The following is a 72,089-nucleotide window of genomic DNA, read 5'->3' on the forward strand; positions in this document are numbered from 1 at the left end:
CATCACACTATATGGACCTAAAGTTACGAGTTCTAGACTTTTTGTTCTAGAATTCTAGAATTTTGTACCTTCTACTTTTATTTGATGATTTTTATTTTGAAAACGTTCCGCCCAAAGCGCTGGTTGCAAAAATGTAATTGAATTTGATCTTTAAAATAAGGTATGTGAGTTCCATTTTACTCTGTGTTTTGATTCTGTGAAACGATCCTACGAATGCGAACGTAAAAACCTTATTTTAAGGGTAGGACGCTTGGTATGAGCAGGTATACTCGTTACTTCTCCCTTAGGGTCGACGTCAAGTGTCTATTTCATTTCATGAAGAGACGGCTAGCGTTAGCGGTAATTGCTTTTACGCTCCAGCTTGTGTTGTTTTAACAAGATTTAATTGAGATTTTTTATGCTTGACTATAGAGATAATTTTATCTTTTTTAAAGCTGAGTACAAAACACATAAACTTACCTTCTTTCATACAAACGATGAGCATACCAAAGAGCTTAGAAAGTAACAAAATAAAGTCATTAATTTAATATGTTACTATCGAATAAATCAATGATTCAAATAATCACAAAACAATCCGACTTATTATCATTAACCAATGGACGTCCACTGCTGGACCTTGGTCTTTTGTAGGGAATTCCAAAGACGGCTCCAAACAAAGTCTTGTGTCGCTTGCTGGAAGCAATTCGAAATTAAGCTTCTTTGGATCTTAGAGTCTGGTTCGTTATATTACGGCCCTACGGGTTCAGCGCTGAAGCGTTTATTTTAGGTATTATTCGAAAAACGCGAGGGTGTCGATAAATCAAACAAAATGTCCATTTTTTTTCTTTTTAAAAATCAGAGTTGTCCGTTAAATAAAAAAGTTAAATTAAGATTATTTTATGGCCTTTATTCCTAATAGTAAATATGAATTTGAAATGAAGGCTATAAAATAAGTATGAAAAAGAATACAGTATTAGTTAGACTTCCTATTATTACTTGAAATATATACTATTGAAATAGGTTCAGTAATACCGTGTTTATCAATTACAGATAAACAAACATATATTTTCCTCTTTATAATACCTAGATAATAAACATTATATTCCACCGCCTACCTTATAGCTTATGCTCTAACTTTTTGCGCCTTGGGTGTTCTGGAAGACATTGCAATGCGATTTAGTTGCCAAGTTTTACCTTCCATCTGACTAGCTCGCTTGCTACTTTGTGATATTCTTTGTTTATCGGTACAGTAAAGGCGTAGTCTGTTGTTAATGTTTTAGTGGAAAAATGGCATATTTGAATCAATAATTGTTGACTTTGAATGTGTTCATAGCCTAATGAAAATGTAACAGGGATTTTATTTTTTATTTTTATCCATTTACAAGTTAGTCCTTGACTGCTTTTTCAGCTGGTGGTGAATGATGACGAAGTCTAATATGGTAGTGCGCTAATCTGTTAGGGACATGGCACTGATATTGAACCCATAATACCTCAATATGTTTTAACGCGACGTCGTACTACTGGAACGTTAAATCGCTAGCACCGACCGAGGCTCCTCCTTCTGCCTGCCTCCGAAGATAAGCAAATAAGTTTTTCTAGGTGCTCGGTTACAATGTATGCACACAGTGAACTAACCATGGCCCAAGTTAATATAGTTATTAATACTATGGTAACGCTTATGCGTTAAGAACCAGCTTATGAACTTTCCTCAAAAATGCCTTCACCCTCTCGTGTACTACTTCATTACTCAAAAGAAAATAAACATCAAAAGCTCTTTATGTGCCTCAGCTACGAAAAACTTTTACTTTGTATCTGTATATGCAGTTGTTTAGCAAATACTTCAGTATACGAGTTATAACATAACATATTTTAAATTTATATTCCTAACTGGTCATAAAAAAATCTTAATACCTGTCGAGTAGTGCAGGTATACCATACAGGTACGGTAGAAAGTACTTCAAAAAGTTGTATCAATGGTCAGATTGATTGTTAGACTATTCTGACCGAAGAGAGTTTTTGATCGAAAGATTCCGCTTTTGCTTCTCCAAAAATAGGTCTAACCGTTTTCCAGTGTATTTAACCAGATTTTTTTTTTTATAATCATAATGTTTTGCGACGCTCTTTTATTTTTTGTTGTTAAAATATTTGTTTGTTTTATTATGCAACTCGTGTACCAGATTAAAATATGATCAATGAAAGTTTTTATATTACCTACATATATATATATTTCAATACTCTATCGTTTATATATGAACAATAAAAGTTGAATCAAAGTTGAAAAGTTGCTAGCTACGATACTGATCTTCCATCCGATCACGTAAGTATTTACCTGCTAAGTCAGCTTTCTTTTCGAAAATCCTTCGTTACCCTTCGGTTTCTGCCGAACGTAACGTACGTACGTTTTGCCTATCACTTAGCGGCTACAACATTTAATCAAATATGATTGTAATTGAAATGTGTCCAATAGTCATTATCATTAAACTCAGGCCATTATTTTCCCACTGCTGGGCATAGGTCTCCTCTCTCATGAAATAAGAGCCTTCCAAGCAATGAGTTGGCTGGCTTCAACGATTTCTATCACATTTAATAACAGGGTCCAACGCAACGGCTGTATGTGCTCTTTGAGCCACAGGGGAGCAAAATTCTAATTTAATAACTTCAGGCCGCAGTTCAATATATTCAAATTCAATTCAAATTGAAATTCATTTATTTCAAGTAAGCCTAATGTAAGCGCTTTTGAAACGTCAAGTTTGTCTGTTGCTGCAAAGCTGACTCTTCGAAGAAGAAGCCGGCAAGAAATAGTGTTGTATTCTTTCAACCTCCATTTGAAGGGTAGGTTTTTTATTTAGTAGCCCAAGTAAACCCCACTGTAACCATTTACCAACCTGAAGTCCCGTTAAAATGAGATCAATCGTTTTGGAGATTAGCCAGAACAAACAGTAAGATAGAGAGATATACAATTTACGGGTTTGAATTAGATTTTAAGCACCGTACTAACATTCTTGTATATACAGAGTAAAGAGCCATCATAAACAAATCTGCCACCAGAAGACTCTCGATTAAATTGATTTTTAATTTCGGGCGCAAGGCAGTGGAATACAAACCAAAAACATTGAGCATTTTTTGTCTTTCATCTATTAGTATCTCAAATGTCCCTATGCTACCGTACAACTCCGCTCCCTCGCAGTCGCTTGCCTCCCTTTAAGGAATAGGAAATTCGGTTTTCCTTTTTCCCTCGAGTCATTAAGAAATCAATACTTCAGCGTTGGGGTGTTTTCTACACGATAAAACGAATGTTAGTGCCACTTTTTCAGCCTAAGATACGATTTAATTTACCTATATACTAAATAGCTTAATTGTATATAATGCGCGATAAAATTTAGGTTACAATCGAGAAACGAATCTAAATTTTATTTTCAGTAATTCTTGACTAAAAGTATTTTTTTTTTAATTAGTACATACCTTAAGGGAAAGGAAAACAAGAAAATATGTGGAAAAGGGAATGAATATTAACCTAACAAAACAAAATTAAAATCAAATCAAATGTATGTAAATAAAGTGTCAAATATCGGTATATGTCTCCATATTAACAGAATGGGGTCAAATATTTACGGTCACAGCTTGTTAAGATAGTCCATATACATACTTTCATAAGAAAGAATATTTGAACTCTCAGCTTTCTTGTCGATTGTGCCTCTTTTGTTCGTATTATTGTGAATTGCGTGACTTGAATGAGAACAGCTCGTAGCACTTGTTTGTGCCGCAGTTTATGTTTTCTTACTATACTATTAATTCTTTAATTTTCTATACTATTTATATTTACAATAATTTAATTTATAAAAGATACTTAAATGTGTTTAGTATTGTTTATCTTTTTTTTTTTTTAGCTTCTTTGTCATTTTCTTTTTTTTTAAATACGCTAGCTAAATAAATACGTGACGTAAGAATCAATATATTTAATAGCTATCAGTGATACTGGTGGTGATCTAAATTTTAATACAAAAAGTCTTAGGTATTGTTTTCTTTCGTGCAAATTTAAGCATAGGCTAACAAATGCAGAATAGGCAGTGGGAAAAATCGTATCAGAAAAATCAAATGTACATACCTAGATCTCTGAAAATAACATCCAGATCAAAATTGACAGTTAAGAAAATTTCAGAGCCAATTTGTTCTTTTAAGCTTATTCACTTTATTTGCATCCCAATTTTTCTATATTACCGGGTTTCAAATGAGTGAACGATATTATTATGATTGAATAAATAATGTCTATTTTAATTGTTCAAAACTTCTCTGTAAACTATATTAGACGTAATGTTATTGTTTGGTACCAACACATTATACAGATTTTCCGTAAATAGATTGATGAACATATAAAAAACAGTCTAACAGAATTAATATCACTCACATTGTCGCGGTTTCATACCTATCTCATATTACCTCTTTAACCATTAATCCAAATTATTTACAGTAGGTATAAGGGAAAAATCTATTGTTTTAAATACTTAAGACTATAATATTACTTATTTTAATAAGAATTCATAATTTTTGATAATATGACTATCACCACCAGGCTACTTTGAAAAAATATGCGAACAGGCAGCTCCATGATAAACGTAAAATATATCTATTTATCATCATCATCATCAACCCATCGCCGGCCCACTACAGTGCACGGGTCTCCTCCCACAATGAGAAGGGTTTAAGAGTTATCACGGTGGTCAAATAATTAAGTTTAAAATTGGGAAAAAAACATTTGCTTAACTTAAATAACTTTTGTGCCTGTGACATCGGACCGACTAGAGAAAATGACAATAAGCCTTGTTAAGGACCTTCCATTTTAATCGTCAACAGTTGACCCTTACGAAATATACATTACTTTCTTTAGTAAATTTATAACATTTGGTATTTAAGTCTGTCATGATTGCTGATACACTTGTTTGCAGTGCGGCTACGACTGAATTGCATTAAAGTAGACAAAGGTTATATACGATCTGCACGCGAAACGAGAATATGATACCAGAGTTAAGTTGAAAAAAATTGTGCTATCATTTTCCAAGAATTTTAAACTAAATCTTATCTTAATAGCCAAACTGAATCGATATTCATACAGAATAAAACAAAAAGTAGCAGTATACCTTATCTGTTCCTCATTTACATGAATGACCTTCCTTACCTTATGGACATTCACGGGATAGTATTGTTTGCTGATGATACATCACTCGTGTTTAACATTAAAAGATTAGAAACAAATCTTGACAATGTAAACAATTGTCTCGCTGAAGTAGTATAATGGATTGAGGCTAATAATTTAACGGAAAAAAATAAGATGATTTAATTCACGTTACCCATTGTAAAACAAGTAAAAACTATTGTACAACTTAATAATGAGGAATCTGGTGGATACAACAATCTTTTAAGGAATAACTTTAGACGCTAAACTTCAATGGGGGCACACGTAAATAATTAAGCGAAAAAACTTAGTTCTGCATCATACGCGCTTAAAAAGTTTCGTCATATGACAGATAATATAAATAAAAACTACTAGGCTTGTGTTTTTTAGTCATTTGCACAGTGTTATGTCCTACGGCATTTTATAATGGGTTACTGCTGCTGAAATCGGTTCTATTTTCGTCCTGCAGAAGAGGGCTGTTCGTGCAATATATAAAATGGGCACAAGAAAGCCATTAAAGGCTAAATTTAAATAAATTAAAAAAACGATTGTCTGTAAATTCGGTTTACTGACGATAGTTAATCGTGACAACGTCATAAGAGAATACTGATGGAATGGTTGCATTTTTCAAAAGAAAATTTAAATTTAATTTGTTTGATAGATATTTTGTATGGATATAGAAAGTAGATAGATTGAAATCACAATTGAATTGATCAAGTTACATTTATTTGTACGCATGAATACAATTATGTCAATTTTTTTTACAATGTACATAGTTTCTATCATCATCGTTGCTATAAACAATTGACACCACATTCACTTTTCACTGCACTTCATACTTGACGAAAACATGTAAATGTATTATTGTATAGCAGCTGTCCACGCGGACGCATCGCTCACTCAAGTAAGAGAGAGACAGATGTCAAACGCTGCCGAGCGCGGAGGCCGATTGTGCCTCTTTGTCACTCGTTCCGCGCTCTCGCTTGCACTTCCAGTCTTAAATGGAACGCCTCAGAGCGAGGTAACGCCGCATTTTGTCATGTTTTTTCGTGCATGCAGCCGGCTCCATCGAATTATAACACGTTGTCACGTCAATAATGACGGTGCTTAGTCAATTCATATTTGAAAATTTAGTAAAAGTAAGTGCACACGCACCTAACTCCGAAAAGATAGAGTTCCGTACCGGGGATCGAACTCGGTCCCCCGAAACTGAAGCCGAATTCCTTACCCACACATGATCTATAAACAGAGTGAAAATATTATTTTATATCATCATTGTCACTTTTTATCTGCAGGTCTGCTTGTTCTTTGATTGATTTCTCCATATACTTTAAGTATACCTACTATAATTGTTTCTTGTATTTTTTTCTTCGTGTATTTTTGCGATAAGGTTTTTTCAGTGTATAGCTCTGTGCTATGTTGACTAGGGCTTTACTAGTTTTAAGGGCTTTGCGTCTTGGATAACTTATTATAAAGCACAACTTCGGCATGCTTATTGGCGTTCATCCATGCGTTGAACATTTCCAGCCCGCTGAGTTCATAAGATCTTTACATCCAGCACAATTTTAGGCTTGCCTAAGATATTTTAAGTTTAATGAAGATTGGATACGTAATAAGTCATCCAAGTTCACAGAACCAAATTCATATAATTTGTTTGTATTATAAGTAAACGAATGTTATATAAAGTATGGTTTTTAATAAAAGTACTTTAAATTTACTACATATGAATTATAAACAGGAAATATTGATTATAAATAATAACTATTGTCATTGCAGTGTTTATGTATAATAAATACATCATGCAGATTTCAGAGCAAACGTATCATTTACGCCATCTAGCTACGGAATAGAACTCTACGCATGGCTACGAATGTCTACAAACTCCGCTACGAAACACTAGCGCCTTAGCGCCATCTGTTAGAAAATCGCAGAGCCTTCGTCGCAGAGGTTCGTTGAGAGTAGTAATAAAAGCACTCTCTGAGCTGAAAGCTTTTTAAAAGCGACATCTCTCTGAATAGGGGCTCTTTACATAGCCGTGAAATTAGGAATGTTAGAGGCCGCATCTTCAGCTATATCGACGATTTTATGGCCATAATAGTTTAAAATGAATGAAATTAATTTCAGATGGCTTTAAGCATTCTGAACTCTTTTGGTTAAACATGAATCGAAATACGGTTTCCATATTTGTTTTTTTTTCAAATTCTAAATAGTATAATTTGTAGGTTAGTAAAATATTTTCATTTTCGAAACCCCAGTCATACTTATATTGAGAAAAATTGTATCATTACTTGAAGTAATCCACAGGCTAAAAATTTCCTGATAGTAATCATATCAAGTAAGTCTATAAAACATATGTTATATGGAGCAAGGGTAGAGAAACTCGATCGATTAAGCCTTCACCAAACAATTTACGATATTTCATTGCGTTATAATATAATAACAACAGTAGGTTATAAAGGTTTCATGAAAAGGTTCATTCTTGATTGTATTATATAAAGAAAAAATGGTAATTTTCAACGGCTGGCTTGCATGAGAAGCCGGCGCGACGGGTGAGAGGGCGCGTGCCTTCACCACGCGATCATTTTGCAACGACAACCGCGAGGGGTGCACGTCTAAGCTCTCCGCATAGACATTCTTTATACCATAACCTCGTTAACTTAAGTGACGTAAAACATTCTTATATCTAATCGTGTATAGTGGTCGTGTATCGAGGACTTAGTACCGCTGCATTGGAGCCTGTGATAGCGAACTTATGGTTTAACCTTGCTTGCTGCATTTATTATTCAGTGGCTGCGCTGAACTATGGCCAGGATGGCGCCCTTTACAGGTACTGTTACTAAAATAGAATGTTTTCACTAACTTTCTAAATTGAGAGCTAATGGTCGCAAAGATCGGAAATCTAAAAGATCGGAAATTAAATAATCGGTCGCGCGTTGCACAATGCATGCTTTTGTGACGTTTCATTTTTAGAACGCAGGTCTTAGAAAATGGATATAAAATTATTATAATTCAGCTGCATTCTGTTTATAATAAATATTATTAGATTTTTAAGGCTACACATGTGTTATGTTTTATAGCTCTGTTGTAATTAAGTTATTGTTTTTATATAACATTAATAATTTCGTTAAATAAATTATGACCGGTATTTAATTAAAGTTCGATGTACACTTTCTTGTACGTATTTTTGAAAATAAAATATATAGTTATATACAATAATTATATAAGTATCTAATCAAATTACCTTGCCGTATTAACGAAACCACATAAATTGAGACTAGTAGATACTAATTTTCAATTACTATGTAATCGTTGGTTTATTGATCGGTAGTTAATCCTCCGAATTGAATACAAAATGTGTTCTTTAACAGTTATCAGTTCAGTTTTGGAGTTCCTATTAAAATTTAGAAGTGAGCACCAAATTATTGATACTGAAATTTTAATAGTACATTCAAGAGAGTTGTTGAATTGAATGACTTTATTATCTACGATCTGAACCATATTATAGCGTATACCTGTATTAAAATCAGTGCCAGAATAAAACTGATAATAACGTGCCACATGGTGTTTCCATTTACTAAGTAGTACTACAAGACTTTTCCGCACCGGAGATTTTAAGCAACTCGTGGAGTTAAACTTATAAAAAAAACAACAGTTAGAGGAAAATACAATGTACCTACATTGTATGTTTGAAATTATCATATCTTTTTTCTTTTTCTTAAATACTTTGTTACATTCAGATACTCAAATAAATTTAAAAATATCTCGCCAAATTGGACGGAGTGTGCTGACGATTAGATTGAATGAAATTTTGGGGTTGAAAATACTCTAATCTAGTCACCACCACATAATAATTATAATTACGATTTATATTTTATTATATCACGATCACGATACACGATCTCAGAGTTATATTTCAAATGATAATTAACATCCCTCCACATCACCCAGGCAGAAGGAATTAGGTCGGCATCAAAGAGATTCAACTTGATTTATTTCCGTTGACACCAATCACGTTGAAAAACCTAGAACTTGTAGCCCAGCTCAAAGAGGTGAAAGAGGTCATCTGCAATATCCATATTAAATGAGATTCAATGTTACTATGGTAAAATCTAACTAATGAATGAATGAGTTTAAATGTCCCTCCAAAGCCTATCGATTTTATTCACTTCACCATTGAATACTATGTTCCATGCCCGGCAAAGTGAAGCCACACTATTGTATCGGGTAGAACAGGCCCTTGTAAAATAGGCTATACACTGTAAATTGTAATCCATCACATTTAGGTCAGGTGAGTATGGTCACAGTAACAATAGGTACCTACACGGTAATAATAGCTGCCTTTTATTTGTTTATTCTATCTATGCCATAAAATTCCACATTTAAATACAAATATCGGTTAACCCTCTTTTTCAGTATTCGATTGAAATTAAGGTATTACATCATGACGGATATCAGCTTAAGCAACGACGCGACATCGTTAACTTATTTATCTTTGTCGTTAAAAAATAATTTTCTCAATATATTAGGTATACCCTACCAGCTTAGATATTGCATATACTTATTAATCTGAGGGGTAACATGTAAAGGCAAAAATTTATTTATTTGGATAAAATAAATATTATTTTGAAATAACATAAACCACAAAATTAATATGACCTGCTAAAAAAATACATTTTCATTTCGTGTACATATTTAGGTCGGGCATTACAATTTTCTTTTTCTTCTAAAATAGAATATTTACAGGGGCACAAAAAATAACACTCGCGCGTGAAGCCTCTGTTCTACAATTTTAGTCATTCATTACTTATGCTGAGTACTCCACTCAGTGAATGGACTGGCGAGATTCGGTTCAATGGTTTATTCAAAGACTAGATTTTATATTTTATTTTTATTTTTAAATATGGAACGGCACAGCTGTATTAATTAAAACTGACATGATTTTTTCAAAAAGCTTGAATGGTTCTTGTGTGTTCACTGAAACGATTCTTTGGTAACTTGAACACTTTATTTTCGAACAGCTCTTAGGTAATGTTAGTATACAATAAATACTACTGTCATTAATATCTCGGCTAAGCGTAGTGTGGGACGCCCTTCAGCACGATGGACCGATGACCCGTAGAGAGTGAAGAGGAGTGGGTGGATGAGGAGCGCTGAGGACCGGGCGATGTGGCGCTTTATGCAGGCTTATGTTCAGCAGTGGACGTGCGCAGGCTGAAATGAATTTGAATGATGAATGAATGTCTCGACTGGGCACAGGATTCCTCATTCATAGGAGAGAGAGGGCTTTACTGAATATACTCACGCAACTGCTAAAGCTAATATCCCTTATCATTTTCTAAGGGACGGTAAATAGCCTAGGTCCAAGCCTTCCACAAGACAGAAGCTATACAACTGAAACAGCTAACAGCTGAAAAAAACAAACCTTAGTAAAATTTATCTTAACAAATACACATCGATAGAGATCAGCATCTGAATGGGCTTGCTACGTTACGCGCAGTAAGTACCCGTAGTAAAAGGTTTGTACGTAGAATCGCTTTCGCGCATCGAAACCGTCATAGCAAACTATATACCTAATGCCAATCGCGTTGCAGTCGCAAATTCTGTACTAAAGATTCTTTTAGAAACGTTTTGCCAAATATAGTAGCTGTTTAATCCATGGACTAGTTCAATCTTTAACGTAATGAAAAACGATTGTACGATTGTGAGTGCACGAAGGGTACAGTTGTCTTGTGCGATGCAATTGATCCCATTTAAAACTGTTACGCAATGGTGCACTTATATTTATGTAATAACCAGCTGATGCTAGTTAAGTAAGTCCATTTTTAAGAAAGAGGTGCATCGTTCGTGAAACTTCGTGACATATTTTCGTCCGAGAGTTCAGTTTAGTGCCTGAAAACCAAAGTATTTGGACAGTGTACTCTGAAACATGGTCCTTAACCTTGAACCTCATTAGAACGCTCATAGTCACTAAGCGGGCGATGGGTAGAGCTATGCATGGAGTATCTCTACGTGGACACGAATCAGGAATGAGAAAATCCGGTGAAGAAGTGACAACATGTCGTGAAACTGAAGCGCACTGGGCGGGGCACATATTTAGAAGAACCTATGGGAGTTGTGGTGCCTTGGTGCTGGAATGGCGATCTTGCACGGAATACGCAGCGTTTGCATCCCCGAGGTGGACAGCAGACATCAAACGAGTAGCAGGAAGCCGCTGGACCCAATCGGCACAAGACCGTGGTATTTGGAACTCCTAAAGACCTCTAGCAAGGGATGTCGAATGGCTAACATAATTATGTTGCTAATAGCCGATGCTCACGACTTCTTCCGCTTGCACTAAAGTTTTTGGAACTCTTCTACTAATAACTTGTAGTTTAATAACAGCTCACTCATACTTTCACCCAAAAACTTCAACCAATTCCTTAAGTATCTTTCAAAACACATTGAAAAAGTCAGCGTAGAAAGACCTACCCCTGCCTGGGGCTATTTACGACCCGGCCGGTCCATTTACTCTACCTTTTCTTATTGTGAGAATTAAATTAACTTAAGAGTATTCTGGCCGGTAGTTCCTAGTCGTACGTGAGGACTGGGTAATGCTTATTTACATGCTATTTTATTTTGCTTTACGAACGAAAAAAACTTGGAGTGGATGTTTCAACTAAAACCAACAATTATGGTATAGAAGTAATTATTATGACAAGCAATGCCTATCTATACGTATAGCTAAAATGTAACGGGTCGAATCCCCGTATTGGGCATTGAAGTACTAATGAGAAAAATTTTTTTTGGAGGATACTGAAACCAAAACTATTTTTTTGATTTTTGTCCGTCTGTACCATGGCCGCGCGGACAGCAGCAATTCCTTCACTTAAAGCTTAACGATACTGTATTCATAGAGTGTTGCCAAATTTATGAGGACTTCAGTGCTAGGATCACTGCACGGCTAGGGTTAAATAAAAAATGTTAGATATTTTCTTGCTTAACCTTTAACATACGAATCAACTAACAATACGATTTCGTTTATTTTCTTAACGATTACTATAATTTGTTAGAAATACGAGCTGAGACTGATGGATACAAAATTATCTTTCAAATTTCCAAAGACTGGCACCCATACATTTACTCACTTGGAACAACATTGCTTGCCTAGCGCTATCGACTTATATGTAATGCGTATTGATTTTATTAATGCAGTTATTTGTGATAGGAGATTCTAAGTAACTATTATAAATAAGGGAAAACGGGAGTAGGTTTTCGGGACGGACATTTGCGACTGCCAATGTTTACTTGATTGAAGGTAAAACCTTCCTACCTAAATAAAACCTTCCTACCTAGGTAAACCTAATAGTGGATGATGAAAGCTTCAAGAGCAAGAACGGATATTTTATTCGCCTACACCTCAGACGTTTGTTTAAATATGTTGAAATATTAATTGTAAAATTCATTTATTTCAAGTAGGCCTATTTTATAAGCACTTTTGAAAAGTCAAGTATGTCTGTTTGTAGTTTTACCGAGAAGAGCCGGCAAGAAACTCAGTAGTTGCTCTTGTTCAACATCAACATTTACAATCATTTATCTTACCTATCTTGCAGGAGATCAGAGCGAAGCTGGCTGATTCCAATCTACCTTGTCATATAATATTGAGTACTATCTGTACTTAATATCATGGGTTTGTATAATTAGCACCTCCAGTACGATTAAAAAACTTTACGTTTGGTATCTGATTTATTATATAGCAGTAATTTGCGCGGACAAACACGCAGGGCACATCTAGTGTGAAATATTTTACGGCTGCCCATTTGTGTATATTTCAGTATATATGTACGTATTTATACATCTCGACTTCTAAATGCCGTAACAGATTTTAATGTTCAAAGGATCTGTAGAATATTTACATCATCCCGATAAAAAAAAAACACTAACGGCTTTATTGTTCCATTTTGAATGTTAAAATTCGTACTGTCACATACAGACAGGAAATAGTTTTTTTTAATTATTTTTTAATGGACTTGTTTCTAAATAATTCATTTAATTAAGTTGACCACAATTGCACGCCTCATAAGCGAAGCGTTGAGGTGGGTATTACTGCCAGTTTACGCACACCGAGTGATTCTCCAACTTAAAATGTCACTTTTTTATTCTTTATTGCTTTTATAAGTATTCGTAAATAGACAAATGTTGAGAAAAAACACTATTTTTAACACTCATGATATTTTTTAATCTCTTTTTATTATTTAAACTACATTAAAAAATTGTTTTAAAAAGTTCTGTCTTGCACGTCCGTCTGTCTGTATGTGCGGATCCCGTATCTTGTGGCCACGATAACGAGCGAAATACTTCACATATCGAGTTGTTTTTTTTTTATAGGCTTCAGTATTTTGAGTTTCACGGTATAATTAGATGTAGTTTAATTATTATTTATAAATAATCTCAATTTTATTGTAATGAATTAAATTATGAGGCACTTTTGGATTTTCCAACTATTTTATTATTTTTGCAATTTTGTGATTCTTTATAATATCTGTAATAGTATAATTAAGGTTAAGTTTTGAGATCGTTGCTTAAGATCGTCACATGAGTCGACTTCTGTATGCAATATTGCATTTTGTTATTATTTTTTTTGCATCTTTTTTGCAATTAGGAGTCATAGCATTCATGATTAATTAAATTTTATATTTTTATTAAAGGGTTCATACCTAGATTTGCCTGCCTTACAACCAAAATACTCAGTAATGTCTACATAATATAAGGTTTTTTTTCTATTTTATTCCAAAATTGTAATAAACGACGAAGGGAAACGTTCTTCAAATTGGCGTTAGATGTAACTTTGACATTTCTATGGAGAAAATTTTACTGAATCGTACTAAGCGGTCAACCATTTAGTTATAAATAGGGTCAAGAATTACATATCTTTCTCTCGCTGCGAAGAACTACGAAAATTGTTAATAGTGTTACGCGCTAGGGTTCGTTAATTTAGAATAAGGACACCTGATAACTCTCATAAGACTTTTAATCTTCTCTTCACTACATAGTTCCAGAACACACTTCCAATCGCCGGTCAATCGTAGACCAGAATTACAATTACATAACATATTTTCTAAATTTTTTCGTATTACATTTGTATGCCGAAACGGGCGGAATGGGCGACTTAAAGCGATGCATTTTCTTACGCCCGCTGGGAATATGTCCTGTTTTATTTTACTTGTAATTTAAAAGTTAATACAAATGAGAAGATATTTACTTTTAAAATGTTTGTTTTAGACTTATTATTACAATGTACTGAATGGAATGTTGGAGAAAAATTTCTAATTTAAATATGCTGTTGATTATATATTTAATCAATGTAATATAGCAATATTGTGTCGTGCGGTGACGGCAGATCATAATACAGTTGTCCCTCCCGGTAGCGTACCTTAGGCTACCATCTATCATCGATCACCAACCCATCTCACTATTGTTATAGGCAATTGATTGAATATAGCTATTGGCGAGAAATTTATGGCCTATTACTATATTAGTACCTACTAAAAGGAAAGTGGTAGTAGCTTAGAATATGTGATCTTGCTGTCATAGAGCGTGCCGTGAATCCAACTCGGTGATGGCGAAAGTGAGGACTTACCCATGCAGGAATGTTAGAATAAAGTAGTAATATTTTAGTTTTCATAATCTAGTTACCTACAATATTATTGGCAACCCTAACTAAGAAACTGTAATGATTTGGGTTCACATTTACTCGTGTGCGTGTGCGTGTGAACGTGTGTGTAAATTATTGTTTTAATATTATCTATCATAGCCTTTTTTCTGTCGCAATAGTAATCCGTCCTATTTGACCTTCATCATCATCATTCAACCAATTGACGTCCACAGCTGGACATAGGTCTTTTGTAGGGAGTTCCACGATAAACGGTCCTGGGCCGTTTGCCTCCAGCGGCTCCGAACGACTCGCCTGATGTCATCGGTCCACCTCCTTGGGGGCCGACATACGCTGAGTTTACCGGTGCGGGGTCGCCATTCCAGCACCTTAAAACCATCACCCGCTGAGTGACTCTGAGCCTTCTTATGAGGCCGATAGTTAGTGACCATGTCTCAGATGCGTAAGTCATCACTGGCAACACGCACTATTCGAAGACTTTAGTATTCAGGCACTGAGGGATATTGGACGAGAAGGTGTCACGATGTATTTGACCTTATACAGATGATATTATGGCGTGCCATTGCGTATATTTTTATGACATGAAAGTTTTGAGCGCAAACGTATATACGTTTACTTATATTAAAATAATGTATTTTTTCACCATTAAAAACCAAAACATTTATATTTTTTATGAAAACTATAATACCCTATCGGCTTAACTCTAACCTGTATGTACTCTTAAATATAGAAGATATTCTCAGAGTTAAATATAGTTAATAATCTATACCTACTTGTAATAAAACTGTAACTGGAAGATTTCTGAACATTCAATTTATTGTGAAAATTTTGACCGGGGGATACTTTATAATCGATACCGAGTCCAAAACATATTTACATTTAATTTTTGTCTGTCTGTCTGTCCGGGCATCACGTGAAAACTACAGAACGGATTTAAATAAAATTTAGTATAGTGGTAGCTGATATTCCGGGTCAAAATATAGGATACTTTATATCCCGATAAACAATAAGTTTCCTCCGGGAACCGGAATGAAAATTGTTATCAATTTTATATTGCACGTAAGTTGGAAGGGAGCAGTGCAATAATAATGGTAATATCGCTAAAGTATGGCTAAAATATTGAATTTATATAATGATATATATGATTCATGTGTTGTGAAAAACGTATTTTTATCTATATTCGAAGTCTATCTCGAAGCATGTTCAGCATTTTGTGATTTCAAACTATCGGTTTCTACGTTTTTTCTTATCAACACCAAAATCAATAATCTGTAGCTATGGAACAAGGACTAACTAAAGCTCTAATTTGCCTATGACGTCACGAGTACGGCCATGACACCACCGTTTTCACGTGAAATATTATAAAAATAAATAAACTTTGCCAGTGGCGCGCATAGAGGGTATGCAGATTATATAAAATGAAGAAAATCTCCCGTACGAGTTATAAATACTTGAGGGTAGGCTTTTTAGCTCTTAGAATTCTTATCCTTAAGTTTTTTATAACTCGTACTGGAGATTTTCTTCATTTTATATCATCTGCATACTCTCTATGCACGCCACTGTACTTTGCAATTAACATCAACAAAACATTTAGTTTCCGCATAAATAATATTATAAATATTTTACACGTTTTCAAAAACCATAGGGGCCGTTTTTAAAAATTAGTCATCATGCCTATTGACGTATCAAGCAGACGGTCCATGGCAAGTGGACAACCATCGCCTATACCTAAAGTATAAACAGAGCAACACTTAAGCAGAGCATGGAAGGAACTCGTTCTGCAACATGTCGCCCTGGGTTCTCCAACCAGAGGTGTGGGTGTTAAGCCTCATGTTCCTGCAGTTACACCCTTCAGACCGGAACACAGTATCGCAACAATGCTGCTAAGTGGCAGAAATAAGCACGGTGGTAGTGCGTACTTTTCCTCCTGTACGAGCTCTGTCACAAAAAGCTGTACTGCTACTAATGCCATGTACAGATTCGTTTGAATATTCTTAATCAACCCTGTGGAGGCCACCAAAATAAGCAAAAAAAATTGGTTGTCTGTAAAGTCGGCTTTTCGGCGTTGTCGGTGACAACGTCGTAAGAAAATACTGATGGAATGGTTGCATTTTTCAAAAGAAAATTTTAATTTTATTTGTTTGATAGATATTATCGTTGCTATAAACAATTGACACCACATTCACTTTTCACTGCACTTCATCCTTGCCGAAAACATGTAAATGTATTATTGTATAGAAGCTGTGCACGCGGACGCATCGCTCACTCAAGTAGGAGAGAGACAGATGTCGAACGGGGAGGCCGACTGTGCCTCTTTGTCGCTCGTTCCGCGCTCTCGCTTGCACTTGAAGCCTTGGATGGAACGCCTCAGAGCGAGGTAACGCCGCGTACGTCATCTTTTTTCGTGCGTGCAGACGGCTCCATCGAATTATAAGACGTTGTCACGTCAAAAAATAAATTAAATCGGTTCAGCCAATTTGCGAGTTTTTCCGTGGCAATTAATTAATGAGCGCTAAGTAGGTAGTAGTTATATTAAGTAGGTATAATAACTAAGTTCCATGTTTAAGGCATATCGCAGTGGGTAGTCAGTAACGTAGGTAAAGCCAAAAATCTGATTTTAGTCGCACAGTTGAATAGGGTACAATGACCGGAGTTTATTAAGGTTTAAAATAAACTTAATACCTATTTTATGGGTTAAACCTTAATCTTTTATAAGCTAGTATATTCAATGTCATTTTATTGTAGCAAAGGTTTTATTATTCGTAACTCTCGAGGGATGAGAACATTGGTTAAACAATGCCTAAACAAGATAATAATAGACCTAACCGAATGGACTTAACTATGACCCTACGAATTCGTACATTCCTAATCGAAGAGCCGTTTCAGCTATCGATACGAACGTCACAGTAAAATTAAACGAACTTATAGCTCTTGTTCTAAAGATGAAATTCGATTACACTTTCTCATCGACTGCTTTTAGCAAAATGAAAACCGGATAACAGAGCTATCCTTTGACATTTCGGTGAAAATGATTGTGAGTGGTCCAATCTTGGGCCCACTAAGGATAGCATTTACTGGACTTTGCACGGTCCGGCGCAACTTGACCTTCAGTTTGGATTTTAATACGAACATAAGAGTGTACGTTAATTAACCCAACAAACTTTTTGACTACCTCCCGGGCGCAGTAGCGGTCCGGATTCAGTCCCCGGTAGGGGAAATTTGGGAATAATTTTTTTCTTACTTACTCGTTGTATTTCGCACCAATATACGCATAATAGGCGCTTGTTTTCCGGGATTTAGTAAATGGTATATGAAAAAAAATTGTGGATTTGCAACTTCTGGTGTACCGGCGCGGGACAGTCAGAGATATATGATTGAGAAGGTTGTTACATTTATTTTGTTTTGTAATATTTTATGTAAAAAACACAGATCAAGAATATCCCGCCTGTTTCACAGAGATGTCATTTTAAACACTGCCAATCGCTGATTATATGGCTGTCTGTGTGAAAGGCCACTGACATAAAAAGCCAGGTGCCGAGTAAAAGCGCGCTGTATACTTTCAAGGCGCTGCGAGTGCACGCTGTAAGCAGGATTCCAGATAGTACTCGCGTATTCGAGGCTGCTTCTCACTAAGGCATTTTCTTTGATCTGGCCTAACCGGAGGCTGTTAGGCCGTAGTTTATTACCATCGCCAAGCGATTAAGCATTCTGGTGCGATATCGCGTAGAAACTGGTTAGCCCGCTACATTGCAATAGCCATTGACTGCATCATCACTTACTTCATGTGAGATTACAGTCAATGGCTTACTAGAAATTGAATAAAAAAGAACTGACACCGGTTTTCACTTAACCTACACAGCATAATGAAAACATTCTTAATATACACTATACACGCACTTTTTTTATTAATATACAACACCACATATTATGTATATTAATCGAGTTTACAAAGGCTGTTAAAGTAGGTAGCTACGTTAGTACGCTTGTAGCGCCATTTTGGCCACTGAAGAAATTATTGATTAGTTGGAAAAAGTCTAGCTTCCTTCTAACAAAATGGTAATAGATTTACTTTATATGCTTGTTCTTACGAATACATAAATAAACACTTAAATAGTTTATTTACCCTCTATTAAGCACGTTAATAAAAAAAGAATGTGCAATTATATTACGTATTAAGTATAAATATTTATGCGGTGTTTTGTTCCGAATAAAAGGAACCTAACTTGTGTTGAAGCAAGCTTTCGTAGTGTTTTGTACACAAGGGATGTTTTTCTCAAAAAGCGTCTGACGTCTGCATATTTCCTAATTGGCTAGTTTTTTTGCACGTCTTGACTCTCGTTGCATAATATATACATATATTTTCTTAAATTTCATGCAAAATCAATAAATAAAAGACATTTTATACTCCTACTTTAGTATATAACGAATACCGCAGCATAAACAAAAAATAAATTACAGATTCGACAGCGATAGAGTCAGGTACTAGCTAAACAGGTTTAGTTCTGCGTTCTTATGCCAGAAATATTCAAGTCGCACTTTAGGTACGATACCAGTGGAACCCTACGTTGTTGCTAATTTGGTAAAGTGTCGATTACTCAGTGATTCGTTTCTCGAACTTGCTTATTCGTTTGTTTAAGTATCCCTTTCTCCATAGAGTAACCACAATAGGAATATTTGTGTCTATGCGGTCCGACTGAAGAAAAAACGCGCGCGATTCGTTAAATGGTTACAGCAGCATCTCCCTCCAGTTAGCCCCAAACGGACACTTGCGAGATACCTGTAGCCTAGTACAAGATATTTTGCTCGCTCGCATTCGAAGAGTCGTTTTCGAGCATTAAACTCTGTTTCTTCAAAGTAAAATGGGCCTAATGGTTCTCGTTTTAGAGTCGTAGATCCTGTACATCAGGTTTTCTTGTACAGACGTTATGGCAAAAGCCCGAGCTAAAAAAATTGAGCTTTAAAACAATATTAATAAGATCCATTTTACTCGCATTGGAGTCGCAATTTCTATAATCTTGCAAGAACACTTTCTCTAGAAGCATTTGGGCTTTTTCTTTGTAGTGGTTACTAACGGGCCAAGCGGATGACCCACCTGATGGAATGTGGAAAACCTTCGCCTATACACTGAGGCCAGTGGCGTTCCTAGGGTTTTGAATTTGAGCAAGCCCAGTTACCTAAAGGACAAATTTAACTCGTCATGATCTCTAAGTCACCATTCTTGTTGTGCTAAATGACAAACCATATCAACAAATCTTTGAAAAACACTACGGTTAGGGTCAGCACGCGAATTATGATAAAGAAGTTCTATGCAATGTTTGCCAAAATTAAAAAGTAATCATAGTAATCCCAAGTGTTTCTTTGAGTTCGGCTTTCTTTAATTCTTATGATGCCTGGTAATTTATGTCTTAACTAGCCGCGTTCTAACCATTATTTTCATTAGAAAAAAATATGCAAAAATTTACCTTGTTTTCGCCAATTATTTTTTGATTTCGCCACAGAAACAATTTGCAAACAAATTGAGCTCATATTTAACAATATTTACTATAATTTTTAAGAAAACAAACCAGTAAAATGCACTATTCAACTCAAAAAAACAATAATAAACTCCTAACTAAGTAGTTACTAATCATTAATAATGAATCTGTCAAGTGTCAACTAGTTGTAACTCAAACAATAACACGCGTGAAGTTGTTTCAATTCGCTCGCTAGTCATCTTCACTAACTTCAACTCGCAATCTGGCATTTGATCTCCGTACTAAATTATTAAATAATCTAGATTGTCTCTGCTAAATACATTGAAATTTCTATGAGAGAGAGCAGTAAAATAAAAGCCCCATACGATCGGATCGGGTGTCTTCGTACGCGATCGACACGCGAAGAGCGCGATAGTGATAGTTCGGCGCGGCGCCGCGCCTTTCGGCTGGTTGCTACCACAGACACTACCTGCCAGAGTAACGTAGTGCTTGCAGTAAAGTAGACAAAGAATATATACATTATTAAGCAAAAGTTAAAACATTGTATTTATATCCTCATTGCTATAAATTTTTAATTATTTTGTTAATTTCATTTCGGAATAGTCGAGAGAAAAATTTAAAAGCGATATTTATTGTAACGCAAGCCCGGCTTTTCGGCTTGTATGGTAGTACCGCCACGTCTGAGGCGTAGCTTGCTTTGTCTATAACTTATTTTGAACATAGTTGCGATTCTCGCACAAGAGTTGCTTATTATATGTTTACATGTTAGTTCCAGCACTACGGTTTTAAATCGCGCATTTTTTTATCGTAAGATCAGAGCGCACTTATTGCTTCACAGCAATAAAAAAGCGCGATTCTAAAATAGTGCCGCAAAAAGTAGCGCGTTTAAAATAGCAGTGGGTACTAGCACTTCTGGCGACGATCAACGTTAAAGTTTTGTGCGAGATTGAAAAAATACCACATGACCCTGCTTGAACACAATAAAAGAAGCAATATAAAATCCTTTCGAGATTTAGATATCCACGATGCATGTTTATGTAGTTAACAGTGTCGCTAAAAGCACATACTTGAGTTGTCCATCATTGTAGTGGCCATTAAAGTAAAGGGGAAAAGGGCGAGGGCGCGCCAGGTCACGCCATCTTTACTCGCTGTAAATAACCACTAGATTCAGGACACCATGAACTTAGCCATTCCGCGGACGACATACATACGTTGTCTAGTCTAGCGCAGCGTTGACGTCCATTTTTACTTAGACTTAATAAATATTTAAACTTGAAGAGTCAAACCACCAGTTACTCTACGAAAACAGAAAATTTATTAAGTTATAAACGTCCTTTAACTACAGAGAGTGGAGAGGTCTACAGTTCAATAATGCAAAAAACACTTTGTGTCCTATGGAAAATGTGTGTCGAAATCTTTATTATATACGGACATTTGCATTAAGTATCACCTGCCACTTTTCCATCCTTCTCAAAAGTCCTGTCGCGACACTAATCTAGTGGAAGAAAAATGGTTAGTAGAGCAATGTTGCCATTCTATTGTGATATAATATCTAAATTATAGGTAATCAAATAATCAAATAAGCAAAAATCCCGTCGTGCTATGATTGCGGTGCTGTGGACGATACGGCTAAGCCCAACCTCTCTTAGCCTCTGGTAGCGGCCATCGGCGGGGATCTCTCGCTGCCAGCGTAGTGCTTGCCATGCTGAGCAGCGAGAGCTCTTTCGAAGCCGTGGCCAACTTCTGCGAAGACGTCATTTCCCAGAAAGAGGTCGCTGAGCGGGTGCTTGAAGAGGCTCCAGACGCGCATCCGCTCCGGCGTAGACGGATGGCAAGAAGACGGCGGTAATTTGCCGCTCGCCAGGTTCTCTTTCGGAGATTCGATTGTGGTAGTTAGAAGACGAACGGGAAATATACAACGGGTGCCCCGAGTGTCTACCTAAGCCAATAAGAGGGGCATGCCGTGGTTTTTAGTTTGGGTATACTCCCTTTAGTGTCCTTTTAGAGGAGGAGTACATATAATAACCTCCGTCCTGCCCAAGGGTCGGAGGCTAATAAAGCTTTTCCACCACGCCAAATATCGCTAAATCATAAAAATCTTGTTAGGAAAAATGATTCGTCTAAAATTCGTCGTTCGTAAAAAGTAATTTCGTCCCGTTCGGGTACTTTAGGTGTGTGTTATCGAGAAACGTCCTGAATACGCAGCAAGAGCTATGGTGGCCTTTATGATGTCGTCAGACGCTAGGTCACGCCCGCACTACATTTTTAAGGGATATAAATGGCGTATAATGAGATATGTCTATGTATAATTTTTCTCTAGTAATCGTTTTACTTAGCGGGAGATTTTTGTACGTAGTACCTATAAAGCGACGATGATAAACAAGCTGACTCTCGTCATGTGATGAACTTACATAAAGCCAAACTCGACAGTCCTAATCCGGCAATTAATTGTAATGTCTATTATCATTGAATATTTTATTTTTATTTCATGAAGTATATAGGTATATTTCAGAGTATATATATAGAATCTTATCATTGGTCTTGCAATTTGTCTTAGGCACTATAATCATTAATTCGATAGTTCGACACTGCAAAACGTTGGTTGGATTACTACTACTCTAAAAAAAAAATTGTACCCTAAAAAAAGCCATTATGTGCTTTTTGGCGTGTACAGTGGGGCGTGCAAGCGAAATTGGATTCAGGGCTTCGTTTAATAATTATTATTGCACTATATTTTCAGTCCCAAGCTCGCAGCTGCAACCGCTTCGAATTGATTTTGTTCCCGAGTGAACAAAACAAAACTTTGGATGGCTATAATTTGATTTATTCCAGATATTTTATTAAATTGATTAGCATTTTAACAAATGTGCTGATAATTCTTATTCGATAAATATTTTTCAACAAATACTTAAAATTATATTTGATTCAAAGCCTGTATTCATGAACTTGTGCTGATGGGTATTTTGATATAAATATGGGTGCATTTTCGATACACTTCAGACCTGTATGGACACCACCGATCCAAAGATACTTTACGGTGTATTAGGCGTTACCAATTGCTTCTTTAATCGTCCTGGATTTACTCATTTTAATTTCTAGCTATTAATTTTGAGGGTTTAGGTACTCGTAGTAGTCCACCACATTGGCCTAGTGAAGATTAAGAGTTTTTTTTCTAGCAAAACAGTAGGAATAGTACTTTAAAATTAATTTTCTAATATAAGTAAGTATTTTTAGGCTCTTTCACTAAACATTATCACATCGAGTAAATGTTTTTATCTTATGAAGATAATTTAAATGTTTAATTATTTTTATTTAATTATTTTTAAATAGGCTAAGATTTTCTACGCCCCTCTACAACTGCTGCTTGAACTTTTAATAGGACAGACACTTAGCACCACTCCTTTCAAGTTGAGGACGATGTCTTTAAACTACGCGTACTTAGGTTATGCAAAATTTTTATGCCTGGAATAAAATATTTTTAAATTGTTGTAACTAGGTCATGAATATCCCTTTAAAAAGATGCAACATTTCAAAGTTTTGTACGTTTCCACGGTTTTCAGAAAAATACTGAATAGTAGGTAGATATGTAGGTAGACCTATTAAAACAAGTAGGTTAACATAAGCAGAACAATAACAAAGATCTGAAATTTAACAAAAGGGCGTAGGCGGGGATCACATATCCCACTAAATTTAAATCATAATGTTTGTTTTACATGGTAACAATAATTATTATTGGTTGTGTTGGGAAGCCATCGTATAAATATCACCACTACGGAACCTAGCTATTTGCAACTTGTGGCTTTGACCTTCTTTCACGCAGCAAGTTCCGGATTTATAACATTATTAGGGAAGCAGAGGCATTGTACGTGAATAGTGCAACGTGCAAGACGATGGTAACTAGTGTTGCCCAAATGCAAGAACAAGACGAGACTTAGCCAGTCTTGGTCTTGGTCTTGCGCCAATACACCTGGTCTTGGTCTTGGTTTTGGTCTTGCGCTCCCAGTCTTGGTCTTGGTCTTGGTCTTGCAGCAAGAGTCTTGCAAGTCTTGCAATTACCTATTAGTCTATTACTATTTATTAAAGTTTACTTTAAATCTTAGAAAAACGTATTAGAATTGGAACATTGTGAGCTTGAATTAACATAGCCATAGTAAAGATCAAGCAGATTAATAAATAACTGAAGATTTGATAAGAAATTCGAAAAATCAACTGACCTATATGTCGTTTTCCATGGAAGTAACTGTTTCTTAATAAACATTTATGATTTATAAGCTTACATTTGCTAAAACATGTAAAAAAACAAATTAATTACAATAACTTGACTGTATTTTAAAGAACAATACTTATCTGTCTAGAAAGAGATTGAACCCTCAACTTATAAGAAATTTAATAAAAGAGTTTTACGATTTATCATTTATTTGAATAAAAAATAAAATACAACACAAATCAACAGCTTTATCATTAGGTTATGATACTTTATATCAATTCTTTTGACCAAGAATTAATACAAAGTAACCATCTGGCTAACTCATCACTTAACCTATTTCTATGTTTTCTAATTACTAATGATGCTTTAGAAAATAACCTCTCAGCAGGTACTGAAGTTGCAGGTATTGAGAGAAAATCACGGGCCATTTTCGATAAAATCGGATACTCTGTCTCATGCGTCCTCCACCAATCTAAAATGTCTTCCGAGCTGGCAGTTCTTGGTTTTCTCAGGTACTCCTCCAACTCGTCTATCACTAAGCCTTGAAGACAAGATCCAGATGACGTCGAGGGACATTCATAGAGTTTATCAAAGTCTATTACGTCTTCATCTTCATCACATACTTTATTGTCTTTTTCTGGTAATTCCAGAGATTTGTTCAGTGAGTGTAGACTTTTATATTCTTCATAAAGTTCATTGAACTTGCGCAGACTTTCTGTTTTAAGTTGCTTCCCCCACATTGTCAGGTCAAAAGTCTGAGCCTTATGCCTTGGGTCTAAAATTAAAGAAGTACAATAAATCCAGTTGCTCTTCTTGTAATGTTTAAGCATTTTGTCTCGAGCTGCTTGGAAAGCTAGAATGAGCCTTTCATCCACTTCAGATCGATTAGGTTTCTCATCTAACTGTTTTACCATGGATTCAATTTTATCTAGCAAGAGATTAAATGATACAATGACTAGCGGTAACGTAACATATTTGTCTCCACCAAGTTTTGTACTTAAAAGTTTAAAGTTTATTAGAAATTTATGTAATTTTTCGAGTACCTGCCATTCATTAGCTGTGATTTGAAAATCATTCAATTCGGTGACAGAACTGCACAATATGTCAATGCCCGCTCTCACTTTTAAACCAAATCCAATCATATCATGTGTGGAATTCCATCTCGTTGGACAGTCAAGAATGGCATTTAGATTTGATGGCACGCCAGCTGCTTCACAAGCAGACTGAAACTTCTTCTTCACTATCTCACTTCTTTTTATTTTACTGGAAATACTGCGTAACTTTGTTACAGATGTACGCGAGTCAGCAATATTTGGTGCAGATTCTTCATCTTCCTCATCCTCAGTTTCGTCTGCATAGTCTTCGTACTGCTGATCTTGCGCGTTAGTGTCAGACTCACAGTGTAATGCTAAGGTCTTTAATAAATCTTGTACACCAAGGTTTAAAATGTGAGCAAAGCACCGGAAATGTTGATTGTCTGAATCAAAGTGTGGCGGCAGCTGTTTGCCCAGTTCATACATAAATTTGGTATTTGCAGTTGCGTTGTCGACCGTGATACCTTGTATTTTATCAATTATGCCATATTCCAATAAACATTCATGGAAAATCGTTGCAATATCTTCGATGGTATAAAATCAAGAACTACAGATCGATACTTCCATTCGTTGTCTATATAATGAATAGTAACCCCGTAGTAACTCCTACCAGCAATTGACGTCCACCCATCAATGGTAAACGACATTTTAGATGATAATGGTTGAAGTCGTTCCTTGAGATTCAATTGGAGCTCTTCAAATCGCTCTTTGACTTTCCTTCTAAGTGTAGACCTTTTAGGAAACACCATATTAGGGCAAATACGTCGAAAATATACTTGTGTAGCTTCGTCATCGAAAAATGAGAAGGGAAGATATTTTTTCACCACCCAATCAACTGTAGCTGTCGTGATGTTGTCACTGCTGTTTTCCGACTGAAACAAAACAATAAATCTTGTGTTATTATTTAAAACATACTAGGTTTGAGCGTATAAGAGGAGGAGGTTTGTTGTTGTTAAATCGAGAAAATCGTTAAATTGATATTTGTTATATTAAGGTTGCACTGTACTGTAATTTACCAAAATAAAGTACTTAGTTGTTACTGGCCGATTAAATGAAAATATGGGTGTTTATAAAAAATATTTAAGACGATAATTACATACTTAATATGTCGCACCCCTAGATGAAAACACCACTAACTCAAAAATACTTACGTAAGTTAATGGCGTTTTTGAAAGTATCGCATGAATAGCTACGCGGAGTTAAAATTCTTTTAACTGTTAAAAAAATATTCTTACCTGTCCACTTCTTCCAGCGGTTACTAAAAAGCTTGTGATATCTCCACTTAATTTTGGTTTAACAGGAAGAAATATTTCTGATTCCTTTTTGTGGAAAGACATTAGATGTTTCCTTAAGCCTGAAGTGTTTCTGTTTTTCATTTTTATTTCAATCTTTTTATGTTGGCACAATTTACACAAGGCAGTTTGGGATGCATGAATTATTTCGAAAAACTCCTCAAATTTGCTTTTGGGTCTTTTAGATCTGTGACTCAAACTCTCGTTACTCGGACTAGAATAATTTGAATCTTCGTCACTCATATTAAATTGTACACGTGATACGTTTTTAGAAAACAACGAGAATTAGTAAAAACAATTATTAAGTTAGAATCGAAGCACAGCTCAATTGGAAATGACTGGAATTAAAATAATTCCTTCATTTATAGTACGTTTCCTTGCTTTTTACCGCGCCGCCTCGCCACGTGCCGGCTCTATGAAAAGGATGCCGCCGCAAATCGAACGATGCCGCGTGCGGCGTACAAACACACACTAAATATTACCTACTTGTACAGACGCGACCCGTGAATAAAATATATGTAAAGAATTAGTGCCAATCACTATTCTTTACATATAAGTGAATGTTTTGGCGTGCATCTATACTAATATTATAAAGCTGAAGAGTTCGTTTGTATGTTTGATGACAGAAGTTTTAAAATAAATAAATAAATCCTGAACGTCACTATACCTCCAAAGTTACTATTCCTCGTGGACGAAGTCGCGGGCACAGCTAGTAAATACTTACTCTCATCATCTCTCTCAGAGATATTCGAACACTTTTTTGCTATTTTTTCTTGTAAAAACTTAAGAAATATAATGACTAAATGTACAATAATAGTACCTAAGTAATTAGTTTAAAACCATATAAGTAATCAATATTATAATTACTTACTAGAATGAATTATTATGACATCTACTACCTATCCTCACCATTTTATCCTAATCATAATACTACTTGCGTGATCAGTATAATGTATTCATTTTCATTCTAAGCACTCTGAAACTTATTTATTCTTTGGAACACCTGTAGGTACTCTTAAAATTCGAAATTATTTTGCATGAATAGTGTCAAATGTTATGATTTCGGCGCGGCGGCAACGATTGTTTTAGATTTCAAAAGAAGCCGCCAACACAAAACCTTTGATGCCGCATTATCAAAGTGCCGATGGTTAAAACATAACTATGCATGCACTCAGTTTGATTTTAATAGATATTTTTTTATTCGCTATGTTTATGGTATTAGTCGTAATGCGCATAGGTCCAGTTTTTCATATTCTTTGATATAGTTTTTTGCGTCTCATAGAATTCCTAAGCGTACCTACCTATACACCGAACTGTTACACCTAACTACTCCGTGAAATAGCGCTAAGTCCTAGCTGCAAGACGCAAGAGTCTTGCAGGCTATGTCTTGTTCTTGCTCAAGTCTTGCACAGTCAGTCTTGGTCTTGGTCTTGCTAAAAATACGCGGTCTTGTTCTTGGTCTTGGTCTTGCAAAAACGCAAGAACAAGACCAAGACTGCAAGACCAAGACTGAATTTGGGCAACACTAATAGTAACAGATGCCCTTCATTACGCCCAAAGATTAAAATGGCGATGGGCAGGCCACATAGCTAGGATGGTTGACGACCGTTGGACAATAAGGCTGACATCATGGCCAGGTCTTGCAGGCCATAGAAAGGTAGGCAGACCGTATGCAAGATGGTCCGACAATATCGCTAATGTGGCCGGCATAAACTGGATGCAAGTAGCCAAGGATAGAGACCAGTGGTCATCTCTGGAGGAGGCCTTTACCCTCGCATGAGAGGGGTTCTTGCTAGAAGTTATATAACACCAGATAATAATTATTAATTCTCTTAAACGCAATTTAGAACCACTTGTTATTTTTTATTTTTCTGTTTATTTTTATTTTTTATTTATGTTCTTTGTATTTAATGTTTTCACGTAAAATCATAATATGTATTGCAATTTTATCTATATGTTGTAAGCAAGAATTAAACTTTTTTATTTTTATTTTTTATTTTTATTTTAATGCAACGTGCTGTTAAATATGTATATATTATGTGATAGGTGGTACAGGCGTGAAAATGTTTATAGCACTGCATTTGTTCTACTGTGGACAGTCAATATTCGTTCCGAGACGGTTTTAAAGTTCGTAACTGTAATGTAAAATAACTGCGAAGCTATTTATTGCTGTTCCGCCGCATTCTGGTCTCACTGAGGACAATAAGAGATTCTTATTCTTTATTGAATATTTCCCGTGACCCTTTCCAAGGAGTCATAAACATATAATCGTAGATATCCAAATAACGCAGGATAGCTTTTATTTTGCTTTGTCGGAACGCGTTTCCGTTCAATATATGATGTACCTTTTTTTTTTTTTCGTGGTGGAAAAGCTTTATGACTACCTCTGTTCTTTTGGCCAGGACAGAGGTTATGTGGGACTCGTTTACCCGAACTAAAAACCACCACGGCATGCCCCTCTCGTTGGCTTTATTGGACGACCGGGGAACCCGTTGTATACTTCCCAGACGAATATATGATGTACCTAGCTATATTGGTATAGGTAGATAGGTAGTATAACCTCGATGTAATAATGATTAGCATGTTCTACTACGGATTGTAACGTATTAGGTTTGAGGTCCTGGTAAGAAATTGGTTAAAAGTTCTCAGTACTAATTTGAAGTTGAGAAGCCGGTGGCGGCCTTGTCCATGTCTCAGAGACTGCGTTAAGCAGTGGGTCCCTACTATTCCATCCGCCAACCACCTACCCGCATTTGGGAGGAGCTATGGGTCTATGTTGAAATATTGGGACGTCCCACGGTTAAAGGCTGTTGATGATGGTGGTAGGTATATAGTTTAGGTATACCTACCTTGTCAGTCTAGTGGCAAGCCTGTTCGAATAAAGAACATGAGCTAATTCGGTTTGATTTCCGGTTACATCCAATAAAAAGTGCCGGCTATTATTCAACATATTGTTATAGGACGTTGGAGTACCAAGTTGCTGGAACGTGACGCATTGGAAAGCGCAGTTTTGGTATACCGCCCCAATAGGTAGAAATACGCAGCCAAGCGATAGGCACAGTTTCAATGGACACAAGCGGTACAATATCGTGAAGTACGATACCTATACCTAGTAGTGGACGTTCATCGATACTGCGATCACTTGCCCGTTTACTCAGCGTGGTGACCCTTCCGTTGGGAGAGAACCAGTCCAGTCCAGCAGTGAACTGTTATTATTTGCCTATTTATTGTTTATGATGATGAGCGGTTTCCCTACGTCTCAGGTTGACAGCATAGGGCGACAATTTGTAGCAAGTGTTCATCGCATGCCCTGCGAAGTGTTGCTTTGTTTAAAGGCAAGGGGTTTTCACTAACCATCAGGTGAACCATCTGATTGGCAGTGGCGTGCACTGTGTTTCTTACCTAGGTATGCAAACGGCAGCAAAATTGCATAAAATGGCAAAAATCCTCCTCCTAGGCGAGCTATATGTCAATTTTAGGGTAAGCAGTGCTTTTCTGCATGTATGAAGTGCACGCCACTGCTGATTGGTTAATTATTATTGCAAAAAAAAAAAGGACCGCGCAATGCGATAAGATGTACTTATTGTTATTGTGTACTCAACAAAATTGAATATCACGTATAATAAACCATGAAATGTGTAAGAAAAGCACGTTTAATAGTACATTAGGGAATATACTTAATAAACTAAGTAAATTCATTTTGTTTGTTCAAGCTAAGGGTACGGAGTCCTCGCTTTGCGCCTAAATTGACTACACTAAACAAAGGCTATTACGCCGCACAATTAACAATTATATCGGGGAATTACTTCATTTGAAGGCCTTTTGTTAGCTTGTTATATTATAAAAGCAAAGGACAACATAATACATTAAGATTGTATCTTTTTGAATAAAAGTTCTTTCGGAAATACAACTTCGAAAGCCACTATAAAGTAATAAACAATGAGTTTGTACGTGTGTTTTCAACTCTGGCGTATGTGGCATAGTTTCAGCATCTGGTCCTCAAAATGCTTAATCATCATTATCATCACCACCACTAGAAAAGGTTCTGCCTGACTGACAGCAAACAACATTCCAAGCGGCTAAGTATACGAGATTTGGAGATAATATTCTTTAAGCACCATAAAGGTGCGTGTGATTATTTTTTTATTGAACGTCTTAAACAGGGCAAAATTATATGGAAGACAGTTTCAGGTAAATAACTTGAAGATTCTTCAAGTTATTTACCTGAAACTAGATATTTGAAATGTGATGTCAAAATAGTAAAAATTTTTAAACATCACAGTTTTTGAAAATACACCTCCAAACGGATCGAAATAGGGAATGAAAATTAATACAAAAGTAATTAGTAGTAATTTTAGTAATAATTTTAGCATTCGGTTACAAATAAGAAATAAAAATAAAATTACACGTACACGTAGATACACAGTTTATAAAATTCTACTGCGAAAGGGATAAAATCAGATAAAACTTCAGATTTTGAGTGGTATTGTACAGTTTAATTTACTTACGTACATTTGGTTGATTTATATTTTACAAGCTTTTCACACAGCCTTCAATTAGGGTAGTAGTACGGACAAATAAATAAATAAATAAATATAAATATACTACGACAATACACACATCGCCACCTAGCCCCAAAGTAAGCGTAGCTTGTGTTATGGGTACTAAGATGACTGATGAATATCTTTATGAATAATATACATAAATAATTAGAATATACATATAAACACCCAGACACTGGCAAACATTCATGCTCATCACACAAACATTTTCCAGTTGTGGGAATCGAACCCACGGCCTTCGGCTCAGAAAGCAAGGTCGCTACAAACTGCGCCAATCGGCCGTCAAATACGATAGACCTTTTCCGAATACAATACGTATGCAAAACGACATGATGATCGTTTGAGTGATTTAGGTGTGAAAGCGTAACTGACAAACAAAAGATCGAACTCAGAATAATAGTATAGATAATTATTTATTATTATTTGTCAATTGATAGCCTATAACAGTCCACTGCTGGAGTAACTGTCTATTTTTACCCCTTTGCCCATAATTACCACACGAGCTTGGCAGACGGGTTGTTGATAGATCATAGTACAGAGAACGCTGCTACCCGTTTCCTGTTTCCCTAGTCGTTCGGAACCCGCGGGAAGAGAAGGTGTTGTGGTGGTGGTGACAATTGTATACTTATCTGCCATCACCACACGATACGGATTTTTTTAATCGTATCCTTATCTTCCTATATGTAAACTTGATCTCGCTCAACGGAACCTTAATATGGTGTAAAATAAGCAATCATGGTTTCGGATTCATTTCTAACGATACTCGCGGATGAGAGGATCGTGAAATTGATTTGTAATCTAAGGAAAATCTTATTTTGAGCTCCACCCGAGCTCGAATACCCAGATAATGTAATAATTTCAGAATTAAGTACCTACTTAGATATTTTTCGCTCTGAATTTCTAATTTAACCGGGGGGTAGATACCACAGATTTCCACTCTCATAATAGAGGGGTTTCAATGCAGTTTTGCCGGCTTCTTTTTACTACTACAAGTCAGCCCTTATTTGCAATTACATCTGTTGGTAAGTGACGATGCAGTCTAAGATGGTAGCGAACTAACCTGTCATCGGTTTCTACTTTCTAATTGACATCGTATCGTAACGCTAAATCGCTTGTAACTCGCCAAAGCCAGTACTCGCCCAGTAATAATTATTATGAAATGTTATTGATAACAACCGAGACCTAAGCTCAACGTGCGAGGCACGGGGATGGACAACACCCGTTTCCTAACTCCGGGTTGGTATCAGAAGTACTGAGCTGGTAATTAAAAGAAAAACTAAATATCTAACAAATTTTGCCACGACCACGGAATCGAACGCAGGACAGTTTGATCTGCAATCCAAACTGCTAACCAATAGACCAACGATAGGTACTGTTATAAAGAAACAGATACCCCAGCTCAGTAGTGAATTTTTTCCTTCTTTGTTTAACTACACAATGTTTAACACTCTTTCGGAATCGTACATCTAGAACTATAATACTAGTTAGGTTAGGTTAGGTTAGGCTTAATATAGACTCTACAGTGCTCGTAGGCTGCGGTAGCACTTATGATATATCTGTGTAGATAGTGCCTATTAATTATTAGTATCTAGGCCACGCTTTTCCCGTTGCTTATTGCTGAATTGACGTCACGAAAATTATGCGAAATAACTATCGGTTAAGGTGCTGGCTCATGAACGAATGTGTCCCAGACAGGTCGAGATTAAATAGTCGAAACTTTGACGTGGCAATGTTTTATGATAAAAAAATATTTATTACTAGCTGTTGCCCGCGACTTCGTCTGCGTTTGATTTTGTTATTTTATGTGGCATTAAATTTTGTTGTAGATCTAAAAATATTTAAAGTATTTAGTATCGCTAAGCCTTAAATGAGGGGTTTGCTGTTGTCCGCTGAGGAGTTCTGTCCTCTATCTCCAACCACAGTTTGGGCAAAATTAAACATATTTAAATCGGTTATAATTTGTCTGAGTTATTGTGTAAAGTCGTCAAACACTCATCCCCTCTCCAAAAGGAACCGAGCTTAATGTCAGGAAAAAATATCCTATATTACTTCTAACACTTCCAAGAATATGTGTACAAAGTTTCATGAGGATCGGCTTGGCAGTTTTTGCGTGAAAGCGTAGCAAACAAACTTACATTGACATTTATAATATTAGTAGGGATTTATATTCATTAAAAACTATTACTATAAATATACTTACATTTATTTTTGATAAATTCCTCTGCATTTGAATGTAAGTAATACAAGAGAAAACCTTTTTTAAAATTCATTTTCCGCAGTTACAATGTTATGTCAACTGTTTATTATTGTAATGTTTTAACAGGACCAACTAAGAGACACCACGTTCTTTCAGCATTATACTCATTCTAGGTCCATAGTTGGCGGTGCGACTGGCAAGCCGACAGACAAATATAAATCTCAGCATTTATATATATGAAATAACGGTCTAGTCAGAGCGCGGTCGCCAGACACGCGGTTCAGGTTCTATGAGACGATTACGTAGTTTATATGAAACGACGAGTGCGTTCGAAACTCATGATTTGTTAGTTAAATGTTTATGCATCTATGACAGTAACATAATAAATCAATATTTGTTATGTCGTTACTTACAAAAAGTCCTGGTAAAAGTAGTTTTACGGCCTTCACGTGCCATAATATGTACTCAAATTACAAAATAGAAATGTGAGCTTATAATAGTGTAACATAAAGTTTCGATTTAAATATATGAAGGGAAGGATTCATTTAGATTCTTATGTGTTTATAGTATTTAGAGCAGAAGCGGAGGCCTTTATGTGTTCATGATTATAACTTTTCTACCTTGGTAGGTGGTTTGAAGTTTGAACGTGATTCGAGATTTATGCGAAGGTTATTTTAGTTGTTTCTGAGGATTCATAAGAAATAAGTAAATATCTTATAATTTTATAAAAAAACACTGCAAAGATCTTGATAACTCAAATTAGGAATATATGACATCTCTTCATAGCTAGAAATATAAACCGATAGTCGAACCGAGATTTTTTGCATTATTGTAAGGTGATGATTAACTAACTACATTCGAACTAAAGTTACGAGGGTCTAAACGTGCCTTGGTTTTAGAAATGACTAAAACTAAATTCTGAAACTTAGGCAAGCGCTTTTTTTGTTATCACCAGCTCACAATAATTTACGTTAGGCTTTAATTTTTATATTTTACTATATAAGTTAGTTGCAATAAATTTGATGAATAGGTATTTGAAAAAACTATTGCCACTGCGCTAAGCATGCCTTCCCCCGTAAAGTGCAATAGGGACAGTTGTAGCTTGCACCAATTTTGCGTATAAAATGCTTTCACCCGAAACTGAGCTATTCAATTATTTTTGGCACTAAGATTGAGGAAAGATTACCTACGTCTAGGTTTTTCTTTTTACGTTATTGTCTTTTGAAATTTGTCTTGGAGTCCTCTTAACATAACTCAAAAACTGAATTATCTTCCATTTGAGAGAGTCTGATTTTCTTTTCAAGTTTTTCAAGAAAAAGAAATGATACCGACATTTCTAAACTAGACTTTAATTTTATGAAACTAAAAAAGATTGTTGTAGATAAATTATCCAGGGAGGAAATAGGGAAATACATTATCCTACCTATATTTTCCTCTTTACCTATTTCGATAAAATAAAAAGGGATTTCTTACTTAAGATGTAATTTGGTAGTTTAGACTTTAGTGCATCTAATTTACTCGATATTAAATAAATGTATAAATACCAAGTACCGTAATTATGTAATCCATATACTGTAACGCAAGTAAAGATAATGTTGATTTTTCTACTTTTACTTGTTACTAAACGTGGAAAAGGCTGGATTTATTGTGTTTATTCAAAACTGCGGGTGTGATACTTCAATGGGTTGTCCCAAAATGAACAGCACCGAACAAAGGCTTTTCGCCGCATAAACAACAATAATTGCTTATAATGGAAAATTACTTTATTCGAAGGCTTTGCCAGCTGCGTAGGTTCTTGTAATATGAAAATACCTACTAAAAGTTTATTATATTATCATACAAAATAGGAAATCGATAGCAATATTTGTGGTACCTTTGGTAAATTTATTAAACTGTGAAGAAACTCCATAACAATGTAAGTAACTGTCAAAAGAGTACAGGTTATTTTATTTTGATCCTTATTTTTCTTAGAAACAACATTTCTAAATATGTTTAATCCCATTTTTAATAGGGCCTCCTTCGTTCCGTGAAATAAATTCATATGTTTCGTAAACTTGGATAATAGGTAAGGGACTGTTATTACGAAAATTAATCTTATTTTGCTATACTCCGCGAAAAGCAGGAGAATCTGTATGGTGTAATTTATATTTTCTTTAATCTTTTAACAAACAGATCTTCGGCTGGGGATTGTTAAGTTAAGTCTGTTTTTGCAATTTACGCTCAGAAGTGTTTTTAAATGAAGCTTAATGAGATATTCGTCGCATAGTATAAGAGTAGGTACTTATCTATAAATATGTATGTTTTTTTTTGCTTGATACAAATATGTGTATATACATTATTTTCAATTCCAGCATATCTCTGACGTAGGTAATTATATAATACAAGCATACATACTTAAGTTTATTATAATAAAGTCTACTTACGACATGCGTGGGATGGGAAATGGGAAGCCGCTTACACGCCTGTTATTTTATTGCTTTACGTATGTGGAAGGGGGTTTTTATTTTACCAGGAAAAAAGGATGTTCTTAATAAATGGATGAACTCTAGGGCGCCGTCTCTAGGGAAAAAAATCAATTCTCTGGCAGTTAGCCATGTGCAATACGCTGAACTACGCTAGTGCCTAGAGGCCACTACTTTGTTTAGTTCAACTAGCAATTAGGTATATCTTCAATTCAGTAGAAGCACAAAAAAATATGATGTAAAAAAAATTTGGATAATTCGCCTTATCCGAATTTTTTTTCTTCGATTTTTCATCGAATCTGAGGTAAAAATTTCTCGTATTGACGGTAATTGTTAAAAGATCGAATACGTCCCTTTAGAATTTATTCTTTAGGCTTATTTAACGATTAAAATGTGAGCTTAACCATCAATTAAAATGATTGAATATGACATTAAGTAGCTAACTAACAACTCAGATATAGCTCATTGACGTGAAATTCCATTTTTCACATATCGCGCGGGAAAACTGGATATATTATAAAGTAGGTGTTAATCTAGGGTATACGAAATTACTGTTACATTGGTTTAGCAGTTGCGGCGTGAAGAAGTAAGAAACATACAAACGTATATAAAATCTTCCGCCTTTCTAATATCAGTGTGATGAGTAATATCTGCAATTATATATTTGAAGCTTGTATGTTAACTCCGTTTTCATTTACAAAAGCTTTTCTTACATCCCCGTCCGAGGTTAGTACCTACCTACACACTACGGATGTATTATTGAAAGTTTAATATAGAGCCCCTTCCTAAAGCAAATGAGAATGTAGGGTATTCGCTGGGTATCCGTAGGTTTAATACAGAGATATTACTTCAGAATGTAGCGCCGTTTTATTAAAGGTCGTGTCTTTGTTCCTTTTATTTCCTAGTGGGTTCGAAATATTTAGAACCTAGTATTTGATAAGTAACTAATGAATAATGAACAGTAAACGAAGAATTAAAATTCAATAAAGAAATTCAAAACTCAATAATGATGATTACTCAAAGGTACATTTTATAATCGGCTATGTAATCTGTCTGTAACGAGGTAAAGCGAGAGCCATAAGAATCGCGAGCGAATGTTAGAGTGTTGATGGTTGTGACTAGACGCTGGCTGGACGCAAACTTGAACGCCGCGAAGGGCGTTGGTTATACCACGTATGCTGCGGTCAAGCCTTGGCTTTACGCCATTGTGACTACACACAAACTTTTGTTTCCTTGAAAGGGACAGCCTTCAAAGATTATCCAGTAAACATGCCCGCTAACTTTAAAAGTATTTCGATGCTGTTATTTCCTAGTAGCTTCTGAATAGGGTATGTGATTCAGCTTTTGACAAAGAACTAGTGAATAATTAACAGTGATAGAAGAATTAAATTCAAAAAAATTAAAAATTGAAATTTAAAATTCATTTCACTAATGTTATTTAGAAATAGATACATTTATAAGCGTTTGTGTAATCCATATGTAATGTGGTAAAGCGAAGGCCATATCGCGTCTTTTGTATGGAGTTACTACGTAACGTAACGTAGGTACGTACGTAAAGGTAAGGCCTATCCGCGATGCGGCGGTCCATCCAGCGTCCTTAGCGGCGTCCTGCGAGCGTCCATTCAAAAGAATACTGTTCTGAAAGAAATCTGTTGGTCTCATACTGGACGAAAACTTGAACGTCGCCAAAGAAGCGGGTCGTAGACCGCGGTTCGACCTTGCCCTTACGCACAGTGTCTACTTACACTTATATATATAAAAATGTTATGTTGGTTTGTGTACGCTTCAAAAACTCAAAAAGTTCTGCACTGATCGAGCTGAAATTTTAGCATGATATATAATACGCATCAAGGATTGTTTTTATCTATTTTTCTCAACCATTCAATCACAATGTGCCACAGCTAAGCGTGGCAGGGTACAGCTAGTAGACTATAAAAGTCCACTGCTTGAGTAAAGGCCACTCGCGATGGGAGGGTTTGCGCATAATCACCACGCTGGGCAGTCTGGTTGGTGATCGCAGTAGATGGTAGCACTGAGGACGCTGCTGGCCGTTCTCCGTTATATTCTCTTAGTCGCCTCGTACGACACCCGCCGGAAGGGTATTTTAATCTGCCGTCAACACACAGCACATTATGCTAAAAGTATTGAGCTTTATTCAGACTAGAACCTACATATTGTAATCGGTACATAGATGCACATTATAGCCGACCCCAATCCCCATTATACCTTCATATGGCGGATAAGCCTTCACAAACTTTGCTATTATACGATAGGTACATTGCTATTACATTCTGTGAAAATGAAACGTGGATTTTAGAATAATCCCAACCTGTACCTACAAGTAGTTATGTACAATTATAGTAAGTTAATAGCAAGACCTGACTAGATTTTTACTTCACTTTTAGTAGCAGCTTGATAGTGTAATATTATCTTTTTAATAGATACCTCACCGTCAAGCAGCACCATGTCCAGAATACTGTGTTTTCACTGAGCCTGAGATAACGAAACATTAACATAAGCTAGAAATGAAACGGCTCAGTATCTTAAATCGATTTTTCTTCACATTAATTGTGCTGGAGTGATTCTAATATACATATATACTTATTCCATTACAAGTTAGCCCTTGATTGTAATCTCACCTGGTCGTAAGTGATGATGCAGTCTAAGATGGTAGCGGGCTATCTTACGGAGTATTGCAATTATATTTAACCTTTACCCCTAATTAGTTTCTACGCTACATGTTACCGGAACGCTAAATCGCCTAACAGCATGTTTTGGTCGATAGGGTAGGGCAGCCACGGCCGAAGCCTCCGACTAGACAAAATATAACTACGAAAATTTTTTAAATTTTTGAAAAGTTATCGGCAATTTTGTAACGAACATTGTTTGAGTACGGTGGCTAGGGAAATTTGGAAACATGAGCATGACCAGAAAAGTGAAAAACAGAAATTTGAATCATGAAATGCTGCAAACCACGCACATCGCTGGCGTTTAACATTGTTGTCAAGGTGCCTACTGCTGGTTTCCCATTACTAGGTTATTATTTATTACCTCTATGCTTTGTTTATAAATAAAATAAAACCAAAGACTAAGACACCGTGAGGTATCTTTGCATCGTCTAGAGTCTCATACAAGTCTGAAGTGTATTGAAAATGCACCCGTATGTATACTAAAATACCCAACGGTATAATATCATGGACTGAACTATGAATTTTCAAAGTCAAAGTCAAATATTCCTTTATTCAAATAGGCACATAGATGGCACTTTTGATGCGTTATTGTATACAAAATGTGTACATAGCAGTGAGTAGTGATGGCGATGACTACAATCGTAAACTTAAAACTAAAGCTACGAGGGTTCCAATCGCGCCCTGGTCTAAGAAGAAGCCCACAACAAACTTAGCCGGGTGTTCTTTTTGTTATCACCATGTCACATTGTCATTAGAAAAAATTTAAGAAGCAACCTGGTTAGAGCAATTGTTTACACCCAAGCTTTTTTATCGTTTACGTAATCCTTTATACTATAATAGGACTTTTCTATAAGCTTTCGCTTAATACAAACTTTGAACTTCTTTAGTGACATCCCCAAGATATCAACTGGTAATTTATTGTAAAATTGTATACAATTTCCTTTAAATGAATTGCTTATTTTGTGTAGTCTAGTGTACTGCACTGCAAGTTTATTTTTGCTTCTAACGTTTAAATTATTGCAGTCACTTTTTCTTTTTTTTTTTTTTTTTTTTTTGATTATGACTTGAAAAATATTTATTAATTAAATAAGAATTATCAGCATATTTGTTAAAAAGCTAATCAATTTAATAAAATATCTGGTATAAATTAAATGATAGTTATACAAATTTTATTTATTTACCCACTTTATATAATTACCGTAACACCAGTTGTTGCCCTCGTTCTCAATCCGTGTTTATTACTGATTTTTACAAATTTCCTGGGGACCCTTTTTTTCCGGACTAAAAATATTTCGATGCCAAAAATCAAGTCGATTGGTTGCTTAGTTCGGGAGTAAAGGAAGGAAAAACAAACAAATACCCTTTCGCATTTATAACATTAAGGATTTCCATAAACAATAAAACCGTTAGCTACATAAAAACAAGCTAAGCATTCTTGGTAGGCAACAACAAAATTGACAAAATAGTTTAATACGTGCACTTAGGAATGGCAAGGAAAAATTCGGACTTAAAAAGTCGGCCACCCATCCAGTTATCGAGGTAGGTCAATGTTGCGTAACTAGCACATTCGATTTATTTACAGCGCCATCACATAGGTAGGTGCATGACTATATCTGAAAACATACTTACATTATACATAAGTTTCCTAAGTTGCGGTTACACGAACCTCAACTTAACCTTGACCGTTTTAATTTCTTGTTCTGTATTCATGGTCATTTTCTTTTTTCGGGTCGCTAAAACCTAATCATTGTATGTACCTACATAGTTATAACGGATCGATCGACTTCTGTTAACCATAGGTACTTTCATAATGACTTTTGTGTTATTTATGAGTTAATAGTAGTTGCCGGTGACTATCTAAGTCGCGTACAGGTACAAGTTCTGATGAATAATTTTCCTTCATACCACCTTTCATTCCCTATCAAACGGTATCCAATCAAAAATGCGTGGTTTAATAATAATTATTTATTTGGAAGAATGTTTTTACAATATTAAGATGAGAGAGATTAATTTTAGATTACTAAAATTAAAATAAAATATCAACCTTAATTAAATGTCGAGTTAGATTAAAACAAACACTACTGTAAATAAGTTTTTATATAATAAAACAATTAGTCGTATGGCATCCTTGATCAGCTAAGAAAATAACTGGCTAAATAAATGTTTATCAAACAACCAACGGTTTCTGTAAATTAAAAAAGTACATTTTACAGTGATCTCACTGACACACGTTATTATTTAAAAACAGATCCGCAAATTGGTCAAACCTAAAACACCCTTCTTCTCCATCGGGGTTCAGTAAAATACTAGTATTGAAATATTAAACTTTCCCGACAGAAAACCCTCTTTCTTTCTTTTAGTTCCCATGTTTCGGTACGAAAAATCGCTTGAAAACATTGCTTTTTTTCATCTTGATTATAAGAATGTAAAGATCTCTAGTGCGATAAATTCTGGATTTAAAAAATGATGATGACAATTATATTACAATACCCGTCATTTTACTTAGGGTTGTTATTTAGCACAACGTTGTGAAAAGGAGAGTTTATAAGATCTGTCAATTAAGTTCAGATAAGATATGTAATGTGATGCGTAAAACAGATTTGGCGTACCATTGGAGTTCTAAAAGCTACGTCATAATATTATATTTGCGCTATAGGTACTATCTATGATCAGAATCGGTTGTCACCACCCCTCCCACGGGTGTCATACGAGGCTGCTAATAGAATGTTATGGAAACATAGTCCTCTGCGCTGCTCCTAATATACCATCTACTGCGATTACTCACCCGCCTGCTCAGCGTGGTGATTCTAGAGTGGACTGTTATAGCCTATTGATGTTATCAGCGCAGCCACTCGTGACTTATATCTTGACTTAGATCTTTGAACCCAACTTAAATATCGCGTAGGTAGGTTTTTAAACTATTTTTTTGCCAAGTAGTTACTGAACCAGCGGAATGGATCTTTAATTACAATCAGTTAAAAGGGCGATCTTATATATAATAATATAATAATATAATATACATTTATTAACCAAAATTCACAAGTAGACTTAAAACTATTATGGTGTAATCATAAATTCTTACGAATTTTACCGTACACCAACGTGCTGTCGACAAAAGGTAACATCTAAAGAAATTAATTAACACCCACCTACTTACTACATCAATCAAGATATTCCATATAAATAAAATTCCCTCAATATAATTAGGTAGATACATCGGAAGTTTAAAATTGGTAGTAGGTAGACAGGTAGGTACTATAAATATATTTTAATATTAACTAACAAGCGTTCCTAAATTTAATCAAAAATCGACAGTAGGGACGACGTGCCTTATTACTTTTCTGTGTGCCGTAGTGAAACAAGTTTCTTTCAAAGATAATTGAGCATTGGCTGTATTTAAAAGAATATATTCTGTGTACATGTTTACTTTACAGATCTACTATAGGTAAGCATGTCGTCATAACGTCTGACTTTACTTACTTATTAAAATAAATAAATTATGCCAGATTCTTGAAGTGTTACTAAATTATTCATAAATTCTATTCTGTACACAGATAAGTACAGACCTTGCGTCTGTAAGATTATGTTACCATACATAGCGCGGTTATAGTAAAAAAAGAAAAAGACTGTACCTACACGTTATAGCCTTTGTACATCTTTAGTAAAATATCTAATAGTTCTAAGGTGCGACATTGTATGCAATAATTAAGGGGATTCGCATTTTGAATACATATTTATATTTACACCCATAGAGATACCTACTTAAATAACACATTGCTGTCTCAGTAAATAGCAAGACCGTTTTGGGAATCCTCCTATGGAAATAATGTAGGTACCCCCACCTACCTATCTGTACCTATTTTAACTGAAGAATAACATAAAAATCAATAATTAGATAGGCATACGAAACTGCATAAAATTTTGAATTACTGTAGGTTATTCTAATTGCGTTGCAACCGACTCCTACTATACTCTTGTATAGTATTCAGCCCGGGATGTAAGATTTTTCCAAGATTTTTCCAAAAATTCAAAATTCATTTATTTCAAGTAGGCCTATTTTATAAGTTCAAAATTCATTTATTTCAAGTAGGCCTGTTTTATAAGCACTTTTGAAACGTCAAATCAGTCTGTTTGTAGTGACTCTACCACCACTCTAATAACTTGCCATTGGCGCGCCCGCTCCACTCCACAAGATATATACTGCCAGGAACTATTTATCTAAGTTTGGTGGTCCTAGGAGAGACTTATCATAAAAATGAACTTAGATAAACGTTCAATAATTCACTTAGGTAAGCTAGTAAGTAGTATTATCTACGCTGAAAGCCTATGCTGAACGCATTGTGCATAATACTATTGCATCGGAAGAAATTGCAATTGGAATCGGGTGGTCGTTTCTTCTTAGGTATAATTTTTATCAAATAGCTTTATTTTTTTGTCTATACCTACTAATATTATACAGAACAAAGATTTTTTGTTTGTTTGTTTTCACCGAATAGCCTATACCTAGTAATTTCGTACATTTTACTTGGCACCGACTTAAAAAAATTGTAGAAAATATTTATTTCTTTCTGTTTAGTTGTATAAAAAAGGCGTTCTTTTTTAATTGATCGCCACACATTTCTTAATTAAACTGTTCCCATGGGGTGCTAAAACAAACGTGGGCGCAATCGTGGGCAACATTTTGTGTTATAACTAGGTGAGTGTAAGTTGTTTAAGCAACACTAAAGCTATTTTAGCAATTGTATTTGTTAATATTGTTTTATATGTACTTATAAAAATATCACTATCAAGCTCAAATACCGGTACGATGTATTAGCCATATATATGTAATTTCCGTACAAATTGAGTGGAACATGATTGAAATCGACAGTAATACTCATTTACAATAGTTATTAATCCAAATTATAGTACAATTCTGACAATACCGGACAGGATATCATGGTATGAGTCCAAGGCCGTGGGTTCGATTCCCACAACTGGAAGATGTTTGTTTTTGTGTGATAAGCATGAATGTCTTTCAGTGTCTGGGTGTTTATACGTAAATTATAAGTATCTATGTATATTTTTCATAAAAATATTCATCAGTCTACCCATAACACAAACTACGCTTACTTTGGGGCTAGATGGTGATGTTTTCGAAGTTATGTTGGTTTGTGTACGCTTCAAAAACTCAAAAAGTTCTGCACCGATCAAGCTGAAATTTTATCATGGCATATAATCCGCATCAAGGATTGCTTTATCTATTTTTTGCATCAGTCATATATCCGCGAGCCTTATATCTACGCAGACAGTGGAGAACCAAAAAAAAAATTGTATATCCACAAATATTGCAAAATTAAACTTATATGTAATGTATTCTTTGTTTTGTTTCTCATTTCTCAACCATTCCATAAAAATGAACCACAGCGAAGCGTGGCAGGGTACAACTAGTAAGTTATAAATAATATATACTACGAATATAAGTTTAGCTAGTTTTGTATAAACAAAACTAACAAAAATAAACATACCAACGAAAATAAACATATCTGTTAGAAAAAATAATAATATACAAAGAAAATATACTACAGTCTAATCACACTTAGATTTTAAACTATTTTTTGCTAAGTAGGTACTGAACCAGCAGAATGGATCTTTAATTACACTCATTTGAAAGGGCGATCTTAAATTGCGTTCCTAAATTTAATCAAAAATCGATAGTAGGGACGACGTGCTTTATTACTTTTCTGTGTGCCGAAGTGAAACAAGTTTCTTTCAAAGATAATTGAGCATTGGCTGTATTTAAAATAATATATTCTGTGTACATGTTTACTTTACAGATGACATTAAGTAATCTGTAAATTTTTTAATGTAGCGTCCCCCTTATTTGCCTGATAGATGAGTTAAGGGGTATTGATCAATTCTTAATCGTCTATTTTGCCTACATTTGTTAAATCTCAGTTTTAAACTTTACAATAAATTGTTCTCTATTTTACAGGTAATCATGAGGATTCAAAACATCTCCATTGATAACGGCAATGTAGTCATCAATAATTCAAACACCATTTTGTCTCAAGATATCACAAATAGAAGCTACTTGGTATCAGAGAATCCGAATTTTATCACAAATACTAACGTAGATGATAACGTCCAATTTAATTCAAATTATAACATATATTCTAATAACACGGTGGATTGCGAAGTTGCAATTATAGATTCTAAAAGAATATTGGAGGAAGATTTGAAGAGTAGAATATACAACATACAATATCAATTGAACAATCAGAATGTAGATTTAACAGCAAGCCTCTGCAAAAACAAAAATTATAACGGCAATCAACCAATCGACACCACCTGGGCTGAAAACTGTAAAGGTAACTATGAAGTATCTACTATTTTTACCCCCTACGCAAAAAAACGGTGTTGTGTGTGTTTTTATGCCTGTATGGCTGCTGAGGCTCCCAACAGATTAATGTTTTTTTTTTGGTTGTAAGGTAAATTAATCGGGAGTTTTCTTAGCTGTTTTATCAAAATCGGTCCAAGATGAAAATGGCAGATTACATATTTTTTCACAACTCCCTCAAATGATAGTACCTGAATAGCAGAATCATGAATACTATATTGAAAGTGAATGAGGCATGAGGAATATTTGTTTTGAAATTTTAGTAAGTCACATTAGATTTAGAGTAATTTGCTGTTGCGTTTAGTACTTATAGGTATATGTTGAATGTTAAAAAAATGAAGCCCCTCCAATTTTTGATGTCCGGGAAAAAGTAGATAATATTAGTTACGTAGGTACCAATTAAGTTACAATGATTTCACTAAAAATCTATAACGTTTCCTTGATTTCAGATCAAGCTAATGATTCCACAGAATCAACGCCAGCAGACGAGGAACGTGCGTTTGATATATCTGATACAGATGAAATGTCTGAGAAAAAAGTTCATCCTGTACCCAGAGGAATTGTAAATCCAAATTATCCAGGTTTCCAGCACTTAGCACATACGCTACAGGTGAAAATGATTCTTCATCTTTACTAATGTTAAAATAGAAAAAAAAGTGGCTTTTCTTGAGTGTTCGCAATGTGTTTGCTTAAACTACATTAGTTGTGTAAAAGGAAAGAATTCTTAAAATTATTTAAGCACCTTCGAGTTTATATTTCAGCGAGTATGTTGCTTCATATACTATATGATAAAAATAAATTGCAGTAATAATAAAAAAATTACCTGAAATAATGGTAATTTAAAGGTATACTGTGTTATTAAAGAATCAACGTTGCGGTAGGGGTATTTACGTCTATCAGTACATGCGTTATAGTAATATTAAGTACATAACTTTTCGTTACGACCTACGATAACGCATGATAAAACCGCGGGGAACAGCTAGTAATTAATAGAAACCTTTGAAGTGCAATACAACACCACACCTGGGCATGCAAACAGAAGCCTTAGTAACAAAACATTAACTTAGTACGACATTCTCTTTCGGCGCTATATGTATAAGAGGTCTTTACGCCTACGCATATTGGTCGAATGCTCGAAGAGTATCTTCGAAATGCATGCGAAAATATATTAAATATTTTTTCATTGATATTCGGCTCCGATTAATTCGACAATCTTTCTTTAAAAAGCCATTCTATGAGAAGTCAGTGTATGTCGAGATCATTCTATAAAATTTATATGACGATACAGTCTAAGATAGTTATTTGTTATATCTAGCAGGCGTTTGGAAGTTTATTGACCTCTTTCTATTGGTGTTTTTGAATGTACCTACATACCGATAGTATTGCAAATGGTTTTGATTACGATTAACATAAAATGTCTCATTGCACTCAAGTAACATAATATTTTATACAGGACTATTCTTCGAATATTGGATCTTCTTATTATTCAGAAAATGAGATGACGGACGACGATTTGGATATCGAAATTATTGACACCACACCGTATAACATCAATGGAAATCTAATGAAAGAGGAATTTAATAGCATCAATAACAATAAAAATAACGAAGCCAAGGCAAATAGAAAACAAAAAAATAACTCGCTACTAGACATAGATAAATCTGAAACAACTTCAAGAAATGATGACATGCCAGATCTCTTAAAAACGATTTCGCATAATAATAACAATATCGACTCAATTAACTACGACTTGAATTGTTCAGCTATTGATATTGAGAATAATTTTCACACAAAAGATATTATAGGTGACTTTAACAAGGAGATTGAAGATGAAATTAGACAATTATTAAATTATAATATAAATATAGAAGATGATCTGGAAGAATTAAGGAAAGATATAAAAGACACTTTTGCTAAACCAATTGAAAATACCATTAATAACATAAGCGAAGTCGTAAATGATGTTATTAAAAAACTAGTAGAAAATGACGGAAAATGTGAAGAAGAATCACTTGACAATATAAACGATCATGAAATGAAAGATATTACAGACATGGATAAAGAAAATGAAAATAACACAAGGACAGAAATGAATATAAGTAGGCCTACATTTTTGTTAATTGAAAATAATATTGATAATAACATAAAAGACGCAATATTATCAGATGGTAAAGATGAAATCAATATTTATGAAGAAGAATATAATACCGAACAACTGAGTAATAATGTTGAAAATACTATCAAACAATTAAGTACAGAGTTAAGGAAAATAATACCAAAATTGAATGAAATGCGTGAGCGAGATAAATTATGGATGGAGAATAAAAAGGAGATTATAACCGATAGTAACTCTAACAATATAATAACAGGATCTCTAAACTGTACTGGAGGAACTAGCAATTACTTAAAACAAGATAAACTAAAGAGAAACACACAAGAGAGTTTTATAACTACAAATCATGAGCGTTCAATCAAATCATTTGTGTAAGTAGCTACTTTTTAATGTTCGATCTACTATTTGTATACATCTCATATGTTTTGCTCATTTCTATATTTACTAAATATATTTATATCATATCGACAATCTAAGAAGGTTTTACTTATACAATATTTAAATGGATTGTGATTATTACATAGGAATTGATTTGAACGGTACAGCATTTAAAAAAATAAATAGAAAAGAATGCGTTTTTCAAATCTGTCAGTCATCATCATCTTCATCATCACCATAATCATCATATCGACCGATTGACATCTGCCAATACGGCTACATCATGGGCAAACCAATGTTGACCGATGCACTCGCGATACATTATAAATATAGGTAGATACTGTTGGTACATGCAGATTACAAATTTTAAATTTTGATGACATTCCATTTCTTTGTTTTTGAATGACTATAAGTTATATTTCCTATTATTATGTTTCAGCGAACCCAAAATTCGACACACTGCGACAAAAGCAATCTCAAAAGCTCAAAACATCGCATCCGTCCGTAAAAATATTGCTAATAAAGAATCCGATTTCGGTAAGTACCCATTTTAAAATGAATCTAATTACAAATAAAGGTTAGACTATATTTTCACATTCCGTTTCGATTATTGAGAGCTCAGCAAACGAAGTAAAAAAACAGACGGGTATATTGTGTAGAATAGCAGGAGAAATGTTTAGGTGGAAAAGTTATCAGAAATTGTAGTCAGTTGGGTGGACTGAAACTGTTCACTTTAAATCGAACCAGAAACTACCCATATGTTATATCTTCCAGATACCTCCAATTAATAAGACAAAAGCTTAACTATTATTACCTATTTCATTATTAGTGATATCTCCTTCTTTATTTTTTCCTTAACTTTATCATTACTTTCATTACTTAGGATATTTAGCTAGTAGGTGCTCAACTTTTTGTAGTACTAAGTACTTTATAATAAGTCCAAATTATATAAAGAATAAGTTTTTTTGTTGATTAGTGATAAAAATATTGCAGTTTTGGAAATTTGCACCGCCTCAATTTTGGGGCGCTGAGCACGGGTGATACCTACAGTGCACATTCATTACCTTCCAAAACTATTGAATTTCGTCTGTAGTAGGGGGGCAATTCAATAAAATACCAAATTTTGAGTATGTATTCATAATAATGCGTATTTATTTATCTTTTGGAAAGGTTTATTCTTAACATGTTATTTAGGATTTACGAGTGGAAAGTTTTTTGGCATTTCTTATTATATATTATTATGGCATTGGCTATAGCATATCTTGGTTGCATCGAAAATAATCTTTAAATCTATATTTTAATCGAACCAATTACTTTATTGGCTTTACATTGACTTACTTATAAATAAAATAATAATAGACCGACTTATTTGTACTGCGCGACTTTGTGAATTAAATTACAGTTTTTATTTTTAACAAATTTCATATAAAATAGCGCAAAACTTTAATGTCTGAATTTTTTATTGTTGCTTTAATGTTGCCAAATGGTACACAAAGGAAATAGTAACGATAGAATATTGTAAAAAAAAATTAATGACACAAATAATAAAAAACGATTTGCCGTATTAAAAATGGGGCGTTAAGCACATATAGGTATCGAGAGTAGTTCCACTCCTAAAATCCGAGATGTATCTATTTAAATAGATACATTAATGCTATATAAAAACCAAGTATGGAAAAATAGGTGCGTTAAAAAGAAAGAAGCAGGATCAAATCTCGAAATAATGTTGTTTTTGTGTAGTTACCCTTTTTTTAAATGCATATTTTTATTTTTTCAGAGAGCTTTGATGTCTATAATATAGAAACAGCCCTACCGAAGTTAGATTTGGATGCAATCGAAAACCATATAAAAGCAGCTAAGGATGCCGAAAGACGAGTATGTTATGAGTTATTTTCTATTCTTTTATTTTAATAAAAATAATGAAAGTACCTAAATTCGGTAATTGTTTATCTACTCAATTGGATTTCATGTAAAAGTAATTAAAAGTAAAATATGTAAAAATCAAGAAAAGCTATAAATTTCCTATAAATTCCTCGTAGTTTTTGTAGCAACAGGCTCTGTACAGAATCTGTATGGTGTAAGTTATAATTATGATTCTGCTGCTGTTCGCGGAGTACAGCAAATTAAGCTTAGTTTTCATAAAAAATACGAAGTAATAATAGCACAACTGCCCAAATGTGTTTTTAGGATGTTGAAGCTAATAAATGGCATAGCTATTAATTGATTCTTGTTTTTTTATGGATTTAACCGTTATAATTTAGAAAGCAGAAGCCATTTTGTCCAATTCACTAAGTAGTTGATTAATTTATTTAAAAAATCAAATGGCTCAAAATGAATTCGATTGTCATCTATATAATAAAATAAAATAATCCCGAGTTTTCGATAATAGGATATCTAGTGGGAGGCGCTTGGGCCGTGGCTAGTAACGACAAAGAAGTGTCACCATTCTATTTAGCGTTCCGGTACGATTTCGCATAAAAACCGATGGCGGTCTTAAAACTACCATACCCATAACCACATAATTAAGAACCTACACACCCTCTACTAATATACAAGCATCAAAAACCATTCAACTTTGGTAGTGTCTCTCGAACAAACTGTTAGACACTTTATACCATTTAGCAGTTGAAAGTAATTATTTACCTCTAATGTTCTAAACGGTTACCATAAAATGGGAAAACGAGAAAAGTTTGTGAGCTAGCTATACTTATTCCGCGAGTGTAAATTTACTTAACGTAATCGTATGTTCATATACCTACTTAATAATTTTAAATTTGGCGCTCTTTGAAATACGTAACGGTAGATAGGTATATCTACTTTCACATTTTATCCACGTCTACTGCAAGTTGTAAACCATGAATAACATTAACCGTTAAAATTACCAATAGGTGCACTGGTAGTTGGGAACACAGCTTAGCTTTCTACGGTGATTCAACGGTGTAGGCAGGCTGCCATTCGGCGTTCGTTGCTTAACGTTTTGTTGTATCCATTTCCATACTTCAATAGCTGACCAGACAGCTTGACGCGTGTTTTGTTGCGTTTCCTACAAAGGTGTAATATAAATTAAGTGTAATGGCGTCGATGCCGTACTTTAATTCGGAACAAAGACATTATAAAAAGGATACAAGATTTCTCTTGGATTTATATACAATTACGTATGATAACCACGAATCCGTTGATAATATTTGCTGCCTCGTAAGTACCTTTTAATAAATGATCATAATCGATATAAGAGCACAACTCTAATAAACCATAAAGTATTTAAATAAAGAGTAAAAATAGAACAAGAGGTAGGTATTTGTCCTTGTCCTAAATGTCAAATGACAATTATTGACAGGAATGACAGGATAGCAGTTTTTTGTTTACCTTAACTTTTTTATTTAATACGAAAACGCGTGCCATTTTTGCCAAAAATTAAAGACTGATTAGTTTTAAGATGTTCGAAAGTATAATAACGAATATAAAACGAAAATTTAGCAAAACCCCTGACGAAATAAGTCCATATGTAGAAAAAGAAAAGTCTGTGTTCAAAAAAAGTTTGCAAAATTTAAAAACAAAATTTTTGAAGCCTAGTGGGATCAGTGCTACCGATCTTTCAGTTCCCAATTTCTACAATGATAATATGTCTCTAAGCCCCCGAGCTGTAGGTGCTGGTGAATGTGCGCAAACTGAAATTGAGTGGCCAAATCTCTGTGATAACAACCCTAACATATTAGACCAATTCACAAGGATTGTTTCCACTGTAGACAGGCCACCTTATGATAGAATGGTGTGGAAATATTGCTTTCAATATGTATTTCAACAATTTTCATAGAGACAATACAAAATAATATTATTTTCCAGAAACGCAATGACAGGGAAGAGATTAGGAAACGGTTGGCTATGGGTGTTGATAGTGAAGAGTATTACAGTCTAGGTCACATAGACCGTCCAGGAAAGAAACCCAGCTTACATTCCAGACTTCAAAATGGTTAGTGAAAATTTGTATCAAAGTAATTTTTCTGGCATTGGATAAAGCTTGTGTTTAACTAACTATGTATTGCTTTTTGTAAAACAGGCGTACAATTTTTTATGTTTTATACAATTATGTCTTACTTACTGTATAAACTTTCTCAACTTAGGCTAATATTTTACCCCTTTTCTATTTTATATTTGTGTTGTGAATGATTTCAATTTTCCAAACACAATGTAGGATTAATTTCCAGTTTTTAAATTACATATTAAAACTAACAGACATTGCACAGAAGTGAGATTGTTGTCCATCACTGAAGAGACACTCTAAACATTGCAACACATGCATTGTAAATTTTTTGTACCCGCTAGTAATAACAAGTAGCATTAATTGAAAATACCATATGAAACAGTTTATCTCAAAATAAGATTACTCCTTTTAGCTCCCTTCTACTTTCATTTTTGGGTAATCATCTTGATAAGCTTCATGTTGAGCTTATGTTTTTATATTTTGTGCTTTGTGTTTTAATCCATCTGATTCTGCAATGTGCACTTTCACATACATTTTGCCTTAAATACATTGGTCAGTGGGTCCTGAGAGGTAAATATATGAATTGTTTAAATGTTAATATATTTGTCATTAACTTTTTGTCTTAAGAATTGAAAAATAATGTAAAAAATAAATATATCTACTCACAAGTTTAACTAAAAGTAAAAAATAAATATTTTATAATTACAACCACATGACTTAAGATAAATAAATTAAACAGAATTTATGCTAATTAACCGAACCAAAAAATAATAATGTACGCTTTAAGTATCTCATAAAGCTCAGAATGAATTCAAACAGCAGGTATAAAATAATTTTTGCATCACTTATTATTCTGTTGATGACTCGAGAGACGAGAATATTAAAAAAAAAATGAGAATGTCTGACATTAACAAAAAATTGCATAAATTGCACACTTGCTGATTTGAAGTGAAAAATTAGAAATCTATTTTACCAAGTTTTCTTGTGTGGTTCATAAATATTTTATTTATTTATTTATTAAAGGAACACCAACAACTTGTTCACAATACATATTAAAAGAAAGTTACAAATAATTTGTTTCTAATGAGTGTGAACCATTTACTACTAAGCATTTACTACTAAGTGACCGATTTTAACACTACAAACTATAATAAAAGAAACAAAACAATGTTAAAAATTTAATAAATAAAGTTTAATTTCTTGAATAACAAGGAAATGATCCACACCTAAAAGTAAATTGAGTTCTAATTCTATACAAAATTTATTTCATTATAGCAATATTAAAATAAATAATATATTTTAATATCTGAGTTACTATTGTAAGTAGTAGTTTTAATATCTAAGTTACTATTGTATTTAAAGTTAGATTTTTTGTAAGTTTAAGCAAAGCCAGCTTTAGTTAATTGACCATAATTTTCAATTTATTATAAAGATTAAGCATACTTTTAAGTAGTTAGTAAGTTCACAATATCAATATCTCCGTCAGCCATTGCTATTAGAATTCCATTTTTCTGTAAACAGACTAGTAAATAGTAATAGAGAGAAAGTCTCATAATAGTGTTTCAGATCCCATTGACCCAAGAATAGGGGAAAAATGTTTGTGAAAGCAATATTTTTAATTCCAGACAAAATTATTAATAATAAAATTCTATTTGAAATTATGTTCAATGTGGGTATTCTAAAGTATCAAAATAATTATTGAGATAAACCTTTTAGTATCATTGCTATTTTACACATTGTAACAATGCTGCTTTATTAACTGCTAAATCAAATTGTGTATGTCATTGTTCTGCATAAATATTTTTTTGGTTCTGTGGTGGTACAGGGAAAAATCTACAAATATGCTTTATGAACGAAACAGCCTCCGATAATGAATCTCAAGCATCTGACATTATAGAGAGAAATTTCAACTGCAATAGTAAAAGTTCATCACGATCGAGTCTATTTAGCAAGAACAGTTTTAATCATCCATACCAAACAAGACCATTGTCAGTTAATATTACAAAAAATGACAGTAATACAAACACACTGGGTGGTAAGTTGTTGAAACTATATTGCATGAAAAGTGGTAATGTGCCTATTGTTTTAGGATTGTTTAATGAGTGTTATTTTTACCAGGCAATTAAATTCTTATAATTGCTATTGTTAAAAGTCAAGTTAATGCTATTACTTTATAATTAATGTACACTAATGGATAGATGTTTAATTTATTTTAGTTCAAGTGATTTTACATAGATATGTTATAAAGATGATCTTCTTAGATCATTGAACTTTAATTCACGCTTAATAGAGATGTGGAACATTGGTGATGAAGAATAATCATGTTAAGTAGTTTGTTAAATTAAGATAACTTGAAGTTCAAAACAAGCTCAGCAATATAATTTAATACACACACAAAATTATTTGTTGACTTTTAATGCAGCTGTGTGATGGTGTAGACAGGCTTTATCAAAGAATTTATACATCTAGTATTTCTAGTTAAGGTAACAGGTGGCCATATTTAAATATAAATATAAATAATACCTGGCTTAGTTTGTTATGGGCTTCTTAGAGCAGGATGTGTTTAGAACTACATCTTACTACAATATGACAATATTATGACTCATGAAACTGCCTTCTACAGGCTTATTGATATAAAGAAAGTTTTATTCAAATGAATAATTTAGATTTTTAGGTACTACAATGTTTTATGGATACGATCAGATCAGCAATATAATAGAATATTTCATTTTTTTTTCATAATATGCCGCCAATCAGTTAAATTAAATGAATATTTCATTTATAAATATATTTTAATCTGATGTTGTAGGTGCAAAACTTCGTCCAACATCTCTTACATTAAAAGCTACAAAATCTCGATCAACACATTCACTAGGACACATTGATATGAAAGAGTCGGATTTCTTCGCTTTACAAGCAACTCTACAGACAGAGGCCCGAATAGCACTGGCTCAGGCGAAGGAAATGGCTCGAATACAAATGGAGGTAAATAAATATCTTATTAAATCTAATTTAAGGACCGCCAATATCATTTGTGTGATGAAATACACAGATTTTCGAATTCCATGTTATTTTTCGGATCTTTACCCTGCTTATAGTTATTATTGTGAATTTGCAGCGAGAACGTCACGCGCGTGCAGTATCGCCGGTCACAGAAATGTTGCAACGCAGTATGGAAAAGGCAAACGCGCCTCTCGCGCCTGACCGCCGCCGTGTTTCGCGACACTTGCTCACCGACATGAACATCGCACAGTTGCAGGTAAGGTTTTTTATATGAAACTCGTGGGTCTGGCAGACACTTTCCTGCCCTTTAAGGCTGCCAGTCTACCGGAGCGGAGCGAGGCAGCGGGGCCGAGAAACGGAGAAATATTAACCAATAGGATTGCACAAAATCTCCGCTGCTCTTAAGTGAACCAGACACAGTACGCAACTGCGCTCCGCATTAGTCAGTTTCTCGGCTCCGCTGCCTCGCTTAACTCCGGTGGACGGGCAGCCTTAATATAATAAAGTCATGGAAACTAATTGCAGCGCAATCTACCGGGTGTAATTGGCCACCAAAACCCACTCAATTAAAAACAAAAGATTTCATTTTTAATATAGTGATATACACATATCATTATCAACCGGCGCCGGTCTTTTCCCAAAATGAGGAAGATGTAAATGTATGCAGGTGGACCTCACTGGCCAAATGCGTATTGGTAGACTTCTCAAATCTCCCAAGTTTCGTAGTTAAATTCTTTAAGGAGCAGAAACTTTCGTTTATGCATTTTCAGGAGAACCTTAAACGCTATGAAAAACCGTGTGGTGTAACATTTTATCCAACAAAGAAAAAATAGACACATGATTGTTTTTATTTTTGTATTTAGTAGTTGTTTTTTGTTAAACAAATGAACGCTGCGCCGCGCTGCTCAGTTTTTTGGTGCATGACCTTGCAATCACAGCCTTTGCCGTTTGAGCCTCGCTGAGTCATGCGTAACGTCTCGATAACAAAAGCCATTGTGCAATGTTGTACTCTTTCGTCACTCTTACATAAATGCCAGAACCGTAAATAATGACCTGGGATTTGTAGTGAAAAAATACTACAGATTCATAATGTTTGCAGTCAAAATATTTGTTTTGATTTATTTCAGGTTACATCTTTTTTCAATTTCTTATGTTTTTGGTAAAGAACAATCAATGGCGTTTAGTTATTTTTTTAAATCTTTACTCATATTTAATGCTTAAGAGTTTAAAGGCCCTAATCTTAGAAATAACCGGACCGGTTTGAAAATTATTTTCGTCTTAGATAGCCTGTTTATTTAGGAAGGCATTTAACAGCACGCTACGACCAATAGTTATTCAAGGTTAAACAGCTATTTATTGCAAAAGCTATTTGAATTACTTAATAAGAGCAGTTTAAAGTTCTATTTTGTTTACAGATCTCTAAACTAAAAAAAATGTCTAATCTTAATACTCAACGTATTTCCGCCCGTCCTGTTCTTTCTGATAATAATAATATTAAATATACAAAAAGTTACAAATTTCAATTTCCGCCTCCAGGCAGCCCTACATGGAGTTTAATATATAACTTGTAAATTAATAACATACAAGTAATAACATTAAAAATTAAAAAAAAAACTCCGTCACACTTGATAACCATATTGAGGGAGTTTATCCAGATTATTTCATCTGTCAAACCAAAAAAAACACAGTCTTGCCATTGTATGTATTGTACGTCGTACTTGCAATAGTACCTTCATTAAAATAAGTTGTAAATATTCTCATTAAATGAAGATGTAATTTATTTTGAGAAAAAAAAACATCTTCAACTACAACTTTCGTTTTATTCTTGATTCATTTGTGGGTTTTTCAGGTGATTGTGAACGAGCTGCATTCGCAGATTGAGTCGCTGAACGATTCGCTTGTGAAACTGTTGATGGCACGAGACGAGCTGCATATGGGACAGGACTCTATGCTCGTCGATATTGAGGATCTCACCAGATATTTGTAAGTTTACAAACTTCTGTTTCCACACCTCAGGTTTCTCGACAAACAAACTCACTTCAATATGCTAACTACTATTAACTGACGAGATACACGTTACACTCCAATTATTATTATTATAAATGCGAAAGTGTGATTTGTTTGTATTTTCTTCACGCTCTAAGCAACCAATCTCAATCTCAATATAGTAACATAGGATTTTTATCTTTGCCCGCGGTTGTACGCTAAGTACTGGTTGAAGTAACGCCGGGTAGGTTTCATAATTATAAAAGAATGTTTCAAAAGAAACCCCCTGATCATATCCTCTGACAGGGGATATAATTAATGTGTCCATTAATGTGTCCAATCATGTGTTCTGCTAAATCACGGGAACATGGAATAGAAGTTTACCCCCGTTTATTGTTACGCATATATTATTTGGAGATAAATTTTTATTCTTGCCGTGCTGAAGAGAATAGATCGAGTGTAAATTAACTTAGATCTAAAATTTAACCTTCTGATCTTAGGGAAATCCCTAAGTCGTCTTGGGATCAAATTCTGATAACTGTATTTGTTTCTTTCAGAGGAGTAAAAGAGCAGACCAAGAAAACCAAAGGCACCACAAAGTCCGGAGTAAAGAGGCTCACATCACTAGTGCACAAATAAGTACACTACGCTACTCTATACATATATATTGAGTATATTATTAACATTATGGGTCCCATGTAAAGTCTTACCAAACCTGTTTAATCTTAAACTATCTTTGTGTATTTACTATTTACTCTTGCAACAATCCATTATAATATTTACTTGTATTTCGATACAGTTTTATCGGATCAGAATTTATGAATAATTATTATAATTCGTTTAACAATTTTTCTAAAAGTCTACTCGATAAATAATACTGCAGGAATTATTTTATTTACAAAGCTACAAAAAAAATACAATATAAAAATTACCGAATGGTGAAATTAATATGAATCCTACAGCATAAGTGAGTGTTTGAAAACTTTGGAACTGAAATGTATCTTGAAATTAAATGTCACATTAAAGTTTAATTGATGCTTTGTCAGCATTTTCAGTACAGCGCACTAAGTTTGACTCAGTGCGGTGTACTGTGTGAAAAAATGCTGGAAGGTTAACATTTCAGTATGAAACTAAAGTTTTATAATCAATTGAAAATTTGAATGACACTTCATTCAACATTTATTGTAATTACAATAAATCTTACAGTTTTGAAGTGCTCTTGACCCTATGTAAATACCCTGACGATGTAACTACATGCAACACTCGGCTAATCCAGAAAGTTCCAGAATATAATAATACATATTTATGGTAGTCTTAGTCTACTTATTTCAGTTCATGCAATCGAATAAAATAAAAATTAATAACAATTACCATGTATTTAGTCAAATTTACTAAGTTATATTGTTGTGGTACTATATTTTAAGAAATCGCTGCGTCTGGCTTTACGACACATTGTTTTGGTGCTTGCTAATTTAATTTTGTGTAATATTAATGTATGTATATCCGACAGTAAAGGTACTTTTCCAATACATGTAAGGTTTATGGCTATCAAAATATTTTGATATCAGAGTAAATGTGTCTACATACCAAAGCCGATATGCTGACACTACATGACGGCTTTGTTGCCGACGGCCTCACATCTAGTTAACAATTTGGAAAACACGCGGGACGCTTGTTGCCGACAAGATAAGAAATGTGTCCGCGAGTCGGCGGCTTTGTTGTGTAGACTCCTTCAAATGGATTTCATTGTATTGTTTTTTTATTGCAGAACCTGAGATGCTTGCGATTTGTGGAATATGGCCCCTTAGCCAAGTTGACTGTTATCTATAGCAGTTTAAAGAGTTCCCAAATAGTAGGAGGTCGCGTAGACTTAGTTCGGCAGGCCGGTTGCCTGATATTTCGTTACTACAACAACGATAGTATAACATAAAATTAATGAACAAATAGTGTAGAGTTCGTGAATTTGGGTGTTTAAGAGTTAAGGAGAGTAGAGTGAGAAGCTTGGCTCCACAGAAAAATTAATAACTTTTTGGCAGTGTGAGTCATATATTTTCGTTTTGGCATGTTTGGCATTTTCCATGAAATGTATTTGGTGGGTAAATTTTTACCCGAATCTGAGAAAGTAATTCTTAATTAAATTATCAGCCTGATCAGAATGCCCGTCGACTTGGCTAAGTGGGCCTATGTAGTTAAATCAACTTGAAATATGGAAACGTACTTTTGGAACGCTCTGCTTATAATCGATTTATATATAATCATCGCGTTGCGTAACAAAAGTATGTTTCTCGATTTCTCCATACTTAAGATTAAATATGGGATCATATTAACTCGCTTGGTGTTAATATTTGTTATAAATTTATTGTAAAGCATTTCCTATTGTGATGTTGTATTATGGTGCCATTGACGACTTAAAGTGCCGTAAAATTAGACGCATTGTATCGTTCCCGCCATGATATTACATAATCATTGTTATCATTACATTTTATGAATATAATAAACGGTGAAATATGATTAAAAATATTGACCGATTTGAACAGGTTTATAGATCTCTAGTGAACGTATTATTTGTATATTTTGTTACAAATGGTGTTACTATATTCCATAATAGAATGTAAGGTTTCTTTGTAATATTTCAACATTATATAATTATATATTCACGGGTCCGCTTTAAAATAGATGCTAATTATTCATCTAGGGTATTATATATATTATACATATATATTTGCGATTTGCATATTAGAGAAATATTTTTTCATGATAGTGCTCATTTTATAGAATAGTTAATCATTTTCACGCCTGTGAGGCTAACAACAACAGGGTGAAAATATATGTCGTTCAAATTGCAACAAAATGTTGATATTGAAAAAAAAACTAATTATTACTCCAACACACACACACACATTTTAGGTATAATGATGCGACTTCATTTATGAAACATTATACTATAAATAACAATCCTATTGCTCAAAACATAAACCGTAATTGTTAAGAAAAGATCTGACCGATATGTGAGCAACTGCGATATAAAAATTAAATAATAAATTCCATTTTACTTTGTCGTTACTGAGTATTGACACCGACTTACGATTATAAGCGTACAAATCTTATGCTGTACGGATCATTTCTTCAGCGCACTTGCAAATCTACAAAAATACTATTTTGTGGTTGTCAAGAAGCGGATAAATAACTTCATTTAATCTTTCATAAATGTACCCAAACCTCTTACCTAATCTGTATTCGCTGGTCTTTGTTCCGTATTTTTCAGTTGGTTCTTTGAGGAAAGGGATAGAACCATTTTCAAACCCATGAATTTGGGTTAGAGTAAAAAAAAAGTTACAACTATCTATTTCAATGAGGTCGCACCATTCAACCTTTGTTTTTTTTTTTACATGTACGAGTGGTGTTCCGCCAATCGCACATCTGAAAGTCCCATATATACCACCATAAACTACATAGAAATTATCATTTAAGGATAAGTATATTCGCCTATTTTAAGCTTACTATATAAATATAATATTAGACGAATATCCTTACACCTGTATCCTAAAATAATTAGTATATTGGGCCAAAGTATATTGAAGTTAGAAATGCATAGTAAAATCCGCCACAAATATATTATGTACGTAGTAGTAAATAGCGCAAACCGTCTATAAAATGGTTGTGCTCAATATTGTTTCAAGAATCACCAAACAAAAATTATCACACCAATATCATAATAGTAAAAATCTTTATTAGAAACTTGATAAAATTTATCACATAGCTACACATAGATATGCACAGTTACAATTGTAATTTAAAATACAAATTTTGTTTATAAACGACTGCCGTCTCATAAATAAAAGTTGTTGCATATCGGACCTACACATTTCTCTTGATCTCATACTACGCGGCGATTTTTGATGGTTTTCCTTTTTAAAATTTTTATTCTAAATTGAATTCGCAGAAGAAATTAGAATAACGTCATCATTACGCAATTTTGGTACTAAATAATCAACTTTAGCTTACGTTTAAAATAATATCACCAGTCAATGCGAAGTTGCGAAGAAGAAGAGCGAAACTGTATCCTCTTGTTTGCTTCGTTTATTAATACCTCTTCGTATCAAAAGTGAGAATTGGGTTCAGCATAGACGGTAACTTGACAGTTGAAGAAACAACTGCTGAGTTTTAAAGCAATCTTTATACACAAGTATGCTAGTGTATAAAGTATCTTGAGTCTCTGTTATCAAAATTTATAAATAACTTTATATTAAAAAACATTATAAGATTTAGGTGTAAACAAACTTGAGGGTTGAATACGCAACTTAATACTTAAAAAGCAATCTTGATATACAAGTGTATCTCCCACACAACTTATAAGTTAAACTTAATTGATATATTTTTGATGATGCAGGTATTACACCGGTATATTACAGGTGCACCGAACATTAACAATGTTCGGTACCAATCTGTTTATTTTTAAACTATTATGTGTACGTATATTATTAATCGGCCTCAATTTATGAAAGTTTCATGCGTATAAAACCTGTGCCCTTTTTTTTTTGTTAAATCAAAGCATCCAATTTGAATTCTTACATCCAATTTAAAATTTAAAATAATTTTACTACTGCTTGAATATAAAATAGAAAGTAAGGGAAACCAATGCTTGAATTTGTATACGAGAAATAGTGAATAACAGAAGAAATGTGACAGTCAGAGGCTAGAATTCTAATAGCAAATACATTTAGTCTAACCCAAACCCTAAAATCAAGTATTCATAAAGTTATTATTATTTTGAAAGGTCCCTGGTGCTACATACGATATTATTCCACGTCTGCTCGGACACAGTTCTTTAATTCTTTACATATAAAAAAAGTCAGCATTCTATTAATAAACTTATTAAAGACCTGCTATGGCAACTGACTTTCGATAGAGGCGACCGTGTTCGGATCGTATAGACTAATTGGCAACCAACATTTTAAGTTACCTGTCAGTTGGACAACTAATTTGTCCATTCGTGTTTAGAAAATAGCACCGCCAAACGACTAATCAGGAAGGTCATAACTTTAAATGCCTAGTCTAGTTTAACTATGATTTTGTTAAAGAAGCTTCGAACGAAGTTGAGATTTTAGCGCGATTTTTTGTTTAATTCTTTACCGATATTATTATATGTAGCGGAGAAAGAAAAATAATTTACAATGTTTTAAGTAATTAAACAAAGTTCCTTAATAAAAAATACTATATGATGAACTAAATAACTCGAACTTGCTATCAGCTAGTACGACGTAAGAATGATATCTATTTGAAATAATCGAAAGGTGGAAAGTCCCATTGTTTTAGTAACGCAGGTTCTATTATTTTTTGTAATTAATATTTTTTACTGCACTGTGAATACATCTTTACCCCGCAGTAAGATGAACTGATGCACTAAGAACCTCACTATTTTCTTAACCCGAATGTACGATAACATTTATTAGCATTTTTGCTGCAGCGTTAGAACACATCGAACGATGGAATTTTTTCAGTTGTATTAGAATATCTTTAGCAACCAAGGTCACCTTTGTTTATTGTCGGTTGCCTACCATGTAGCAGGCATAGAATAGGTGCGAAACTATAAAGGCCTTCGATTCTTACTATAATTTATTATACCTAGGTTTATTGATTTATTTTTGTTAGCTAATAGTTTTAATTTTTTTCCTTATGTATCTATGTTCTTACTATAGGATTTCCTATTGTTATTGCTGTGGTAAATAAGATTAATTAAGATTAAGTTACCATTTTATTATTTACCTACCGAACTATTTTTTGTAATGTTTAAATAAAGAGACGATTATATTTTTTGTTGTTCAATCTCAAAAGTGCTGTCCTGCCGTGGAGTAAAAAAGGAATCCTCTATCATCGAAGTAACTTATTTTGCATGCCATTTGTGTCTACAATCAACTATCAGGGCCCTAATTTTCTTACCTTGTTATCGTACACTCATATCAAAAATTTGTGAACATTCCTTGTATGAAGAGACTCAAAATTAACGTCTAATAATGTATTGACGCCCAGTTACGATAAGATCTTGAGACTATAGTATACAGCGTTACCTAAACAGAGGCGTTCTGCACGCTCGGGTAGTTTTTTCTCTTAACATGATCAGATCTACCTAGATAGCGAAGTCGAGACTTAGTTAGCCTGGTTTCAAGATCAAAAAAGTTGAGGCATAAAAGATACTCGTGGCGAGCATTGGTTCGGGATCTTGCGGTCTCGGGAGTGTTGATCGCACACTGACCGCCTGCAACATCTAACCAACCCATCGCCTCGTTTGGGTAACAATGTGTTTCAAGTCAATTAACCTCATATTAGTGTTTGCGTAAATCTCTCATTAAGTCTGTAATTTTGTAACCTGATACCTGACATCTTTATTAGTCATCATATAAACTTAGTATATAGTAACTGCGTTATGCGGTCCATACAAAATTACAGTTTTACGTTTACTCAAATACCACGTTAATATTCTTGAAAACATAGAAGAAGCTTCAAGGACCTAAGGAACTAGTTTTTTTTGATGCACAAATATCAGGCTGATTACCTCTTAAATGAAATGAGTCCGGCATCGACAAAATAACTTTTTTAACGATCATAAAAGCTGGCACTTGAATCAAAACATGTAAAAGGCAGGACTGCCGAGTATTGAGTATTACTTTTTTTCTTTTACGATTCCATTACCAACGTTCTTTAATCCCTTATATTATTGTCACCGTGTAATTGAGTAGGTACACGCTGGTTGGTCAAGAGTTATATCAGTATTGCCATTACAGTTAAATTGTTTTTGTTGATTTTTAAATGGCTGTCACGATGTGCAAATGAATGCAGCTGTTATTTTTTATGCATCAAAACATTTTCGCATTGAGTTTTAATAAAACATTGATATTAACGCCGTCAACTTTGTCTAAAACTGTTTATTGCTAGTTTAATTAGGTGGATCGAATAACATCCATAATGGTTTCATATCTTTTAAATTGTAAACCGCATTTTTGTATAGAACACCTGAGAACGAGTAGGTCTCTATCGGAAACTTTTTATCGTATATTTTACGGGCAAAGTTTACAGGGTTTGCGATTTCGGTATAGGCTGATTGCGACTATTCTCGAATGATTATATATAGAAAGGTGACTTCACGTTGTCTTGAAAACATTAAACACAAGGTTTAATGTTTTCAAGACAATAACCTAGCCTAGGGTGAAAATCAATAGATAAGCATCGTTGACCCAAGTGTACGATTTGCTCTCAGTCCATTATTGCTGACACTTGATGATAATTTTTTAAGTCCGGATTTGATTTTTTATAGACCTTAAGGCTTAAATACTTCTCATTTAAGATAGAGACCTGTGCCAAGTATGTTATCAACATAATGGTGAACGTAGCTGTATAGCAATTTAACCGACGTTCAAAGCGAAGGTTCTTTCCTCTTAGCCAGCACTTTGTGGGCCTATAACACAATACAGTCGGTTCTCAAACTTGGTAGGTACACTATGCAACCATATTCCTTGGTTCTAAAAGTTACTTTTTAAAAGTTTATCATCCTTAGTCAAAAAGGGCAATGTACAAATGCGAAAGTACCACGTCCAAATAAATTCAAAACATTTAACTTCGTCCATCCATTTGATGATTCGCTTGATTGTCTGGACCACCTCAACATTCCAAAAAGCTGACTACCTCCCATTTTTCTTCGATTTTTATTTCATTTTGGGATAGACTGTAGCTGATATTCACCTTAAGACTTGTTCCTACGTAACAGCGTCATTGGGACAAGCGCGAAACCAGCCAGGAGTTGTACCTGGGCTCGACGACATTGGGAGAACAGGTTTGACCTATCAGCTTAGTCCAGGATATGTGTATAGTCACCGAATGATGACCAAATCCTTGTCAATTTCTGCAAGAAGTAACGTTTACAGAGTTGTATTACACAAAAATGCGGCGAAATAAAATAATAATGATGTTTAATGTGTCTACCTAAGTATATCTATAATTATTAAATTAAAATTAACTTACTGTTTGCGATAAAATAAGTGAAGCTTGGCGCGCTTATTCGACAAATTCTTACAGATGTGATACATACCTACTATTGACTATTCTAAATAAATAAGAAAGTGTTTACATTGTCTTTTATTTTTCTTCCTAATGCCTTGCCTAATATTATATACTAGTCGCACGTTTAATGCGCGCAATGATTGGTTTATCTGTGCGGGAAAGGCAAATCCACTTTAAACGTCTAAATATTGCGCGCGTAAACTATGGAGGGTAGAGGTAAGGAGAGTCATCTTATATGGGAGAAAAGTTGAAAAAGTGTCCAGTTGTTGCGCTAAATAACAGTTCAAAAATCCTCCACAATGGCGCTGGTGGATGCACAGTGTATGGTATGAATGTAGCAATCGTAGATGAATTGAAGTATGCAGAGTTAAAAAATTTAATGTCATTATCGACTAAAGTAGTTAATTATTGAGAATTTCAACAACTTACGTTGTACAAAATATTGTGGTAAATATAACCTTACTTCCTTTTATCTCCATACTTCCTTGTTTATTTTTCAAGCCTACTCTAACAATATTTATATTTGGCGCTTCTTTTAAGAGTTACCCTGATGCAAATGTGGCGCCATCCTAATTTAATACATTTTGACGACACTTTTTCATATACACAGATGACTCTCCTTACCTCTACCCTCCATAGCGTAAACGTACGACTAACTCGTACGCAGAGATTGCTCTCCGAATTATTGAACAAACCGAAATTCTATAGGTTACTGCGACCGTTATAACAAATTAAGAGAACGATTTCATAATGTTCAATGAACCTAAATTAAACATTTTATGCCAGACGCGCTAGTCCTTTTGACATAAATGCCTAGCCTAGTTCGTGCTGCGTCCGAGCCGCTTATTCGTAAAGAACAAAAACGGTATAAATAATAGGTACCTTTATCTTTTTAAATAGATAAGTGTTGATTTTTGTAAATGTTTAAATTTATAAAAGCTTAATTTTAAGAACAAAAAATACTAAGGTAACCATCATATGACGACACGTTCAGCTAGTTTCAAGAAAAATGTGCATGAAGCGTCCTGCCGCTTCAGATTACCTACTGGTACTCCTGCAGCAGCTACAGAATACAGATATAGCAGCACAGACAGCGAATCACAAAAATATCTGATATTAAAGTTTGTATTTCCCTGTTTAACCGTATAAAAGATCGAAACCAAAATTGTAATACCGGTTTGAAAAATTATCCGGATACCAAGCTCTGCTCTCCGACAATAGCTAGCCACTTAATGGATCCAGATCCTTCGTACGTGTTCGCACGACCGAATTTCGTACGATAAAGCATACAAAGTGACCGCGTTCTAACTCTAGTATCGGTCGCGATCTTGTATCTGTAAAGAAAAATTATCTACTATTAAAGTACAACGAGGTCTACGTACTTATGTCCTATCCACACAAAACAATTAATAATCAGTTATACAGAAAATCCGACTTACCGAGAAATACCTTATCCGACCGACGATAAATTAGGTAAATTTCACTTTGTCAAAACTCGATAATGACGACGGTTGTGAGCTTCCAAATGCCATACTTCTCAATCGCTCATGAGGAGAATATAACATGGGTCTTGCATTCTACAACCCAAGCGCAGAAAAATATCGCAGTGTAAGACGCACTGCGGTCAGCTGCCGCGGCCGTCCGGTTGATGCTCTAGTCGCTCTGTAGGCCCAACTTGCGACAGCCTCGCAGTTGCTACTCGCACAGCGTTTTGTGCATCCTGCAGCCAAACTCCGTTTGGCCGTTTCCGTACGTAGATTCTACTCTTTTAACCTACTAGAAAATAGAAGACTCAGGAAATCCTAAGGTGCTATAATGAATGAATTTTAAAAAAATACTAGCAGAACAACCATAAACTATAATGGGTCAAATCGCTATTGGCGTTAATTAACCTGCAATGGATCAGTTCCCACAATTCGGGCACTGCGCGTCGATGTCAAAAGCATCGCTGACCCCAAAACGGAACCCTCACCTGCGCGCCCCAGGTGCGTAAGCGCAATTAAAATCATCCTCTAATAACACCTACGTCGTACCTACAATTTAGTTGTTCCGTTTTTCTTATCGGTATTAATTCTATTTGCAGTTAGTAGGTAAGGTTCTTGCCTATATAAATATTTTGGAAAAAGTTTGCTAGAGCAAAATTAAGTAAGAGAAACATTTATATCTTTTCTCTTTTGTTTTGTCGTTCATTATATTGGATCCATAGGAATCTAAATAGTTATATAAAGATTTCTATGATTATGATGCCACAAAACATAATTGTGAAAATGGGAGCCATACTCGTAGGTGCCAAGTATAGCCAGTTTTTATAATATAAAATTTTACAACAATGTTTATTTTTAAAAGCTGTTTACAATTTTTACAGTAAAGGTATTTACACAAAGCACGTAAGTAACTTTGAAGTTCAGGATTTGACAGGAATTGACCGCGAAATGATGAATTAAATTATTAGATCTATTTAATTTTAATTCTCGCAAATCCGCTCTGTCCTATGAGAATGAGACATGTGGCCATCAGTGGGGCATTCACAGGCTATGCCCTCCACAAAAGAGAATAGAGGGTTAACCTGTCCATTTGGCACTTTTTGGTATCTACTATCGTATATTGACAATTTATTGTCTGGATAGATCCTTTATCTAAATCGAAAATAAAACGATACGATGCAGGGGCTTTTTTATATCCAGAAAACACATTTGCAATACTATTTAGAGGTACTTTTTTTATCGTTATTTCACTAGCCAAATGTTTATAGGCAAAATATTCTGTGGGAACTAATGGATTCCATTTCGTAAAATGTTAGATAAAATAAATTGCCAACATATTTTATCAAAACCTATAAATTAATACCCACACACAGAGAAATTGATAATCATCATAATGTATATTATCTTGGATAGCAGCAGGTGTTGTATATATCTACCATAGACTTTGCTAAAGTCCATGATATTCAATGAACTGGAAAATCATTATGTCAACTGATTGTCGATAATTGGTTGGACCTTTTACATTTGATTGCATAACTTTATTTAATCTACGCAAAACATAAACAAATACTAACACTTATTTTCTTATCCGGACCAAATACTGAAATCATGATATAAAACAAACTATACTTAGGTACCTACCTCATCTAGCGCAAACCTTAATTGTTAGTCTTATATAAAACGGGACGCTCGGATGGGGTAAGCGTTGAATAAGGTATCGCCATGGCCAATAAAATATAACATAACCTTTAGTTAACGCGCGAAACAGCTGTTATAAAACAATTGATTACCTACTTAGGTTTTAAGTATTTGCAATCGTAGGCCGTAACTTGAATTTTAGCATTTAATACCTGCGCTTTATTTCAAGTTTATGCAGTAGGCAATATTAAAACATTTTATTCGGAAATAAAAGTTATCTTGCCCTCTCGATCAGTTTGGAGGCGCATGCAAATCAGCGCTGAATGCGGGCGCGCGTCACCACTCGCAGCTCACCGCACCCAAGCGAGGGTAGGTTGTACCCGGTGAGGCTTGTTACCACTTTACCGACTTGAAAAGGGGAAACGCTAACTACCGCTGACACAACTATTTTAAATAATTTCAATGTTAAATCAAATAAAATATTCATTGTGTTATACAATTAAACTTTTGATTATACCTGTAACCAGGTATTTTAATAAACTGATTAGCATTGTAATAAATGTACTGCTAATTCTTTTTTACATTAATATATACTTAGGTTTAAAAATTTTAAATTATATTTGAGACACAGTCAATGTTCACAACTTTTAATTTTGCCACTGTCGGTGGTTATTTTGATGCAAGTACCGGTGCATTTTCGATACACTTCAGTCTTGTATGAGACCGAAACGATACAAAGAAACCTCCCGGTATCTCAGTCGTTATGACTTATTTTAACGGTGACGGAAAGCATCGTGAGGAAATCTGCAGGGCTAGTAAAGGTAGGGCAAAAGTTGTATCCCCCGATTATATCACCTGACCAGGGTTATAATTAACGTGTCCACCTGATAAAGCACGGGAACATGGAATAGGAGAAGTTTACCCCCTTTTATTAATAGACATATATTATTTGGATATTATTTCTACTTGTGCGCCAGCTCGACATAAAAAGCCTAAAAATTATTCGGGTCTGAATATTGAGTAATAGATCTTTCTGCCTGAGATTCCCCTGACGTCAGTTGCAGAGTTCAATGTCAATGGTAGGGTCGAACCACAGCCGAACGATACGGGCATTTTTCTACTTTGACATTTTATTGTTACATTTCTATTTATTCGTGATTCGTTTTCCGTCCCTTAATTGTTTTACTATTTTTTGGATGTCAGATAATTTTCAACAAGGTAAACTTCTCAATTGTTGTGTAGTATATCTATTTTATGAAATTGCACCGTGAAGTATCTCTGCATTGTCTAGAGTCAAAAATGCTATTTTCTAAAGATTCCAATCTTGTATGCCGTAATTATCGCAATTGGGTGTGAATCAAATATATGTTTTATTGTGTGTTGAAAACTATTTATTAATTTAATATCAATTATTAGCGCATTTGCAAAAATCTTTATCAATTTAATAAAATATCTGGCAAGCATGAATTAATAGTTATCGAAAGTTTAATTATTTACCCACTTTCTATCTTAGACTAAAGTTACAAAATTACTGTAACTTTAGTCTAAGATCTACTGACTTGATTGACTTTATCAGGAGTAGGTATGGCAGTTACATTAAACGGAACGCTAAATCGGTAACTAGACACTTTCCACCAGGCCAAAAACAAATAAAGTTTAGATTGTTGGCAAGTATGTTTTTCGTCGATGTTTAAGAGTAGCCATTCTTTCGTTCCAATTGATTAATTCTATGTTTGTCTGTTCTGTCCAGTATAATTTAACGATAATTTCGGTTCTGCTTTTTGTAAATCGTAACACTAACGTGCATATTTTACAAATCACGCAAAATATTTAGATAACATATCTCTGCGGATCATCTCCAAGCGTACGGTTTTCTGTCACCAAAATCTTTTCCCTGGTGTAAACAGATGACGTGAAAACGTATGATCCTGGACTCATATTATAACGAGTACTAAACTAATGACTTATAACACATATCGATAAAAAAGATTTTGAAAAATTTTGCACACATATTTGTCGTAAATAAAACAAACCGTGGCGGCCACAATAAACCCCATCAACCGAAAAATGATTAACAAGCGATTACGCTGACGGATGGGTAGCGCGCCTACGATGGCTTCCCGCGCCTGTAGACTCTTGCACTTTTAGAGCGGTCAATATGTTATTTGTTTAATTTTATATAAATTCGGTAAAAACAGGAGGTAAAACATAAACTTAAAATGTTAAAAACGCAAACTGACAGAATACAAAACCATTTCTGCAAAAATACTAATACAAAAACATATATAGGTATATTTTTTTAAATTATAACCGACCGGAGCTTATCAATTTAGATTTTTTATGTATGTTCGGATATACCTCCATCATATACAAACGGATTTGCTAAATTATTTTATTCTGAAATGGTACCATGAGTATCCGAGTTTTAAGTGTTTTTTTATGTAGGTAGGTACTCATAGCATTCATAAGTAGACCTTGTTTAACAATTAAAAATAAGTCAGTACCTTTGTATTATTCGTAAAGTCGTGTTTATCTTGGTACCTAGCTACTAAAATATTATTCTTTACGTATTTTTTTCAGAAAACAGCCTTTATAGATAAATTAAGATGAAAAACCTTATCTAGGTCTGTTTCCGAGATGCAAGAAACAAATGTTTAAATAATGAGAGATATAATCGTGATAACTGTAATGACAAATTAAATATTAAGAAACTATTAATACTATAACGATAAATAATAATATCTGAAAATAATTATTATATTAATTATTATACATTATAATAATAACAAAAAAAATGTATTATTAAACGTACCTGCGTGTTTTATTGAACTCATACAGCCTTAGGGTTTAACATATAAAAGTGGAATAACATTGGAAGTTATTCACTTTAACTAAGAGCACCTTTCAAATTCCAGAGCGTGTCAGAAGAGTGTATCCCGACGGTATTCCAAGTTAATTTTTAAAGCCCTAAATGTTTCAACTTAATGTGGAATAGCTTAAAGAACAAAATATTAGCAAAATGAATTGAAATTTAAAAAAAAATAAAAAATATATATATTTCAGAGCATAAAAATAATAATGAGGGATATAAAAGTGTACTTACAAAGGCTATGGTTTCATCCCCGAGTGAGCAGCACGGGCGATGCGCGGGCGCACGTGCCGCGACATATGGCGGCGCCATACTGTTTGTTTGCCAATCATAACGGACATATTTCATCAGATAACGGCCCGCCGCCTCCAGCATATTGGATCAATCTAAAACAATTGTTATTCATTCATAATTAAACGTCAGAGCATCGCACCAATTTGCCACGCTTTTCATCAAGGACGAGCCCTGTTAATCATATTGGCTTATGACGGATGAGATGAGTTTGTATAGAATACGAATGGAATGGTTCTCTGTGATGGAAACATTAATTATTTGAAAATTAAAATACTTTTTGTGATAAATTTGTAAAGTATACGTTAGTGTGAAGGTATATTTGTTTTTACTGAACCTAATTTTATGTCATTTCTTTGAGAATGACCTTCCAATCAAATGAAGGAATTCTGTTTAAAAACATTCTAGTTAATTATAATTTCTTTTTAGTTAATATCAAAATAGACAGGTATAAATATTTAAGAATCTTTCTAGCCCATCACCTAACAAATCGGAAATATTACTATAGGAAAATGCAACGCTGGTGCGATTAATTTGCATAACGTTTGACGTTTAACAAAGTGATAGATAGCCCTTCGCTTTAATTCAATGAAAGCAATCGAGGTAACCTGTAATTTCGGAGGGCTGAGCGCATGTGAGCGCCATATGGCGAGAATCCACGACGGCCAACTGAAGCGATGACTTCCAAACCTTATACGACAATGAATTACTGCTGCTAGAAGTGGTATCTCCGATGATACTCTAATATAGTCCACATAATGTCTCCATTATTACCACAATCGCAATTAACATACGTTGATAATATATATACTAGTGGACCCGCGCGACTTCGTCCGCGAATGAGCCGACTTAAGAAAATAGTCGTATGTTCTAGATTGATTTATCGCCCCCCCAACCCCCTGTATACTAAATTTCATGAAAATCGTTGGAGCCTATTTCGAGATTCAAATTATATCTATATATATATATATATATATATATATATATATCTATCGTGTTTTATAGATAAATATATAAAATGACATTTTCTTAAAATGAATCCAAGCTAGATCAATTTACCGCCGTCGAAACCCCTTGTATACTAAAGTTCATGAAAATCGTTGAAGCCGATTCCGAGATTCCAATTATATACATA

The 72,089-nt window shown here is 34.4% G+C and overlaps 1 protein-coding gene across 1 annotated transcript; it reads left to right on the forward strand.

The window, feature by feature from the left end:
* The first annotated feature begins 7,762 nt into the window (after positions 1-7,762).
* LOC120636102 (schwannomin-interacting protein 1 homolog) lies at positions 7,763-59,640 on the forward strand. Its single transcript, XM_039907402.1, has 12 exons — positions 7,763-7,976; positions 44,751-45,126; positions 45,605-45,765; positions 46,609-47,639; positions 48,086-48,183; positions 49,424-49,521; positions 51,490-51,616; positions 53,454-53,663; positions 54,438-54,613; positions 54,747-54,887; positions 56,481-56,614; positions 57,175-59,640. Exons 2-12 carry the CDS (start codon positions 44,757-44,759, stop codon positions 57,254-57,256), a joined length of 2,628 nt encoding a protein of 875 aa, XP_039763336.1. The 5' UTR covers positions 7,763-7,976; positions 44,751-44,756; the 3' UTR covers positions 57,257-59,640.
* Positions 59,641-72,089: the final 12,449 nt, after the last annotated feature.

Source organism: Pararge aegeria, chromosome 3 (genome assembly GCF_905163445.1).
Source record: "Pararge aegeria chromosome 3, ilParAegt1.1, whole genome shotgun sequence".
Taxonomy (NCBI): Eukaryota; Metazoa; Arthropoda; class Insecta; order Lepidoptera; family Nymphalidae; genus Pararge; species Pararge aegeria.

What these genes read in the sequence shown, in the direction of transcription:
- LOC120636102 (XM_039907402.1), top strand. Translation starts at nt 44,757, where the DNA reads ATGAGGATTCAAAACATCTCCATTGATAACGGCAATGTAGTCATCAAT. An exon ending in ACATTCCAGACTTCAAAATG is followed by an intron (nt 51,617 to 53,453) that starts GTTAGTGAAAAT and finishes GTGGTGGTACAG; the next exon opens with GGAAAAATCTACAAATATGC. An exon ending in TAATACAAACACACTGGGTG is followed by an intron (nt 53,664 to 54,437) that starts GTAAGTTGTTGA and finishes CTGATGTTGTAG; the next exon opens with GTGCAAAACTTCGTCCAACA.